Source organism: Beta vulgaris, chromosome 4 (genome assembly GCF_026745355.1).
Source record: "Beta vulgaris subsp. vulgaris cultivar EL10 chromosome 4, EL10.2, whole genome shotgun sequence".
Classification (NCBI taxonomy): domain Eukaryota; kingdom Viridiplantae; phylum Streptophyta; class Magnoliopsida; order Caryophyllales; family Amaranthaceae; genus Beta; species Beta vulgaris.
The window spans coordinates 29710351-29782439 of record NC_079205.1 but is presented as its reverse complement, the minus strand read 5'-3'; the positions used below and the strand labels follow the sequence as shown (position 1 = coordinate 29782439).

At 37.6% G+C, this 72089-nt stretch overlaps 3 protein-coding genes and 2 long non-coding RNA genes across 5 annotated transcripts; 4 read left to right on the top strand and 1 right to left on the bottom strand.

Moving 5' to 3' along the window:
- The first annotated feature begins 41306 nt into the window (after window positions 1–41306).
- LOC104886366 (uncharacterized) lies at window positions 41307–41714 on the top strand. The gene has a single exon (XM_010670824.2). The coding sequence runs from the start codon at window positions 41307–41309 to the stop codon at window positions 41712–41714; it is 408 nt and encodes a 135-aa protein (XP_010669126.2).
- An 81-nt stretch (window positions 41715–41795) lies between these two features.
- Window positions 41796–43811, bottom strand: LOC130591109 (uncharacterized). The gene is made up of 6 exons (XM_057394026.1): window positions 43535–43811; window positions 43307–43449; window positions 43005–43098; window positions 42695–42902; window positions 42205–42616; window positions 41796–41822 (listed from the first exon to the last, which is right to left on the bottom strand). The coding sequence occupies exons 1-6, from the start codon at window positions 43809–43811 to the stop codon at window positions 41796–41798; spliced, it is 1161 nt and encodes a 386-aa protein (XP_057250009.1).
- A 7749-nt stretch (window positions 43812–51560) lies between these two features.
- On the top strand, window positions 51561–61778 carry LOC125496927 (uncharacterized). Its single transcript, XR_007273356.2, has 5 exons — window positions 51561–51968; window positions 52443–52565; window positions 56693–57123; window positions 60890–60956; window positions 61652–61778. It is a non-coding gene; the product is annotated as an uncharacterized LOC125496927 (long non-coding RNA).
- Window positions 61779–63143: 1365 nt separating this feature from the next.
- Window positions 63144–66461, top strand: LOC125496591 (uncharacterized). The gene is made up of 3 exons (XM_048642095.1): window positions 63144–63629; window positions 64887–64938; window positions 66277–66461. The coding sequence occupies exons 1-3, from the start codon at window positions 63144–63146 to the stop codon at window positions 66459–66461; spliced, it is 723 nt and encodes a 240-aa protein (XP_048498052.1).
- A 1477-nt stretch (window positions 66462–67938) lies between these two features.
- On the top strand, window positions 67939–71546 carry LOC125496926 (uncharacterized). The gene is made up of 2 exons (XR_007273355.2): window positions 67939–69769; window positions 70350–71546. It is a non-coding gene; the product is annotated as an uncharacterized LOC125496926 (long non-coding RNA).
- Window positions 71547–72089: the final 543 nt, after the last annotated feature.

The window sequence follows — 72089 nt, the reverse complement described above, 5'->3', positions numbered from 1 at the left end:
TTCGTTATTCGTCGCTCTAAATTCACAGCAAATGGCTCGTACTATCTTGCCCCCTTGTGGCGAATTTAGCACAATGCCAAGACCTGCACCACGAAAATTGGAAGACCCATCAACAAATAATATCCAAGAATCGTCGTTTACTTGATTAATCTTTGCGACTTCGTCGTCTGCAAGCTTTTCTAACTCTGGGCTAAAGTCTGCCACAAAATCTGCCAAAGCTTTTGACTTGATAGCTATTCTTGGATGAAACTGGATGTCGTACGCACTGAGTGCTATTGCCCACTTGCTCATGCGTCCTGTCAATTCGGGGTGTCGCAAGACAGACTTGACAGGGTAATTAGTCATAACGATAACAGTATGTGTTTCAAAATAGTGCCTAAGCTTTTTAATAGCTACGAATATGGCTAAAATGAGCTTTTCCAATGAAGAATACCTGGTCTCCGCGCGGCTACACGACTGGTCAACTTTTGCACCTCCTTGACGCTCCATGGAGATTGAATATTAATTATAGCTTTTATGTGATCCGGGATGGCTTCAATTCCTCGTTGCGTAACGACATACCCTAAGAACTTTCTTGCAGACACTCCAAATGTGCACTTAGTGGGCATTAATTTCATGCCATACCTTCGCAGGACATCAAAAGCCTCCGACAAATGCTGGATGTGATCGCCTGCTCGCTTGGATTTGACGAGCATATCATCTATATATACTTCCATGGTGTCGCCCAGTTGGTCTTTGAACATTTGGTTGACCAATCGCTGATAGGTGGCACCTGCGTTTTTTCAAACCAAAAGGCATAACCTTATAAGAATATATACCTTTATCAGTGACAAACGCGGTCTTTTCCTGATCGTCCGGATGCATCAATATTTGGTTGTACCCCGAATATGCATCCATGAACGTTAAGAGCTCGTGATCTGCCGTTGCGTCGACCATTGGATCTATATGAGGGAGAGGGAATGGATCCTTGGGACATGCTTTATTCAAGTCTGTGAAGTCGACGCAGACTCTCCACTTCCCATTCTTTTTGCTGACCACCATGACATTGGCTAGCCAATCTGGGTACTTTACCTCACGGATCTTTCCGGTGTCGATCAGCTTTTGAACCTCGTCATTGATGACTTGATTCCTTTCAGGCGCGAATTTACGTCTTTTTTGCTTTACGGGCTTGTGACCGGGGTCGACGTTGAGTTTATGTGTGATGACGTCTGGACTGATTCCTGTCATATCCTCATGGGAGCAAGCAAAACAATCTTGGTTAGCTTTCAAAAAATCGACCAACTGACCTCGTATTTCTTGCGACAGCGTCGCTCTACTTCGAACGACATGATCGGAGATGGATGGGTCGAGCATCACTTCATCCACGTCCTGCTCGCTGGGCGCGTCGGGCGGTGAACCATCCTTTAATTGCTAGATGGACGCCTTTGGGGGCTTGAGCGACGAACTATAGCATTCTGTTGCAGATTTCTGCTCGCCCTTTATTTCTTGGATGCCCACTTAGTTGGAAACTTCATCGACTAGTGATAGGTTGAGGGAACGACCCTTCATCTTATGTATCCATGGAGTGCCGAGAATGATGTTATACGCGGACGGGCAATCCACAACGTTGAATTTGGTCGGCAGGTTGACGCCTTTGGCTAACGTTGGCAATGTGACCTCTCCGACAATATGTTGGGCCTCTCCACTGAATCCTACCAAAACAGTAGATTTTTTAGTAATATCTTTATCACACAAACCCATACCTTCAAGGGCGCTTTTGAATATAATGTTGGCTGAGCTGCCCCCATCGACTAACACCTGCTTCAATAAGCAATTACTGACAGTCAGGGACATGATTAGTCCATCGTGATGTTCTACGTCGCAGACGTCGTCGTCATCAAAGGTTATTGCCATTGCTTCGAGCTTGCGTTCTTCCGCTGACCTGCAAGATTTAAAAACGGCGGACGAGGAATGCCCTCTCTTGCTAGCCTTTTCGCTGCGGAATACGTTAGTCCACATACATCAGACCCACCAGAAATAACATTGATTACCTTTACGTGCGTGGGCGACGCAGGAGGGTCAGACTGCGTGGTATTTCTCCCGAAGGATGCTTTACCTTTGTCGCTTAAGAGGTCTTTAAGGTGCCCCTTATTAAGCATGAATGCAACCTCTCGTCGCAACGCAATGCATTCTTCCGTCTTATGGCCTTGGTCATGATGGAACTGACACCACCTTGTTTGATCTTTTTGCGCTTTCGGTCGGTCGCTCTTCTTTGACCAATGGACGGGTGCTCCGATTTTGGATAAGGCATTTACGACGCCTCCGATATCAACGGAAAATCCGTAAGAATCTAGATCTGGGAAGGCCGACGACTCCGTCCTTGCGTCGTTACCTGCATTCTCGACAACGTTAGTAACATTGTTTACCTAATTTGAGCGACCATATGGGTGGCTTTGCCAATTATTCTTCTTGGGGACAAAAGCCTCCCGGTCAGCAGGGGTCTCTGGTGCACGTCGAGTTGATATGGTGTTAAGGATGGCATCATCCTCCTCCAGTCTCATCTACGCTAGTGCTCGCGACTTGACTTCCTCGAACGTCTGGCATAGATACTTTGTCAGACGGTTGTATAGCTTTGATCGCAAGATTAATCCTTTCCTGAAACATTCAATAGCAGTCCTAGTATAAAGATCTTTAATGCTAATCATTTCTTTATTAAAGCGATTATTATAATCGCGAACAGATTCTTTAGGCCCTTGGACGACGCCATATAGGTCGCTCGTCTGCTTTTCCAGGCTACGATTGCCTTCAAACTTCTTATAGAACTTATTGACTAGGGTGGAAAAATTGCCAATGCTCCCTGGCCTGAGGGATCCAAGCCATTTGAGAGTGGGACCGGTGAGCGTGGCTCCAAAAGACTTGCACATGCAGGCCTCTACCAAATGCCAAGGTATTGACGCTTGCCACATTCGCTGCTTGTATTGGGCGACATGCTCGCATGGATCGGTTGAACCATCATAATTAGTAGCGAGGGTAGGCAGATTGAGCTTTTTGTGAAGCACAACCCTCGCGATCCTCTCAACGAATGGTGACTCTGCATAACCGTCTGGGTGCTCCACGATGCCTGGCGTTGGAGCCCCGGGGAGCTGGGACATGAGCTTCATTAAGCGCTTATTCTGCTTTTCGATCTGGACCATTCGCTTTGCCATAAGATTCGCTTCCCCTTCGCCTTGGTCGTTCTCTTCATTGTTTAAGGGCTCTTCATCCTCGGGCTCTTCGTCATTTTCAGGCTCCTCACTATCTGACTCAAAAAGGTTCCCCATGAAAGGGATGTCGTTTAGATTAGCGCGACGTCAGAGCTTCGAAGCTTTGGACGACGCTAACTCTTCCTGTAATTTCTGGATTCTCTCCCGCGACGTCGTGAAGTCGGTAGCTAGCGGCTCATTGGCTTGCTTCATTTCGAGCATTTCGGCTCTCATATGTTCATATTGTCTCTGCATTTCCTCGAGGTTAGGTGTTTCTCCCATTTGATGGATTTTGAACAGTAGATGGTCTAGTTATGCCCCACGGTGGGCGCCAAATTGTTTATGCTAAAATTTATCGCTTACGATGAAATTAAAGTTTGGGACGATTTAACCAGATTATGTTTAAGACAATGCAATGAACGAATGCAATAGGGATCAAAGGGGATGAACACACAAAGATGGTGACGCGGAAAACCCCAATGAAGATGGGTAAAACCCGCGGGTGGATGGAGATCCACCAATCTACTATGGATCATGGCTTCTCTTGGTGAGCGACAATTGTTACAGAAGTATTTTTCGCTTTTGTTTGCTTACAACAATATTACGTGATCCCCCGACTAATGATCCTCCTCACTCTTTTGTATGCCTTTTTTTCCTCCTGGCTTTTTCTCAACGAATACATAATAAATTCCCTAATTATTACATTAACTTTTATCTTTCAATCGTGGGAGATCTTTCTCATTTATGCTCCAACGTCACAATCCACGCTCCTCAACGGCTGATTTTATGCCTCATTATGCTCCTTCCTTATTTAGCAAAACCGTTACTGCTTAATGCTTAGTTCCAGCCTTGCGTCCTCTGCTGCGTCTTCGAGTCATAGTCACTACGTCACCATATCAAATGGCATCATGTCGTTGCGTCATTATGTCGTCGCGTCAATGTCACCCTGTGAAAAAATTCAGCCATAACAGACATGCTAGAGCTCGATCCTTGGCCTTGGGGCATAGGATAAGGGTGTGGTGGTGGCCTGTTATAGTGCTGTTGTTCTTGTTGATTACCAAATATGAAGTTAGAATGATCTCTCCACCCTTGATCGGAAGCATAGGAGTAGGGATCATGACTCTGTAATGCTTGTTGGCCTTGAAAACCTACATCTTTGACCTCTTCCCTAAATTCTTCTTGAATTTGAGGGCAAACATCAGTGTGATGATCTAAAGAACAAATTCTACAAGATTTTACCTGTTGAACTCTATTGTTCTTTACCATGAACTCACGCATCATCGATGTGAGAGCTTGAACTTGTTCCTCGACCTTTGAAGAGCTAGAACCTGAACTTTAACATTTGATTTACGATGAATCAATCTTAACTAAACTGTCTCGAGCCTTTATCTAGTTCTTCAATGAGCTCCCTAGCTACAATTGGAGTTTTATTGACGATAGAACCTTCACTAGCATGAACTCACGCATTATCGATGTGAGAGCTTGAACTTGTACCTCGACCTTTGAAGATCTAGAACCTGGAATTTCAACATTTGTTTTACGATGAATCGATCTTCTACTGAACTATCTCGAGCCTTCAACTAGTTTTTCAATGAGCTCCCTAGCTACAGTTGGAGTTTGGTTGACGATGTAACCTCCACTAGCAGCATTCACCATTCTTACATCTTCATTATAAAGACCATTGTAGAAGTACATGATGAGGTATTCATCAGAATAGCCATGATATGGACAACTAGCACAAAGTCTCTAGAACCTCTCCCAATATTCGTAGAAAGATTCGTCGTGATTCTGCTCAATATTGCTGATTTCGTTCTTTAATGTTGACTTAGAAGCTGGAAAGAACTTGTCAAGAAATCGTCTCTTCGTTTCAACCCAAGTGGAAATACAACCAGGAGGAAATCTTTAGCTGAATCCTTCAAAGCAAAATGGAAAGCTCTCAACTTGATTTGTTCATCCATTGCTTTCATGCTGGTACAAACCACGTGAAACTCCGAAAGAAATTTGTTTGGATCATTTCCATTTAGCCCGTGGAACGAAGGAAGTAAGTGTATCAACCCCGACTTCAACTTAAAAGTTGTGTCTTCATCAAGAGCCGGAAATGAGATGCACAATGCTTGTTTATCAAGGTTAGGAGCCATGAGATCGCTCAACGTAAGAGTTTCAACTGTTTGAGGCATCTTTTCCTCCACTTTAATGTTAAAAGGTAAGTTCTGAAAATTTTCTCGCACAATGTTTCTCAACTTAAAAAGAGTCAATTCTAATTTGGGATCTTACTGCAAATATTCTTTGTTATTAGAACGAGTGTTAACCATAAACAAAATGTAACACCCCGATAATTCTCTCTTTCTAAAAATACCTTTTCAATATAAAACATAGAGAATTACCCAATCATTATCGCCCGTGTGATGACGTATCGACTTATTCAGAATTTTTCAGCGGAAAACATATAACTAAACTTCATACTTTAACATAATATATAAACAAGTACTTAAAACCAACACACAACAAATGTTAACTTCAAACCAAACTTAATATAATATGTTCCTACTAAACTAATAGGTAAAACAATCTGTTACACAAGCTCTCCATTCCCAGATCCCCATGATGCAACATTTGTAAACCTGTAGATGTCAATGCTCTAAAGAATCTTCTCACCAAAATGGGTCATCACAAGATCAATAAGGAAAAGCCATGATCACATACACAAACAAAGCACGTAATCAGCAAAGCTGAGTACTTCATAATATTACATAAACATTCCTAACATGATACTAAGAAATAATAAGCAGGGATAAATAATAATATAACAATCTAACATTCTGCAGATAACTTTTGCTGAACTAAACTTTAACCATCTTTTTATTACTTTAATGGAATAGTTATTGGACCGAGTTGTCTAACTAAAACATGCCTTCACCTAGTAAGACAAAATACGGGCGGGACTCTGTATTCCAGAATGACCTCCGATATCGAGGAACCTTTGAAAAATAGGAACGGTGATCAATCCGTCTCCCAGAAAAAGCCATGGGCTACGACCATGTACTCCAACTCCTGATTGTCCAACTTTAGACGTGCACCAGTCTAAAGTTTATTACTATCCAAGTTACACTTTACGTGATTTAAAATTCATTTCTTGTTATGACACACAAGTAACACAAGCATATATAAGCAAATATTCATAACTGAACTTCCTTTTTATCTTAGGATTAAATAAGTGATCACACAACTTACAATCCAAGATTATTTCCTTTTTATACAAATCTTTCTTATTTGTTGAACCTAGCCAATAACCAACTTACATTTCAAAGGCATAAATTATCAACTTATCAAATAAGGGCCACAATCCTCATAAAGTAGTGAAAATAATAATATAAGGGAACACATGATTCAACTCAATAAATATATTAGTTCCCCCATGTGAATTAATAATAAAGTTCCCAACCAACATGCTTGCATCAATATTCCGTACAAACATGATAATCTGACTTCTTGAGGTGGTGAGTTGAGTGTACCCATCAAATCTCTCCTTGCGTTCACCCCCTTCTCGGCTGCTTTTCTCGCGGTCCCTCCGATCGCGGTCATACCTCTCATTTTCTCTTTCTCGGTCATTCCCTCTTTTGACCATATTCGATTCCTGCCTTCTTTCATCTCGGCCGCGGTCACTCTCGCGACCCTTTTCTTTTTTCTGCATATCTTCCTTCTTATCAGATTCACGGTTGCCTACTGCCTTGTCGGACTCTTCTCCTCTGATGTAGTCATTGGCCTTGCTAAGGACTCGACCCAAAGATGTATAAGATTTCCGGCCCAGGTAGTTCCGGAATGGCGATCCTTCCTTAAGCACCGTCATCAGAGCTAACACAGCCACATCCTGTTGCAGTCTGGGTATCAAGACCGCTTCGACATTGAAACGACCAATATAATCCCTCAAACTTTCATTTGCACCTTGCTTGACAGAAAGTAATTCTCTAGTAGTACGCTCACGACGCCTATTGCTTACAAAGTGTGTACTGAATGTGGATGATAGCTGAGAGAAGCTAGAGATGCTACCTGGTTTGAGACTTTTAAACAACGTCTGAGCTATCCCGGTCAGAGTGGACGTGAAGAACTTACACCAGATGGCGTCCACTTGCGTGTAAAGGAACATATGGCCTTCATAAGCCGCCACATGATCATCTGGATCAGACGTGCCGTCATACTTTGAGGACGACATCTTGATTCTCGTCATGGGATGGTTCAATATTTCGGGAGTGAAGGGAGAGAGCTTAGGCTTGATAAGAAGGTGACCCCCTATCGAGTAGTTACTAGCACCGGTGGCACTGTACTTGCGGTGGGAGTAACCTTGAGTCTCCTCTTCAGAATGGTATAACTCACCAGTCTCCAAAATCGCTTCCTCATAGTCAGATCGGTCTATCTTCTTCTCCATCTCACCCCCGTCTTTACCCAAGGACTGCATCTTTCGGAGCGGGGTGCTGTCAGCGTTCCTACCGGCCGTAGCCAGTGGTCGCTTACGGGTTCCGCCAAGCTGTTGAGTAGGTGGAGTACTCTGCTGGGGATTACCAACTAACATCTGTATAAAGGATGCTACAGTTTGTAGCTGTTCAAGAGAGAATTGACTCAGTTGAGCCAAGTTAAAAGGTACATTGCTTTTTGGAGTCTGCTCTCTTCAAGCATCCGATAATTGAATTACGGGTTTCCTAGCGCCCCAGTGATAACCGGCTGCGATGATGTCTGACCGACGTCCATTTCCTGGGTACCGTGACCGGTATTGTTTGCGTCACCCATGACTGTTTCCATGAAAGGATAGGAAGTCCCCTCTTTCTAGCGCCAAATTATTTTGGTGTTGAAACGATTGACGTCCTCAGTAGAGTCCGCCAAAGAAGTGGAGTGATGTCCTTGCTGTGTGACTGCACAATACAAAAACGTGAGCTACCCTCGGGGTGGTTGTGAGGAAACCCCCTCCGACGTTCAAGTCAGTAATGGTCCTACTAGGATCTAAAGAGAAAAGCTTAGAGAGAGAGAGAGAGAGAAGCTATTTTTTAATATGAGATAATGTACCTGCAGAATAGTACTATTGGGGTATTTATAGAAGTACTATTCCTCTGACAGGGTGTATAATCCTTCGACATGTGTAGGGCTGTGACGCACTTGACAGGTGGGAAGATTCCCTCCTTTTGTCTTGTTAGGCGTCCGCCAACGCTGCCGACCATCGGGGATGAATTGACTTTGGTGGAGCTGTAGATGACTTTAACGTGCACTACAAGAAAATTCGCCTATAGAGGCAACACCTTGAGGCAACCAATTTTTTATAGCCTCTAAAAGTGTTATTTAGCATTATTCAATTTTGGTTGACTCTAAAAGTTGTTTTTAGCATCAAAAAATTTTAGGTTGCTCCTAAAAGTACTTTTTAGCATCAATAAAATAATGGTTGCCTCTAAAACTATTTTTTTAGTATCACAAAAATTTATGTTGCCTCTAAAAGTAGTTATTAGCATCAACGAAATAATAATTGCCTCTAAAACTTTTTTTTAGCATTAGGAAAGTTTATATTGCCCCTAAAAGTAGCTTTAGCATTAATGAAATAATGGTTGCCTCTAAAAGTAGACCTTCAATTTTGGTTGACTCTTGTTAGCTTCAATCCTTTGAAGTCTCAGCTTCTCGTACTCATTTGTTGGACCTTCAACATTTTTCCTGGATGTCTTTCCACTTGGTTTGGACATTTTCATGAAAAAATCCCAACACCGAAGAAAAACACGCTAAACAAAAAACATTATCATTACTTACTCAAAAAAACAGACAAATTATAATAACTACCATAAAAATTTCAATAGCACGAAAAAGAATGGAAAAAACATCTAAGTTGATATTCCATAACTTTCAAACAAACAGACAAATTATAATAACTACCATAAAAATTTCAATACAAATGGTTTAACAACTCTATCAATATAAATGGAATTATTAAATCCCAATAATGGATCAATTTTTTTTTTAAAAAAAACGCCAAACACATTAAACTTTCGTTGTTTCCCCAATGCTATCTTGGACAAGTATTTCAGGAACGTCGTAAAAGTTCCTTGGGTTTGCCTTCACTACAACCTTCCAATTTGGCTTCGCAACGTCCTGAACATAGTACAGTTGCCCAACTTGTGAAGCTAAAATGTAGGGATCATTTCCCAACACCTTTCCAATATTGACACTGATGAATTCAAAGCAATCTTTAGTTATTCCTCGCCCATGACTATGAACATCCCACCAATCACACATGAACAAAGTGACACGATTTCCTCCTATGTACTGTACTTCAATGACTTCGCGCAGCAGACCGTAATATTCAAGATCATTTTCCCCCAACACAACAATCCCACTGTTTTGTGTCTCTCTTTCCATTTCACTGTCCTTTGTGCGGAACATAGAACCATTTACCATGTAGCAGTTCACAGTCGCTACAACATGGTTTGGGCCGTCCGCTAAGGCCTGTTAATGTTCAGTCACAGCAGGATGCTTTTCTTGAGCTAAAGAAGTCACCTGCACCAAACATTATTCCAACTTATATACGTAAATAGGTAGACATAAGATGACCTATGAGGGAGGCGAATTTCTCGTTATTTTAACTTACTCGATGTTTGAACCATTGAATGAACTTGCGCTTCCTAGCGATTGTCATCTTTGTTGTGTTTGAAACTTCACGCTCATACTCACTAGTGCAAAATAGGACAATAATGATGAATTACAAACTTAGCATATATGTAGATGGTTTGATTGCAGAACACTAAAACTTACTCAATGAATGACTTCACTTCTTCACAATTATTGAGCACATAAAAATGGAGATCCTCCCATTCTTGTGTTGTTAATGATCGAGGTGTGACTTTCCCGACCGCTCGACCACTTGTCTTAAAAATGGGTAATCGATCGTCAGCATCACCATGATCATCACAGTCATAGACTCTATCTTCCTTATTGAATTGTGTTTCAATATCCTCCATGTATCTTGAACAAAATGTCAGACACTCCTCTAGAAGATAGCCTTCTGCTATCGACCCTTCAAGATTCCCTTTGTTACGAACGTACCTCTTCAGTTTACATAAATACCTACACAAGAGGAACAACTAAACTAAGCAAGCAAGTCAAGAAGATAATAAATTTTGATGTTTTTATCTCCCAAACTATATTAAGCTACATACCTCTTAATAGGGTACATCCAACGATATTGAACGGGTCCCGCAATCATTGCTTCTTTTTCAAGGTGTACCGACAGGTGAATCATAATCACAAAGAAAGCCGATGGGAAAATCTTTTCTAGCTCGCATAGGATGACGGCTATTTCCTTGTCCATTATTTCTAAGTCTTTCACATTCAATGTCTTAGAGCACAACTCCTTGAAAAATGAGCTCAATTTAATAAGTGGTGTGGACAGTGACTTCGGCCAATCACGTATAGCAAGAGGAAGAAGATGCTCCATAATGACATGGTAATCATGGCTTTTCAAACCTGCCAATTTGCGCTCTCTCAGCAATGAATTTCGGGAGATATTTGAAGCATAGCCATCAGGAAACTTGACACTCGTCAGGAAGGTACATAGCTTCTTTTTTTCCTCCAAGGATAACGTGTAAGGAGCCGGGGGAATCTCCCAACTACCATCGTCTCGTTCTTTAGCATGCTGGGACTTTCTAATTTTCATTTCCTTCAAATCATGTCGTGCATTCAGATTGTCCTTACTTTTCCCTTCTATGTCAAGCAACGTAGCAAGTAAGGTCTCACAAACATTCTTCTCAATGTGCATCACATCTAAATTATGACGCACTAGAAGACTACTCCAATACGGTAACTCATAGAAAATGCTCTTTTTTCTCCATATTGCTTTGCATTTGTTCTTTTGATCTTTGTGTCGATTTCTCTTCCTAGTAGGAGTCTCAAGAGATGTAACACATTCAACATCCACTAATTGTTCAAGCACTTCCTCACCCGTTAACTCCTTTGGCTTTGCTCTAATCTCATGTGTGCCGTCAAAAGATGCCCCATTGTACCTCCATTCATGATCAATGGGTAGAAATCGGCGATGACACATGTAACAGTACTTGCCCCCATTTCTTAGCCATTCTGAATATGTGTCACTGTTGCAAGTAGGACAACCTTTTTCTCCTCCCGTACTCCATTCAGAGAGATCACCATAAGCAGGATAGTCACTAACAGTCCATAATAAAGAAGCGAACAACCTAAACTTCTCTTTTTTTGAGGCATCATACGTCTCCACACCAACATTCCAAAGAAACTTAAGTTCCTCAATCAGAGGTTGGAGATACACATCAATATTCTTCTTAGGTCCCTTAGGGCCTGGAATGAGCGTGGACAAAATCAGAGAATGTTGTTTCATGCAAAGCCATGGAGGCAAATTATATGGTATTAGAACCACTGGCCATGTGCTATGGGGAATATGTCCATTCCTGAAGGGACTGAAGCCGTCACTTGCTAAACCAAGGCGAACATTTCGTGTTTCAGAGGCAAAAGATGGATATTAATCGTCAAATGATTTCCAAGCTTTTGAATCAGCTGGATGTGTCATTACCCCATCGTCACTCTGATGTTCATCTGAATGCCATCTCATACTAGCGGCAGTTTTAGATGACATAAACATTCTCTGAAGCCTAGGTATTAAAGGGAAATACCTCATTGTCTGACATGGAAGCTTTTTGGGATTAGGTTATGTAGTGGGATTTCCATTCCCTTGTTCCTTTTTTTTCCATCTTGATGCATGACACTTTATACATTCATCCGCATTAGCATGCTCTTTCCAAAATAGCATGCAATTATTGGGACAAGCATCAATCTTGATGGAGTTAAGAGACAACTTCTTCACCGTCTTTTGAGCTTCGTAGAAGGATTCTGGCAAAGTGTTATTCTCCGGTAATGCTTCCTTGAAAAGATCAAGAATCATAGAAAGACTTTTATCTGTTATCCCCCCTAAGCACTTTATGTGAAATAACTTAAGCAGAAAGGACAACTTTGAAAAGTTTTTACAGCCTGCATATAACGGCAACTCAAGGTCTTCCATTAATTTATAAAATGTTTTGGCTTCTTCACTTGGATCTCCTCGAATACCAACATTAGCCTTTGCATCCACAGCTTCTCCAACCTCAGCATCTACTTCTTGTGTTGCCATTCCAAATGCTTCATACAACATGTCACTCATATAATTATGCTCTATATTTTGATGCGAGTCATCTAAAGCATTTGCATTAACTTGGCATTCAAAGCTTTCACCATGTCGTACCCAATGTGTGTAACTCTCAACAATCCCAAACTTTAGCAGATCTAATTCTATTTCCGGCCTAGCTTTCCTCCTCTCATTGTTGCATTTCACACAAGGACATGGCACAACTTGGTTTCCTTTTCCTTGTGTAAAAGCAAACTCTAAGAACTTCTTCACACCAGTTCTATACTTGGGGTCATTTTTCTTGCATAGCATCCAGTCACAATTATATGATTCCATATTGTCCTACCTTTGATCCAAGTAGATGAATAATGTAGTCATGATTATAAATAAAGCATCAATTTCAGTCAGTTAAAATGCAGCTTCGTAACAAATTATATCTGAATTTTCTAATTTCCTTCATTGTCGTGTGCTTTTTCGATCTCTATTGGTGCTTTATTCTCTCTATCCTCCAGCAGTGGCCTATACGATTAAAAAGTGTAGAACAAGAGACGGCATTGGAGTTCAAAACTTCTATACATGATAATTGACTAATAACTAAGTGTCATGACAAGTTAGAGGTCCTCATAAATGAATCAAGGCAGCTTCAGAAAGGTATTTGGAGTTATACACAGCTAGAAACTTCTAATTATAATGACGAAGTATCATGTTGCGAAGATTAGCCAAGCCACATAACGATGAAAATTGAACAAGTAAAAAGCGTAACTCCAAACTTTAAAGCAATTCTTTTGACAAGTTGTTAGGATACTAGCAAATAAAACCTTAGAATGAGATATGGTGAGAGATCAATCACACTGACATATAAAGATCAATGTAAGGCTGAGATATGGGCTTGTTAGTACATTGGGGTTAGGATAATTGCATACAATACCCAATCAGATGATTTAGCCTCCATATTGGGGTTTCTAGATTCTTATGCTGTCACTAACAATATTGATTGCAGATTGGCATGGTGGAATTACCATAAATATTCGCTGAAAACTCAAAATCCACACTAGTCTACTATGTTTGTTGAGCATCTATGGTCGTAAATTCATCAAAAACCAGAAAATAGATAATCAGTGTGCACTCGTTCTAGGTATTATCAACTCATGTGCTCCTAATTCAAGCAAAATATAAGACTACAAAAGGCTCTTCAATCTTCTCAACACAACTCCGAAGCAAAGTTTCCAAATTTTCTCACTAGCAACTCTAAATCTTAATCTGACATAACACAAGAAATATCTATGGTGCTTACCGCAACCAAATTTAGTGATGCCCAGAATGCAAGGATAGCTGCAAAGCCCAAACCAATAACAACAATTCGATCTTCACAGTTATCCCACTGCATCAAAGTAGTCCAAATTAATGCCATGATATATATTAGATTAATTTACGTTAAGTAATTGAAATGGCTTCTAGTTGGTATATATTAGATAAAATTACATGAAAACATGAATATTGAACACTCTCAATTTCTGCATACCTGAATATTAAGACGGTGCAATTCAGGGTGTTTTCAGCAAACTCCTTCTTCGAATTCAGTAGCAATGAATATTGAACACTCTGAAATAAAGTTTATAATTTCGAAAAATTAGGAATTTCAATTATCTTGTGCGTGATTTTGTATAATTGAATGAATTATACAAGCAAACAATCAACTATAGTAACACTTACCGCCAAAATAAGGAGGGAAATCGCCAATTGCGTTTTCAATTAATTTCACTTCAAATTTCTCGCTAATAATTCCCTCCTTTTTTTGGAAGATCTGAATGATTCTTTGAGATTGCATAGCAGATTTTTTGGGTGTTGAATTGACCTTTTTTTTGTGCGTGATATGGGAAGAAGATAGGGGAAGAAGGAGATAGTTGCTAATTGCGGTTAAGTTCCTAATTTTGAGTTTTTTCTTTTTTTTTATCCAATGGATTATTTTATTATTTTAAATTTTTTTAAGGGGATGGATTACTTTTATTACTTTTTACTTCTTTAAGTCACAAATTATCTTAATTAAGGTGCATGTGAGTTTTTTATTTCGATTTTCCAATTTTAAAATCTTCCAATTTTTTAACACCTCGGTTTAAGAAATACGTGTCTCTCAAGACCTCTGTACGTTAGCTCAAAACACCTGAATTGAACTGAACTGCATATATCACTAAAAGTATTTTTGGATAAGAGAAGAAAATTGAGAGCTGAACTGAAATTTAGTTGAAATTATAATTATTATATAAGATTGAATAATTATGATTTAAAGTTCTTATAATCATATAATGTAATAAAAATATATGTTAAAACCAGTTTAAGACTCGTGCGTTCAATGACTGATGTAGCTGATCGATGTCATGTTTAAATGTATTGGAAGTTTTTTTATTGATTAGATATACTAAAAACTATTCATTGAATATTGTATATATAAAAATTCTTGTGTAACGCAAATATACAATTAACTATTGTGAGATGGGAGTAATAACTTTTGCCTTAAATACGTCAATTTTATTAATGTAAAAATGACCCGTGTCACAAACTTTATTATTACCTTCCTTACATACACAAATATATCCTACTCTACTCTAGTCATTTGATATTAATGATCAAACTTTACTGATTTCATAGTGTTATACTTGGTATTTTTGTTTTAAGTCACCTTTGATTTGTAAGTAAATTTGTAATTCAGAATGGTAAGCGGGTAACATATAGTCTCTTCATTCGGGGACACCATAGCTCTTCCCCTTTCGTTATATAATAGAGATATGTTGTACTTCAATTCTTGAATGATATGTATTTTACATAAACCTTTTTACCTTGATAATCAATCGCTGCTATATAATAGAAAAAGATACGTCCAATTTTATTAATGTAAATGTTTTATTATATATAGGAAACACTCTAAAAAAGTAATAATTTAATTATTATTTTAAATAGAGATAAAGTTTCCTGATTGTTTGCGTGATTTGCGTGATTTTTATAACGTGATTTGTAAAGTTTCTTTTAAGTGATTTGTGAGTGAGTGTTCTAAATAAATGAAATTAAATCACCAATATTATGACTATCAACAAAATTCCTCCAATACCGAAAATAATTCACCACAACAACAACCAAATTAAATACTCAAATATATATCTCCAATTCTTAATTCCAACGCCTTGAAATTACCAAGTACGTAGATGTGAACTAACACCATCATAATGTATAGCTCATTATAATCAAAATCTTCCAATTACCCTTGACCCTCGGATTTACTATCCTCGTATGATTAGGCCAACTACACTGGGCTACCACCAACAACCTCCATCTTTGAGTGAACCTAATTTGGTGCATAAAGATAGAAGACATGACAATAATATAAGGGCATCTATCATGAACCAAGAACCACGCACCATGTCAGGGGTCTGGTGCATAATCTTAAGCTCCTCAAAGGCTATATAGAATAGGAGGTAATTATTCAAACCACAATCAAAACAACAGAGAAGTTTAAATGGAGCCAGTACAATGATGAAGATTTATGCACAAGTTAATTGGTTAACTTTCACTCATGACTCAATCAAGGGTATCGATCAATTTAATAGGGTAAGACATTTCATGTGTCAATAAATTAGTTTGGTGAGTTAATACATTCTTCATAATAGAGTTATAGGCAACTTATGCTCATAAATATAAATCAATAATTGAGTCTTTGTTAAGAAGTTATCAGTGATGACATGCATGTTATTTACTTCAAATAGAAAATTCTGAAAATATTCAATTGTTGCCAATATTATGACTACGTGTGATCGTGCAGAAATTAATCTTAGGGCCTTTTCTCCCCCACTTATTTTCAGTTCAGTTCAGTTCAGCATAAATCAGTTAGTTCAGTTCAGTTCAGCTCCAAGTAGTTCAGTTCAGTTCAGTTCAACTCAGCTCCAATCAGTTTAGTTCACTTCAGTTTAGTTCAGTTCAGCTCCAATCTTTTATAACCATTTTGTTAAATATTATTATTATTGTTATTGTTTTTGTTGCTGTTTCTATATATTATTTTGTTTATTGTAGCTTTACTCATTATTATTACTATTATTATTATTATTATTAGGATGAACATGATTTAGGTCAAAAACACACATAAACCCACGATTTTTTTATCTCACAAACCAATAAAATCGCGTCAAAATAGTTTATATATGATGCAATTATCATTATTATCATTAATTATTATTATTATTAATTTATGATTATTAATATTATTTATTTATAACTATCATTTAAAAATATCCAAAATACTATTATTATTCATTATTATTATTTATCATTATGATTATTGTTTAATATTCATATTATTATTGTTTGAATATTATTTATATATTTATTACATTTAATTCAATTCAATTCAGTTCAGTTGTTTTATACCGAAGAGAACATGTCCTTTATTTCATAAAGAACAATAAATGAATATTTTTTTCCCGAGATGAAATATCTGTTGTATAAAGAAGAAAATATGAAAATTCTCTAAAATATTAGATATTATTTACGGTATAATTTCAGAGTTTTTCAAACCCAAAAAGCAAAGATATAATTAAGATAACTTAAGGAGGGAAAATTTTTTAATTCTGAAATAGATTCCCGCCTTAACGAAACAAACCTGCTAATAACCTCTTCCCTTCCCTTTGCCAAACCAACTATATGACCCCTTAATTAATTCTCATTAAACCCTAATTCCCATCCTCTTTTGCGTTCATCCTTCCCCTCCCTTTCGCAGCTCCAATCTTCGATCCTCTACAACACCAATCCCCTCCCTTTTCCGGTAGACCTAACCCCAAAACACCAAAACACCAAAAAATGGTAGATCTAACACCATTAAAAATAACTTATGAAATTGAAGAAGATCCACAAAGAAAGGCATGGCTGTAACTTTGTTTCGACCTTATCAGTGAAAGAAAATTCCTAGATTTTTTTCTTTCTTTGAGGGGAAACAAAGCAACAATGCCATTCATGAGTCCATATGCCAAAACAGCTTTCGACACAGTCATGAGAACTATTACAGAAGAGGTTGCAGAAGGTAGGCAAATTGTTTGTGCCCTTCCAGCAAAGGGGAGCGAACTGGTCAACGAAAAGGAACGGAAGAAAGCAAGGGTTTCATCCCCGAAAAATGCGGCTGGAAGTAAGGGGAAGGAAAAGATGGTTGATGATTCTGAAGGTATAAAATAGTTTTTTTGGTTCAATTTAGTTAATAATATTTTTTTTCAAATCAGAAGGTCTAATTACGTCCCTTTAATTCTGATATTATGTTGTTGTTGTTGTTGTTGCTGTTGTTGTATTTGTTGTTGTTGTTGTTGTTGTTGTTGTTGTTGTTGTTGTTATTGTTGTTGGTTTGTTAAAGTATGTATCTGACTAGCTGTTGTTGTTGTTGTTGTTGTTGTTGTTGTTGTTGTTGTTATTCTAATTACGTCCCTTTAATTTAGCAATGAATATTCTGGTTTGTTGTTGTTGTTGTTATTTTTTTGGTTTGTTGTTGTTATTTTTTTGGTTTTTTGTTGTTATTTTTCTGGTTTGTTGCTCTTGTTCTGCTACTCTGTTCATATCAAAATTTATGATTCTTCACTAAATAATCAAAACTGAAAAGGAACTTCATGGCTTATTAATGATATCTATATATTGTCAAGAAGATCTTACGGGTCTTAGGTCTAGTACATGTGAAATTGGCTTACCATTTTGCAAAACGAGCACCCTGCTTATAGTACTCTGTAGATCTTGAAGCCAAACCATCTAACCCCTGGCACCAAGATTCATTATTTGAACCAGGCAAAGAAACCAAACCCTGGAATTGAAAGAGTGATCAAAGTTATCTGAAGGTCATTGATCATTACTTCCAATCAATACTCTTCACTTCTAAAACTTGACTTTTACACGATTTACATACATGAATTGTCCATATCTTTTTACTAACATATAAAACAAATGTTATTATGATACTTACCATTTCGTCTCAATGTGTATTTTCCAAAGATCAACTTTATTTTCTCGAAATTGGATTTTCAAAGATGTTTATAGTTAAAAGTTGTGTCTTGGCAAACATGTATACAAAGTGATAAAATTAATACAGAACAAACAGAGTATATATTATGCTGTCAAAATGTGAAAGACATGCAACATTGTCATACCTTGTCAACTTTGATGCCAGGAACAATATTCTCATAACGTAAGCAGTCGACAAATTTCTTCCCATCTGTTGCTTACTGTGTCCAGGCTGGACTTATGTCATGAGGGCCTCTTTTTTGCTTCTTATTGATATACTATGTTCATGTCAATAAACCAAGGAATGTTTTCCTCTTATGAGATAAACCTGAAGACCTTATGATAATTAGTAGTTCATTAACAACAATCATTGGATGTGATCACAATTGTTAAGAAGATGAATGTATAAGGTTTTTGGTGTAATGTTAATAGTGTAATTGTGTTACAGAAATGTGCTAGATTCTCACAATTGTAGCTACTGAAATAGCAGAAAATTAACAGCAAACAAATACACAAAGATAGAAGTTGTATTGAGGATCAGTGAATCCACAATTACAACTCCCTCACATTCGAGAGGTGAGGTGCTCTCCCACTAGAATAACCACACTCAATTTCTGCATACCCTTTTCTCCCTCTCCTTCAGGCTATTTATTACAATATTTACTACTGAGAGGGCCTTAGTGGCCTGCCAAGTACAGGTGGCCTAACAACCTAACAACCTAGCAGATTCTTTCTTTCCTTCAATATTCTCTCATACTCAGTACATCCCCCTTAGTGACTTATCCTTAGATAAGCGCAACTACTTATCACTGTCTACCCTCTTCTTTCTTGATATGATTACTAAACCAAGAAGTCTAATAATCAAATTATGAACTCCAAGAAATCGAATTATCACTCAAAGTACTCGAACAAGGGATATGAATTTAATCAAGAACACTCCTGAACCTTGATTAAAGACTCTTAAACACTCTTAAACCACTCCTGGAATTAAGATGTTTAACACTAAGAACTAATCACTCCTGAAAAGTTATTAATGGTTTTCAATTGTAAGCATACAAGCACACAATCAATAAGTTCGAAAATTAACTAAAACACTCTAAGTTTATTGAACGAAATCAATCCCTTATATAGGGTACAACTTATCCTACTTTAACTAGGAAAACATAAACACTTATCCTACTCCTACTTTACTTTAGACTCCTAATTAGACTCCTAAAGATAACATGTACAAGTCACATGTTTATCTTTTTGACAACTTTAAAACATAAAACATAAAGATAAACATAGCAATCCTAATTATACTAGGATTCTATGTAGTAAGCTAGGAGTAATCCTAATGAGACTAGGACTCCTCTTCACTCCTCTCCACGCCATCCTCTAGCTTCCATGTTAGCACACAAGCTAAGACTTGGTTCTTGTTCTTGTTTTGAAACCCTAAAGTTTCCATGGTCAAGTCAATAGGCTCATGGTTAACAAGTGCCTTTGCATCCATATCATTCTCCCCCTCCACAAAAGATTTGCCCTCAAACTCTCATCATCATAGTAAGGAGATAGATCACCCACATTGAAAGTAGCACTTACACTTCCATATCATCTGGTAAATCAATTTTGTAAGCACTATCCCCAATGACTCCAACAACCTCAAATGGTCCATCAGCTCGAGGCATAAGGTTGTTCAACCTTTTGCTAGGAAACCTTTCTTTCCTTAAGTGTATCCATACAAGATCACCAACCTTGAATCTAGGTTGCTTGGGCCCCTTATTTGCCCTTGTCTTGTATTGCATGTTCATCTTTTCAATCCTTGTTTTCACTTGCTCACAAGTTTTGTTGAATGCTTCTAACCTCTTCTTTGCATCCATATGTATCTCATGTTTAGGCATTGCAACAAAATCAATAGGAAGTAAAGGATTAATACCATACACTACCTCAAATGGTGAATGAGATGTAGTAGAAGAATGTGCCCTATTATAAGCAAATTCAGCATGAGCAAGCTTGATATCCCAATCCTTTTGAGTCTTACTCACCAATCCCCTTAGCAAGGCTCCTAAAGTGCGATTAGTTACCTCAGTTTGGCCATCTGTTTGAGGATGATGACTTGTACTAAAGAGTAACTTAGTACCTAGCATGCGTCACAAACACCTCCAAAAGTGACTTAGGAATTTTGAATCCCTATCAGATACAATACTCCTTGGTATGCCATGTAGTTTAATGATCTCTCTAAAGTACAAATCAGCTACATGTGAGGCATCATCAGTTTTATGCATAGGAACAAAGTGAGCCATCTTAGAGAAACGATCTACTACCACCATAATAGCATCTTTCCCTCTTTGAGTTCGAGGCAACCCTACTATAAAATCCATGCTCACACTATCCCATGGTTGATTAGGTACTGGCAAAGGTGTATAGAGACCTTTATGGAAAGTACTCTTAGACTTTTGGCAAGTAGCATAATGAGTAACCACCAAATGAACATCCTTTACCATGTGTGGCCAATAGAAGTTCTCTTGCAATGTATCTAGAGTCTTCTTTACTCCAACATGTCCAGCAACTCCTCCAATATGAACCTCCCTCACTAGAATTCTTCTTACACCACACTTAGGTACACATAACTTGTTTCCTTTGAAAAGAAAACCTTCATGTAAGACATAAGCACCATCTTGGCGAACCATTTTCTCCTTGAAATCCTCATCTTCTTTGTATAACTCCTTCAAATGTTCGAACCCTAGTACTTGTGCATCCACAATAGTTAACAAATATGAACGCCTAGACAAGGCATCTGCTACTATGTTTGTCTTACCTTCTTTATATCTTGAAGAAAAAGTGAAGGATTGGAGAAACTCCACCCACTTAGCATGTCTATGATTGAGTTTTTGTTGTCCATGAATGTACTTCAATGCTTCATGATCAGAATGAAGTATGAAAGGTTTTGGTCTAAGATAATGTGACCAATGATCTAATGCACGAACAATGACATAAAACTCTCTATCATAGTTAGAATAATTGAGCTTAGCTCCACTCAATTTCTCACTAAAGTATGAAATTGGCCTTTTCTCTTGCAATAGAATATCCCCAATTCCTACTCCACTTGCATCACATTCCACCTCAAATAGTTTATGGAAATCTGGTAAAGCTAAAACAGGTGCACAACATATTACCTTTTATATCTTCAAATGCTTTTGTGCTAAGGAAGTCCAAGTAAACTCTCATTTCTTCAATAGCTCTGTGATAGGTACCATGATAGAGAGAAGTTTCGAATGAACCTTCTATAAAAGGATGCCAAACCATGAAAGCTTCGACATTCAGAGACATTCTTAGGTGCTATCCATGTTGAAATTGCTTTGACTTTCTCAGGATCAACATGTACTCCTTCTTGTGACACAATATACCCCAAAAACGCCACTTTGGTTACAAGAAACTCACACTTCTCTAGCTTTCCATAAAGCTTTTGTTCTCTTAATTTGATGAAGGATGTTGCGAAATGAACCAATGTTCTTCACACTCTTGCTATAGATTAGTATATCATCCAAATAAACAACCACAAATTTATTAAGGAAAGGACGAAGTACCTCATTCATTAACCTCATAAAGGAGCTAGGTGCATTGCATAAGCCAAAGGGCATGACCATCCACTCATACAACCCTTGCTTAGTCTTGAAGGCTGTTTTCCACTCATCTCCTTCCCTAATCCTCATTTGATGATAACCACTTCGAAGATCAATCTTAGAAAAGATTGAAGCACCATGTAATTCATCCAACATATCCTCCAATCTAGGCATAGGAAACCTATATCACTGTTATGTTGTTTACTGCTCTACTATCTATGCACATCCTCCATGTTCCATCTTTCTTAGGAACTAATAAAGCTGGCACACACATGGACTCATGCTTTCCCTTACATAACCTCTTTCAATTAACTCTTCTATTTGGCGTTGCAACTCTTTAGAAGCCCTGGATCACATCTATAAGCAGGTTTGTTAGGTAATGGTGCGCCGGAACAAGATCAATTGCATGTTCTATTCCTCTTAAAGGTGGAAGGCCTTGTGGTAACTTCTTGGAAAAACATCTTTGAATTCATGCATCAAAGTTTCTAAGTGATCATTGTTATGTACCTTAACACTTGTATTCACTTGCTTCACAACCAAAGCATAAGCACAACCTCCTTTTCTATTCATGTTCGAACTCCTTAGCATTTAGAAAAACTTGGTGCTTTAGGTGGTTGCTTAGGCGCCACTTGAGTAGGGTTTAGAGGATGTAATCTAACCCTTTTTTAGCCAACCAATACAGAATAGACATTGGTGTCCCCTTCATGAATAACCTTCCTATCAAATTGCCATGGTCTTCCAAGTAGAAGATGGCATGCACTCATAGGTAAAACATCACACCATAGATCATCCTTATAGCTTCCAATAGAGAATGAAATAAGTGCTTGTTTCTTCACTCTCATTCCAGTGCTATCATCTAACCAACTCAACTTGTAGGGTTTAGGGTATGCCCTTATGATTAGATTGAGTTTAGACACCACTTCAGCTGCAATAACATTAGTGCAAGAACCACTATCTATTACTACATTACAAGTATACTCACCTACCTTGCATCTAGTATGGAAAAGATTCTCCCTTTGTGCCATGTTAGGTGTGTGATCCACATGTAAGGTGCGCCTAATCACTCCAAGAAGCCTTGAATCATCTTCTGCAAAAGCATCCTCTTCTTCATCATCTTCCCCCATGCTTTGCTCCTCTTCAGGGATGAATTCATACTCTCTTCTTCCTCTTGCAAGCTAAGTATTGCCTCATGGTAAGAGCTTTCTTGGTAGGACAATTACTTGCTATGTGTCCTCTCCCTTGACACTTGAAACACTTTCTCAATTCCTCAAATTTCTCCTTAGGTACGGCCACCTTAGTTTTCTCCATGGTAGTGTCTTCCTTTGGTGGAAAACTAGGCTTGGGTTTTCGGACCACTTTAGTATAGGAAGTAGTAGCTTTCCTTTTGATTAGGATCATACCTAGGTGTGTATGTCCTTTAGGTTTTTCTCTGTCATGCTCTTCAAACTTCATAGCTAGCTTGGTTACATCCTCAAAAGTATGGTAGGAAGAAACTTCAACTCTCTTAGCTATGCTTCTATTCAACCCTTTAATGTACCTTGTTGTTTTGTGCTTATCTTTCTCCACTATATCACATATGAGACCTAGTTTTTCAAACTCCATAGTGTATTCATGTACACTTTGGCTACCTTGGCTCATTGATGTAAGCTTTATGAATTGCCTTTGTTCATAATCATCTGGCAAAAACTTATCTTTAAGCTTCCCTTTCAACTTCTCCCAACTACATAGCTTAGGTTTGTTTTTCTTGGCTCTTTGTGCATGCAAGCCTTCAAGCCAAATCCCAGCATATTTTGTGAGCCTTATAGCAGCAACTTGAATTCTTTCGATCATCAAAGCCCCTATACTCACTTACCTTCTCTATTGTTCGAATCCACTCTAATAAGTCCTCAGGTTTGCCCTCACCTGTGTAATCCTCAAGCTTCAACCCTTTATCATCTGGATATGTTCTTGGTGGGCGTGATCACTTCATCCCTTCATCCTCCGAGTGTCGCCTAGTATGACACACTATTGGGGTTGAGTTTCTTGTTGATGATGTCTGCCATAGCATCTAGGCGTGCATCCTTCTTGTTGATGCTCACTGCCATAGCTTCTAGGCGTGCATTTAGCTCACTCATAGCCTTAGCTAGGTTCTCTATTTCGGACATAGCTAAGTTGTCTCCAAGTACCTCCTACAACTTTCTTGATCCTAAAGATTGGATCTTGATGCAATCTTGGATGTTTTTATGGATCTTGGATATTTTTCTTTCACCAATCACTAATAATATTGTAGTACTTTGATGAAACTTTATGAAAAATCAAGAATCTTGGAAAAAAGATTGGATCTTTAAGACTTTCTTGAAGATCTAATACTCCCCCTACTAGGAAAAAAATTCGGACCCTTCAATGGATGTGTAACCTTTGCTCTTGATACCACTTGATATGATTACTAAACCAAGAAGTCTAATAATCAAATTAGAACTCCAAGAATTCGAAAACACTCAAAGTACTCGAACAAGGATATGAATTTATTCAAGAACACTCCTGAACCTTGAATAAAGACTCTTAAACACTCTTAAACCACTCCTAGAATTAAGATGTTTAACACTAAGAACTAATCACTCCTGAAAAGTTATTAATGGTTTTCAATTTAAGCATACAAGCACACAATCAAAAGTCGAAAATAACTAAAAACTCTAAGTTTATTGAACGAAATCAATCCCTTATATAGGGTACAACTTATCCTACTTTAACTAGGAAAACATAAACACTTATCCTACTCCTACTTTACTTTAGACTCCTAATTAGACTCCTAAAGATAACATGTACAAGTCACATGTTTATCTTTTTAACAACTTTAAAACATAAAACATAAAGATAAACATAGCAATCCTAATTCTACTAGGATTCTATGTAGTAAGCTAGGAGTAATCCTAATGAGACTAGGACTCCTCTTCACTCCTTCCACGCCATCTCTAGCTTCCATGTTAGCACACAAGCTAAGACTTGGTTCTTGTTCTTGTTTTGAAACCCTAAAGTTTCCATGGTCAAGTCAATAGGCTCATGGTTAACAAGTGCCTTTGCATCCATATCATTTCTCCTGCTATATGTATAATAAATGGGAGGTTTGGGCCGGGCCTTAGCAAAATGTCTTGTTTATTAATGTGTTATAGTTTGACATCTAAAAATCACTAAAATTTTTATTTCTGTTACAGCAGAAGGTGTTAACACTTCATATTCTTAATCTTACTTGCTTGGTGGATACTTCATAACATTATTAACCTGGCACATGGAAGACCACATCTTCTGTATTCTTTTTCTTTTTATTATATATGTTATTTCTGTATTTTAATGCTGGATCTTTTTGGTTTGTACTCAGGATTGGTTACTCCTAGGAGAAGGTCTTGCAGGAGGAGGACGAACAACGGGGTCATGATCTTTGACCAAGAAGACATATATAAGGACAGTGAAAGTGAAAACAGTGATGATGAGGTCATAGAGCTCTTGAAAGGGGATGGATATTCTGCTATATCTTATCAAAGCGACGAATATCAGCTCATAGAGATTGTCAGTGATACTAGTATTAGTGACGATGAGGTTACAGGGTATTACTAAGCCCGGCTTAGAACTATTAGTGAAGATGTACAACAGTTGCATATTAAGGAGATTTTTTGGGCACATACTTTTTGGAACAGATTGGCAGATATGGTGCATTGACTACATAGCTTAAGTTACTTAGATTTTGTCTCCTTAGATATATGGGAATGATTCTGTTAAAACTTTCTAGGTTATTATGTTTCACCATCTATGGATATTATTTTGGATTGTGTATAGTTGTCACGTTTATATAAATGCATATTTCTTTCTTTGATAATCTATAATTTCTCTTTTCCATTTATGTTAATTTTCCGAATTATTATGCAAAATAAGTAAATAAATAAATAATATTAAAAATTACGTAGCATTATTAAATATCATTATAATAATTTGGTGCATCTAAAAAGCTACTTTATAAAATTTTACAGTTGCATCTAAATATAATTAGGAGCAACATGTATAAATACCCCTAAATGTTTTTTGAACCTATGAAACGTAATTGCATCTAAATATATTTAGATGCAAAAGAAGTGGTTTCCTTAAATTAGAATCTGTGGCAAAATTTATAGTTGCATCTAAACATAAGTGGTTTTAGAAACAATATTTGTGTGCCCCAAAAACTAAGCAATAGATGCAATTTAAAATTAGAGACAAACTTATGGGTGCCTCTAAATATAAATGGTCTTATCACCAACGTAACATGTGTGCCCCAAAAATATGGCATTAGAGGCAACCTATAATTAGCGACTGCCTGGTGGTCGCCTCTAAATGTAAGTGGCTTTAGAAACAATTCAAGTTTTGTGCCTCTAAAGGGTGGGATAAGGGGCAACCAACAATTAGCAACACCATACCTTGTCTGTCTCTAAAAGGTGGCATTAGGGGCAACCAACAATTAGCAACACCATAACTTGTTTGTCTCTAAAAGGTGGCATTAGGGGCAACCTATAATTAGCGACGGACTAATTAGAGGCAGCGAGAAAATTGCTTCTAAACACCATTAGAGGCTACAGATATAGATTTAGATGCAATTTTGGATTGCCTCTATATGTAGTTTTTTTTGTAGTGGTGCTCGCATCTTCTATCGTGCTCGCGGACACTTCATGCGTGGCCGCTAATGCACTTGGGTTATACCCATACAATAATCAAAGGAAATAGATAGATAGGAAAGATCTTACAATAATGCTTGAAGCTTCATGTTAATATTCTTCAAGAACAGTTCAAGCTACAATCGACATAGCATAAACCAAATCCAACATTGAAATCTCTAAATAAACTAAGAAAATTAAGAAAAACAAAGAAGATTGAAGAAGGAAAGATGACGAGAGAGAGATATTCTCTCTCTCCTCATGTCTGCTCTCCTTCTTCATGGCTCAAGGGACGCAATTTATACTCACGCACAAAATAGAACACTTCAGCCGACAAACCGCCTCGATCTACCTAGCAGGTCGCGAGGTGCGAGTCTGGTCGCACCGTGCAATGAGTTCCTGCCTCCAACACACGCTGCACAGCTGGGCATGGCAAGGGGGTCGCTGCTCGCGAGGTGCGGGCCTGCTTGCGTGGTTCGAGTCTGCGGTGTGCTTGGGCTGTTTCACTGCTGGCTTCAAGCACTGTATTGTTGTGCGCTGAACATAGCTGCTTGGGGTCGAGGCTACTCGCATTTGCTTGGTGCTTTTCTTGGTGCTTGGGTTTGCGAAAATGTGCATATGCTGCTGCGGTTTGGTAAGAGATTCATGGAAAAGTAAACTGGAATTATCAATCTGTGTCTTTCTGTGATGAAGTGAGGAAGGCTAAGGTGAAAGCTCATGGGCAAAGTGGACATGCTAAGCTCTATGTTAAGTTGTTTACAGAGACTATTTATGCAGTTTGGCTTCACAGGAACAATAAAATCTTCAATGATATGCTTGTTCTCCCTCTTGAACTGGTAAAAGAGATTATATTCAGGGCTTCTTGTAATAGTACTGATGATGAGAGGTCTTTGTTAGTTTCCTAGGTATGTCGTTGTCTAAGTCTTCGTGGCTTTAGTTGGTTTTTTTTTTTTTTTTTAAGAGGAAAGAGAAAACTAGGGAGGATCCCAGGATTTGGGCCACCCTAAAGCATCCTTGCGGATGATTAAAGCAAAGGATAAAACAGGAATATCAAACCAGTAAGTGGTAGAAACCGCAGAATGACCCCAATGCACCATCCAGTCGTCTGCCGCATTGGCTTCCCGAAAAGCATGAAAAATTTGAACATCCATAAAATGCCCCAACTCAAGCTTTGAATCTAGAATAGAAGAATGAATCGTCCAAGGAATCTTCCAGATCTGCTTAATAGCGTTAATAACTGCCAGGTTATCACCTTCCACAATAATTTTCGCCACCCCAATGGACTTGGCCCCCCTAATACCTTCCCGGAGGCCCCTAGCCTCGGCTTCCAAAATAGAGACCGAACTATCCAAAGCCCCAGCCCCACACAACTGAACAACACCATCCGAATCTCGAATGACAAAGCCAAAAGCTGCATGGCCATTAGCCAGCTTTGAACCATCAAAATTGACTTTAAAATAACCAAGCGGGGGAGGAGACCAGGAAACCTTATTCCGAGCCACCACCTTTGCCCTCCGACTAATAGGGGGCGAAATCGACGCGTCCACTCCCTCAGCCACAGACCCTGAAACAGCAAATTTATACACAAAAGCTTTAACCATCGAACTAACCTTTAACGGAGAGAACGACTCTTGGCGAAAGATGACCCCATTACGCGCATACCAGACAAACCACCACCCTATGACCATACATTCCACTTGAGGCATTGAAAATAGAGATTTAATGCGTAATAAAAAATTGTTAAAAGAAACGCCATCCTCTATTTCAGGCGGAATAGGCCACTGCAAAGTCTGATGAAGTTCCCAAAAAACTTCCTTTGCGAACGGGCAATGAGAAAAGAGGTGATCTGTGTCCTCCGAGTAATGATTACAAAAAACACACTCCAAAGGAAGAAAAACATGACTTAACTCTAATCTTTTTTTCGTAGGGAGACCATTATGACAAACTTTCCATAAGAAGAATTTAATTTTTGGGGGGATATTCAACTTCCACACCCACATAAAGGGAGAGGGAACAGTTTGATGATGGCTAATCCCTTGAAGCAGGGTCACCCCTGACTTAACTGAGTAATCGCCATCAGGGGAAAGCCCCCAAACCCGCTTGTCGATACACGCATTGCTCGGAAGATAGTAGTGCATAATTGTCTTAGAAATATCAATTGGTACATATTGTCTAAGTAACGACACATTCCACTGACCGTCCTGATTAATAAAATAGCTAACTTTTAATTCCTCCGACCCCCTAGGAATACTGCACTTTTCGGCTAAAGCAGTACTAAAAATCCAATTATCAAACCAAAAGGAAACAAGTTCCCCATTACCCACAATCCACCGTAAACCCTTTTTAAAAGCACTTCGTAAACTCATCAAACGCCTCCATTGTCATGAAACATTAGCTTTGACTTTATAAGTGAATAAATCATTTTCTTTGAGGTATTTCCGTTTAACTAACTGAACCCAAAGGTTATCCGGCGATTCCAAAATCTTCCAAAGTAATTTAAACTGGAGCGCATTATTAGTAGTCTTAGCTTTTCGAAGCCCTAATCCACCAAATTTTTTTGGACTACAAATCTTATCCCATCCTATTAAATTAGGGGATTTAGCATCACTTGGTTTATTCCAAAAAAAATTTCGGTAGCACTTGTCAAGGGAGGTAAGAATAGTGGGAGGCAAAGAGAAGCTTTGCATTTGGTAATTAGCTTTTGTGGCTAGATTGGATTGGACTAGGATAGTTCGTCCAGCTTGCGAAAGCGAATTAGCTTTCCACTTGGTTAATTGAGACGAAACTTTCTCTTGCAAATCAGCAAAAGTAGCATTCGTAACTTTAGAATCAATAATGGGACATCCCAAATACTTACCCAGAGAAAAAGATTTATCCATTTGCAGAATTTCAGCAAAGTTGATAGAAACACTATCAGAAACATTCTGCGTACATTGAAATGCAGATTTATGAAAATTTATTAACTGACCCGACATTGTGCAATACTTATCTAGGATGGATTTTATGATAGTGCAACTTTCCTCGGAAGCTTTAGCAAAGATCATCGTATCATCAGCAAAAGTTAAAAAAGGAATCCTAACACCAGAATGTCCTAACGTGACCCCTAGAGATCTTAATCCAGACCTGCTAGTAGCTTGCAACTGGCGAGCCAGAATTTCGGCACATAAAATAAATATATATGGAGACAAAGGGTCACCTTGACGGATTCCTCGCTGAGGAATAAATGATTCCCCTGGAATACCATTAATGAGAACCGAAAATGAAACTGTGGTAATACACTGTCGCAACCAATCGATCCATTTGGTACAGAAACCCAACTTTTCAAGGGTGATGTATATATAATTCCATTCTAATCTGTCATACGCCTTCTCCATATATAGTTTAATTGCCAACCACCCTGAAGCTCCTCTCTTATTCTTGAAGGAATGAAATACTTCATGTGCTAATAAGACATTATCTTGGATCAATCTTTCAGGCACAAAAGCTCCTTGGAGGGGGTGGATGATTTTCCCCAAAACTACTTTCAAGCGATTAGCTAGAATCTTGGCAATGATCTTATAAATAGTCGAGCATAGGCTAATTGGTCTAAAATGATTAGGATTAGAAGGACTATCCACTTTTGGAATCAAAGTAATAAAAGTGTGGTTGATTTCTTTAAGGATTTTTCCTGAATGAAAAAAAGCTTTAATCGCTCTAAAAACCGAATTCCCAACTAGTGACCAATATTTTTGGAAAAAATAAGGTGGGAAACCATCAGGCCCAGGAGCTTTATCAGGGGCTAAGTCAAAAGTGGCTCCTTTGACTTCTTCAAAAGTAACTTCCCTACATAAAAAGCCATTATCTTCTTCTGAAATTATTTCTGTTAGAAGATCAAAATCGTTATTAGCATCAAAAACACAACGTTCATTTGACGTAAACCGTTGTTTGAAAGCTTCAGTAAAACACTCTTCAATTCTCGCTGGATGAGAAACCACGACTCCTTGCGGATCTTTAATAGAGTTGATAAGATTTCTATTTTTCCTAATGGTGGCACATGAATGGTAATATTTAGTATTTGCATCGCTTAACTTGAGGTGATTTGATTTGGCGTTAACTTTCCAATGAATATCTTGAAAATGAAGTAACTTAGCTTGTTTTAGTAAAAACTTATTCTGAAGAGAGATAAGATGGGGACAATCCTCTTTTAGTACCAATTCACTTTGAATGAGCTTCAGTCTATCTTCTACAGTCCTTAGTTGTCTAAAAATATTTCCGAAACGCGTAGTAGACCACTTTTTTGCCTTTTCTTTAAGCAGTTTACATTTTTTAGTTAGACAAAACATAAAAGAGCCTTGAAAACGAGTACACCACGTTTTTCTTAATAGATAATCAAAATCCTTACGGGAAGTCCATAGCTTATTAAACTTAAATGGGGGAGCTTTCCTGCATTGTCTAATTTTGAAAGAAAGCGAGACTTGACAGTGATCAGAAGAAGAGAAATTATGATTAAATAATTTAGCATCTGGAAATAAAGTTAGCCAACTAAGACTAACTACACCTTTATCAATACTATCTAAAATATTGTTAGGCCCATGCAGTTTTTTCCTCCAAGTGAACTTACTACCTTCAAAAGGTAATTCTATACATTCTAGTGAATTAAACAAAAGATTCATAAAAGATAATCGAGAGAATTGGAAAATTGCTCCCCCTAGTTTATCATTTTGTGAGCTAAGTTCATTAAAATCTCCCAAAATAATGTACGGATCATTGATCGACTTGATATAGTCAATTAGTTCATCCCAAAACGCTTGCTTAAAAGCATAATTTGGAGGAGCATAAATAAAGATTGCCAAGAATGAACATGACATGGATAGAAGACTAATATTGCAGACTAAGAATCTATTAGTTTTATAAATAACGGTAAGAGAGAACGGGTTACTAGCATTATCTTTCCAAAAAATCCAGATACCACCCGCCAATCCCATGGAAGGAATATAATCAAAATGTTGAAAACCACACCTTCTAACACATCCTTCCCCCGGGGGTAATTGAGCCTTAGTCTCACAAAGCATCATTATTTGCACATTATTACTTATACTAAAGTCCTTCACTTCCTCCATCGCAAGGTGTCTTCGACACCCCCTAATGTTCCAAAAGCTTATGTTCATGAAAAAAACACTTCTTCCATTCTCATAACATAACCTAATGTAAATTTCTGAAAAATACTACCAAGCTCCAAATTATTACAGAATACTAAGTAAACTATCTTGAAACAGAACAGATTGAAATAGCTGTAACACCCGCAAAACAAAAAGCCTAAGACAATTCTTATGCCCAAAGCGATAAAAGAACAATAAAAGATTAGTAAACTACAACAATATGCATCAAATACATAACTGAGTCTTTGATCATCACGCAAAAAAGTAGCTATTAAGCTAACTAACTGGATTATACAAAAGATACTTAAATAAGAAATTACAAATTGCCCAATCTTAACAAACCGAACCTTTATAACTAATATAGTCCAGCACCAGATACATAAAGAGCAATAGGAATTACAATAGATGTCAGCAACACAATTAAACCTGGGGAGGTGTACAAAATATGAGAAACTAGATCTCCTTAGCCACAATCTCCTATCAAGATTTCGAGAAAGAGTTTCCCATAGCATTATAAAAGCTACAATATTGACAACCCACAAAAAACTGAGCAAATCTTATGCTCTTTGATCAAACCATCCCCTACTAAAACACCCAGACCTAATAAACTCCATTTCTACAAACTGACATCCCAAAAAAAATTGACCAACTACCATGAAACATTCAAGGTTTGGCCCTCTTCAGACCTGATGAGGCAGAATCATCCTCACTGTTACCTTTCCTCCTCTTAGCAGCGCTAGAGAGAGAGGTGGGTTCCATAGGAGGATCCTGCTCAACACCTAAAGCACTATATGCCTTACAATTGAGCTAGCTGAGTCAATAGAATGAAAAGAGGACTCATGTTGCACAGGAAAGGCCTCACAGATCTTATCATCATCATGTAAAATCATAGTATCATTATCCACATCAGACTCAAAGATAGAGTAACCACCAAATTGCTGCTCATCCAACTGAACCAAAGGACCAAATTGATTACCTTGATAAAACTCACCTGGATAGACCACTTGCAGTGGAATAGGAGACAGCTCAATATCAGTGCCATTAGATGGAGCAAAATCACAGCCTACACCCTCACCAACATCCTTAGAGGAGACATCCAAAAGGGCTGCTTGAAAAGCACCAGAAGAAGGTAACATAGGAGGGACAGCCATATTCTCAGTGTCATCATCAGAGTCACTAACAATACCATACTGAGGGGCTGAAGCATAAACAAGAGCCTTACCTTTCCCTTTACCATGAACAGTGGGAATAACAGATGACATTTTCATGGAGACAAATTCTTTTATAACAATGCCAACCTCCTTTTTCTTAACAAATTTATTAACAGAAGAATGAAAACCACCAGCTTTTGAATGAGCAGAAGCTCTAGCATGCCTATACACTGACTTAGGCTTCGCTTGCACCACATTGGCTTCCACAGCCCTGGTAGAAAGGTTAACTTGCCTATTAGCTAGAGAAAGGACCTCAATAAGATGCTTTTGTTTAGGGCTTTTCAATAGGGACACTGTAACTTCTTTTTTTGGAGCATGCAACAGTGAACAGACATCAATAGTGTGATCTTCCAGACCACAAAATGAACAACCAGCACTGAAATCCTCATACCAAATCACATAACCACACTTATGACCACCCACACGAGTTAACTCAGCAAACTCAAGCAATGGTTCAGTAATATCAACTCTTATACAAGCCCTAGCAAATCTTATTTTATTCCTTAACAGAGAATTAGAATCCAACTTGACTAGCACACCCACATGATTAGAAGCAAATAAATTAGCTAAAGACTCATAATTCAATAGTTCAGTTGGGAACCTAGGAATCCGGACCCAAAGATCCACCCACTTGATCTCCTCAAGGAAGGGATCAAAATTTGGTCTCCAAGCTTGGAGAACAAACAGATCACCTTGGACATGCCAAGGTCTCTCAGACCATACCAGAGCTAGGTCATTTGGATTAGCAAATTTTAATAAAATCCAGTGATTACCCATTTCAAGGAAATCAATATCACCCTTAACAAACTTCCATTCAGACTTAGTACGGGAAATTATAGTACGAACATCTAAGGGCTCACCCAACATCTTACCTATTAGGCAGGACTTTGAAAGTTCCTTGATATCCTCCTGAACCTGGGCGAGCTCATCTATAACAACAGCCTCCGGATACGCAGCATCATAGGGAGGATCAGGAATTAGAGTCAATCAGCCTAGAGTTAGAAGCATTGATAACAGAAGGAAAAGCCTCAGGGCCTCTAGCAGACTCCTGAGACTGAGTCTCATTCATCTTAGAGGCCCCTGGCTCTCGAATTGCTGCCTTAAAATTCAAAGTCATTGCAAAGTTAAGAACTTGAAGAAAAAATATTATGAAAAAATTAGAAATTGTGTTAAAGTACCAGAGAGAAAGAAACAGGAGAGAAGAAGATATGGTAAACTTACTAACCTCAACAGTACTTATATAGTAGGTAATACCGGAACTATCACAAGCAAACAATCTCACATTAATCTGACTAAAGTAACTTACCATCGCCATAAATGCTAGATTGCCACCCTGGAGTAAATTTCTGAGCTCATGATGAACAGCACGCCAAAAAACGAAGAGATTAAAGAGAAACCCAACAATTGCAATGAATGACAACTCCAAGTAAGCCACCCTAATAGCACTTATCACTCCACTCCTCTGCCAAACAATTAATGCACTGAAAAACCTCACCCAATTAAAAGCCCCAATTCGCAAGCGAAACCCTAGATTACCCCAACTCAGACGAGCAAAATGAAATCCAGCCTGGATATCATCATTACAGGCTATAAACCATAGCCTTAATTGAGAACTAACCCTATAGAAATAGAGCAGAGATGAATTACCACACTTAATCACCCTAACTTTAGTAGCCTTAATCAAACCCAGCAGGTAGATTACACAACACGCCTCACTCTTAGTACAACTGATTCGACAAGAGGAGGAAATACTTTGAGAAATTACGCTGAAATGGCAGAAAAAACCATTAAAGGACATACTTTTCAGAGGATTTGGGTGAAAAACTAGGGTTTCTAGCGAAACCTTTCGGGGCTTTTTCTTTCGCTTTTTACGCTCCTTCTCTTTCTCCCTATAACTTTCTCTCTCTTCATCTTTTTTTTTAGTTGGTTTGTGTTTATTGCCTTATGTAGGCTTTGTTTTGGTGTGTTATCCCTGTAAACTTTTTTTTTGGTTAACAATAATAACTTTGAATTGCAAAAAAAAAAATTACATATAATATTAGAGGTTTGGATGATGAAAAAATTTGAGTTTGATTTGAAAAAAAACAACCTTGAATATTATAGAGAACTTCATCTAAGCATTCCATGTCATTCTTTTAATTTTTTTAAAGAAAATAACGATCAACATAGATATAAATACATATAAGATGTTTTGGATAAGTGCATATTATAGTATAATTCTAAAAACAATAAAGTATAATTATAAACAAATAACTTAAATTATTATTATATGTAAATTGAATGTAAATTTTTATACTATAGTAAATGATGTGACTGACACTCATGTCTTTCTTTATTCTTTACGTCCTGTATCTATTAAATTATTACCTTCTATTCTTTTCAAATATCATTTGGGTACTCTTCATGTTAAAACTGTGTTAGCTATTGTTAGTCATACCAATTATTGAGATACCATTTAATAATAGACTTAGCTATAATATTCAATTGAAGATTAAAAAATATAAAATTTATATATTGAAGTAACAAACTTAGAAGTTAGAGTATAATGACAAATACTTTCTCCGTTCTTTTTCTACTGCAACCATGGGTTTGGACATGTTTTTAGATGAAAAAATGGGTAGTTTAGCATGGAGATACTGCTTTAATTAACTAGAGGAGGAGATAAATAAATTCTTAATAAAGTAAACATAATATTATGAGGTAATTTGAATGATTAGTGATGATTTCATTAACATAAAGTAAAAGCAATATTGTCAACTGGAGTTGCTTTTTTTACCAAAAGTGGAGTGGTCCCAATAGATGAAATTACCCAAAGTGGTAATTGTTGCAAAAGAAAAAGAATGGAGGAAGTATGTAAATACAATGGTGTTGAAAATTCTCATTTTCATAGCAACACAAAATCAACCATGTTAACAAAAGATTTATAAAAAATAAAATAAAGGCAATCTGTGCAACGCACGGATTCAAAACTAGTTTATATATAACGGTAAACAGTTATGTAGTTTCAGAATATCATTTTAATAATTTTGATGTGGAGACAATAGGAAATAATTAATAGTTTAAGGCTTGAAGTTGGACCTAAACATAAGTCAAGGACCACAACTTCGAAATTTGAAGTTCATTAATCAACATATTTTCTTGTTTTTTTGGTACTTGCAGTCTTTATCATTTTAGCATATTTTTACCTGTTTTTTTCAATGCAGAGAATAATAACGAAGATGTGACCTAATAAGGAGGTCACACTAAGATATTCTTACGGATAATAAGAGCAAAATGAGAGGAAAAGGGGGGAGGGGAACAGTAGAGCATATAAAGAGTAGAGTACTTTGGATGTCTCGCGACTGGTAGGCGTTTGTCGTGTACTCCTAACCAAATATAATTAACCTACTTTCATGCACACTAAGTAAGTATAATGGAAGTAGGGATCGTATCCACAGGGAGCAAAGGAACTTGATCGGAAATTAGCGAATTAAGAACCCTAGTATGTGCTAAGGCCAACGTAACCGAATAGGGGGAGTTTGGAACAATGTAAGTGATCTAAACTACTCACAATACTAAAACACGAAGAGATTACAATATAAAAAGGCCTTGGACTCGGTTAGCATCCACCCTAACCTACTTTGTGATCACGAAACCTTAACCCTCAACCTTTCCTATGGTCACCTATCGAGAAGTCGATACTTCTATCCTCCTAGATCGTGGTCTAACACACGATCTGCGTGGTTTGAACCGCTCTTACTATGAATTAACGCAAATGAATCGCACTTAAGTTCAAACCAAAGTAGCATTAAAAACGAGGAACACAATAGGATCACTAATGTTATTAAAGCAACAACATTCAAGTAATAAGCTATGCTTCTCTAAGTGCACAAGATTAAGTTCAGCATTTAATCAAACACCTAGTATGCTACATGGAGCTAGGAACACAACAATCCGATTATGCACCTAAAACTAGCATTAGATGATTCACACAACAATACTAGTAACGTTCCTAGCAAAGATTATGTAAATATCATGAAAATACATACAAGAAGCATCACAATGACCATAAGCAAATAGAGAGTAAGAAGTTCTCACAAGTAGATTAGAGCTTCAATAACCAAATCCAAGATGGAAGTTTAAGCTAGCAAAGCCATGAAATTCATTACAAATCTAATAAGGAAAAGTAGAGAAAACCTATGGAACTCTCTTTCTCTCTCAACCTTTCTTTTTTAGTTAAAGCTAAACTAAAGCTAACTTAACCTCCTTTCCCTCCAAGGGAGGAAAAGAAAATAAAAAGTGCAGCGGCAGGGGTCGCGACTCGCGACAATAGGACGGTCGCGACTCGCGACACTGATCGCGGGTCGCGACGAGCCGTCTGCCCCAAATCTCTCCAAAACACCAAAAAAATAAAAGGAGAGAAGAAATAACTTGGCTTTTGAAGAAGCCATGAAGCTGTAGAACTGAAGTTTGATCAATCCTCGGGCGACGAATAACAATGAAGCTCGAACCACGGACCTCGAAACTCGAATCGGGCAAAGCTCGGAAAACTCGGAAGATGCATCATAAAGGACTACGACAAGGACTCCGGGATACAAAAAGTGATCGGAGGGCTAAGATCGGCCCTCGAGTGTGCCATCATGTAAACTACTCCTAAACTCCTCAAATCACAACATCCTCGGCAACACTCCTAACGTCAAATCTCTCCTAAATCCCGACACTAAGCTTGTACCGACACCAAAAAGCCTCGAAATCCGCCTAAGATTGGCGGATAACTTGGACACATCAAATTCCCCCACGCTTAAACCTTACTCGACCTTGAGTAAAATAAAAAGAGAACTCGAACACCCAAGCCCCAAAATACGCCATACTCGCCAACCTCCGGATTTGCTCTCCACAAGACACAAAAGCCAAACGACAAAATCTACCCCAAAAGAATCATCCTATACAAATGACCCTCGAATCCCAAAAGGTATCGGGACACGATCATCAACAATGACCTCCTACTCCAACCAACCCAAAATGCAAGGAAACTAAGGCACGAGGGTGAGTGATTCCCCCACGCTTAGCTTCTACTCCACCAAAACATACCATAAGCAACAAAAGAAAAACAAGCCAAAAAGAGATGTCTACCCGCCTCAAAGGACACAAAACAAGAACCTAAGCTAACCCGAAAACACGACTCCAATGCCGCCACCTTATGACGCCGCCACCGACAAATGAGAATCAAAGCAAGTTTTCTTTTCTCTTCTTTTTTTTTCTCTCATTTTGCCTAGGAGCCCTTTCGGGTTTTCATCCTAGCTTCTCATTTTCATTTTTTTTTTCATCTCTCTTCTTCTTTTGGCTCACAAAACTCACCCGCTCAACTAGCTCTTTTTTGCATAGGCCGCCCTTTCGGGTTTTCGACCTATCCGAGCCCCCAATTTTGCCCGAGTCGCCCGCCCTTGCGGGTTTTCAACTCAGCGGGATTCTTCTTTTTTCTTTTTGTCACTTTTTTTTTCAAATTTACATCAATTTACCACAATATAAACAAAACAAACCAAAATAGAACAAACTAAAATATCACCACATTTAATCAATCTCTCCCCCACGCTAATTATGCACATTGTCCCCAATGTGGAAAGGACAAAAACAAATAAGAGGGAAAGGGAAAGGGAAAGGGAAAGGAAAAGCTCTAAGATCCCGAGGGGCCCCCGCGCTCAAACCTGCGGGCTGCCCTACGGGCCTCTCTCTCCTGGCGGCGTAGAATGCGCGCGCCTCAATCTCGGATGTGGGATCGGAGTACCAGGAGTCCTGGTTCTCCGGTCCCTGAGGTGGATAACGGGACACAAAGAAGTTGTTCATGGCCGAAACCATGGAACCAACTGAATAAATCTGGTCCTCCATCCCGTACATCCTATCCTGCATCTCCCCCAAATCGCCCCTAACACTGGATAGTTGCTCAGTTACCTGAGCCTGAAATTGGGCGTGAGGGAGGTAACCTTGTTCCTGCTGATACTGCTGGTGGTACTGCTGAAACTGTTGGTATTGGAATTGCTGTGGCTGTGGCTGAGGCTGTGGCCGTGGCTGTGGCTCCCTCTGACCTAACTCCTCCGCCACCACGGTGGCATACTTCTCATCAGGGTAAAGGAAGAGCTCCTCATGGGTAGTCTGATCCGTAATGGCCACCCGCGCTGCGGTAAAGTCATTAACCTAACATTCCTTGCCCAAAGAGCCACACGTATCTCGTCTCATTGCCTATGGTTGTGAAGTTAAGCATGGTAATACTCCTCAATGCAATGGTATCATAACAGTTGGAATCACGAGAAAGCCGACCACTAGCAGTCCCTAAGGGGGTCAATATGGGCTCGCCCTTCCTATCCACAGGCACCTGGACACCTAAGTGGGATGCTAAAAGGGTGATCATACCCCCATACTCAACTTCCCAGATGTCTTCCCCACTGCCGACTGGGCTAAGCACTTGTCTACCCAAATTTTGACCCAATCTGGACACCCCTCCCCTTGTGGTGTCATAGCCCAAAGACATTTCAAATCAAATTCCAGTAAATTGGTGGGCTCACCTGCACAAAAGACCGTCATGGACAAAAGACGGTGCACATATCGTAAGGCGGGGTGGGGAATGGCGCTGCTCTTACAGTGGCTATGCCACGTGCCACCACCAGTGATTTTATACCAAAAGACAGCAGGGTTATAGTTCTCCGTCTCCGAAAAGTCATCCTCAGCCAAAAAATCCCAATCAAAAGCACTTTCTATCTGAGCAAATGTCATCTTATATGGGTGATCATTAAGAGAAAAAGTAATATATGCAGATTCATCTTCAGTTTCGGGATGTTTTTGCAGGGTTGAAAGAAACTCCAGGGTATACCTTTCATAAGTGCGGGCTCTCTTCCATAGAAAGTCTTTGAGGCCAACTTTGTTAAGAAGAAATTCAACTGAGCTAGCTAACCCCAATTTTTCTAGGGTAGGATAGTCCGCGAACTTAGTTTCTTGTATTGTCCTCCCCGGTCTATCAAGGCGGTCCCAACGTCTCTTAGCATGGTCACTAAGCTTCTTAAGGCCACGGGAGTTAATGTGGGGGACGGATTCGGTTCGGCTTCTTTTGCTCATGGTTCTTTCAACTTAGGAGAACTATCAACAGTAGGGGTTGAACACAAGAATACCAACAATGACACTCTTACACTCCAAACACCCTCCACACAACAAAATACCAACCACCAATTCCCAAATGAGTTCAACAATCACACCAACAACACCAAACAACTCAACAATTTCAATCAATCACTACAAACAATGACTTAATCAAACTACAACTCTACAATTAAGCAAGAATGAGATATTTCAAGCAAAATCAAAGAGTGGTAGAAAAGAGAATGTTATACCAAAATGTAGGTCAAGTAGTGTTGTGTAGGATGATTAGAACTTGTGAAAAGCTTCCTTAAGCATGTAGAATGATCCTCCAAGCTTCAATTTGGATGGTGGTGCTCAAAATCAAAAACCCCCAAATTCTAGGGTTTGGTAGAAGGTGTGAATTTTCAGAAATTTTGGAGTGATTATGATGTGAAGGAGAGTAGAAAGTGTAGAGTTTGTGTTGAGAGAGAAAGAGGAGAAGAGATTGGAGGTGAAGATTGGAGTGTGGGAGATGAAAAGAGGAGTTTGAGTGAGTTTTGAGAGTGAGAGAGTGTTAGAGGAAGGAGGGGGCTCGAATGAATGGGGTTAAGGGAGAAAAAGAGGGTTTAAGTGAGCTGCTAGTAAAAAAAACAGACTTCTGTCGCGAGTCGCGAGTCGCGACCTGGGGTCATCGCGAGTCGCGATCACTGTCGCGAGTCGCGATCACTGTCGCGAGTCGCGACCTGCACAGCCTCGACCTGCGATGTGCATTGCGGCTCGCGAGGGTCTTCTGTTTTTTCTTTTTTCTCTTTTCCTTCTTTGATTTTCTTCCTAACTAAAGAACGTCCCTCATTTTTTTCTGTGCTCCCTCTTCACTCTTGTCCACCTATGACTCTCATTACTCTTTCATGCTCTTTTTTTTTTTCACACATCAATAACCAATTCACGCATCCACATTTCACGCACAACTTCACAAGCTACGAGCTTTTCTTCTATTTCCTGCAAAACGAAAAACCAAAAGCATAATATCTTCCAAAAACCAAAAGAAACTAATTTTTTTACATTATATACAACAAGCTCGTTTATTTACCGTCGTCGACACGACTTACAACCATATGGCCTAACCATAGTCCGGGTCACCGAGAGGAACATCGAAAGCCGTGTCACCTTCCAGTAGAGCTTGAGCACAAAGCATACTGGGCCGTCAAAAACTTTAACATGGCCCTGGATGAAGCTGGATTGCACCGGAAGTTACAATTGCAAGAGTTGGAGGAGATAAGGAACGAGGCCTATGAAAACGCGGCAATTTATAAAGCAAAGACTAAGGCATGGCATGATAAGCTAATTATAAGAAAAGAGTTCAAGGTGGGCCAAAAGGTCCTCTTGTTTCAGTCCCGCCTACGTCTTTTTCCAGGGAAATTGCGTTCTAGGTGGATCGGGCCATTCATTGTCGTGAAAGTGTTTCCACATGGAGCTGTGGAAATCCAAAGTGAAGCCACCTCAAAAATTTTGAAGGTAAATGGGCAGCGGCTTAAGCCATACTTTGAAGGATTCACCGTTTTCTCCAAGATCGATTTGATTTCTCGATTAGATACCTCCGCTTGGCCGTTTGTTTGTGGATGGTAGGCCGTTGAGGTCTTGTGAGTCACATGATATTTATTTAGTAGTGCACCAATGGTTCGATTGCAAAAATGGGTTCCCTTGTCACTAATCAATGCCCTTGGAATTCCAAATCTGCAAAATATGTTAGATTTCACAAAATCTGCAACCACTTTAGCATCGTCAGTACGAGTGGCCTTAGCCTCCACCCATTTTGATACATAATCCACTGCTAAAAGAATGTACATGAAACCAAAAGAGGTCGGGAAAGGTCCCATAAAGTCAATGCCCCACACATCAAAGATTTCACAGTATAAAACCGCACTTTGAGGCATTTCATTTCTTTGGGATATATTCCCGACCCTTTGACAATTATCACAAGATTTGCAGAAATGAAATGCATCCCTATGAAGACTCGGCCAATAAAAACCACATTCCAATACCTTTCGTGCTGTCCTTTTTGCTCCAAAATGACCCCCACATGCATGGAATGACAAAAGGTAAGGATAGAAGCTACCTCTTCATCAGGAATACATCTCCTTACTATTTGATCTGCACAGTGCTTCCAGAGATAAGGCCCATCCCATACATAGTGCTTGGCATCGCTCTTGAGCTTATCTTTCTGTGCCTTGGAAAAATGAGGAGGAAAACAGTTAGAAACAAGAAAATTGACAATATCGGCATACCATGGGTGTAAGCATCCTAGGACCATCAATTGCTCGTCTGGAAACTCTTCCCGAATAGGCTCTTGCCATGGCTTCTCCAAACTTGGTTCTAGATCATAAGAGGATACCAATCGACTCAAATGGTCTGCAACCAAGTTCTCAGTTCCTTTCTTGTCTCGAACTTCCAAATCAAACTCGCTCAATAAGAGAATCCACCGAATTAGCCTAGGTTTGGCTTCTTTCTTGCCATTAAATGACGGAGAGCTGCATGGTCAGTGAAAACAATTACTTTCGTCCCAGCAAATAGGATCGGAATTTTTCCAGTGAAAACACCACACTAACAACTCCTTCTCAGTCGTGGAGTAATTACGCTGTGCCTCATTTAGTGTCATAGAAGCATAATAATGGCATGTGGCACCCTTCCAACTCTTTGTCCTAGCACTACCTACGGCATAGTCGCTTGCATCACACATAATCTCAAATGGAAGGGACCAATCTGGAGGTTGAATGATAGGAGCCGAAACTAGCCTCCCTTCAAATTCTCGAATGCCTTTTACATGCTTCATCCATCACAAACTCTACATCTTTTTGTAACAACCTGCAAAGAGGAGATGAAATCTTCAGAAATCTTTTATAAACCTGCGGTAAAAACCTGCATGACCAAGAAAAGAACGGATTTCTCGCACATTAGTAGGGTAAGGTAAGGACTGAATAGTATCAATTTTTGCCTTATCAACTTCTATACCCTTCACAGAGACACACATGACCTAACACAATTCCCTGCTCAACCATGAAATGACACTTTTCAGAATTAAGCACAAGGTTAGTTTCAATACATCGTTTCAAAACCATAGTCAAGTGCTCCAAGCAATTTTCAAAGGAGTTTCCATGCACGGTAAAATCATCCATGAAAACTTCGACAAATCGCTCCATATATTCTGAAAAGATACTTACCATACACCTCTGAAAAGTCGCAGGGGCATTGCATAGTCCAAAAGACATCCTCCGGTAAGCAAACGTGCCAAAAGGACACGTGAAGGTTGTTTTCTCCTGATCCTCCGGCGCTATGGCCACCTGAAAATATCCAGAATATCCATCTAGGAAGCAATAATAAGCATGACCAGCTAATCTCTCAAGCATCTGGTCAATAAAAGGCAATGGAAAATGATCCTTCCTAGTTACCGCGTTTAAGCCTACGGTAATCAATGCAGACTCGCCACCCATTTTGGACACGGGTGGGAACTAAGACACCATCTTTGTTCTCTACAACTGTGACTCCAGACTTCTTTGGAACAACTTGGGTCGGACTAACCCATTTGCTATCGGAAATTGGAAAAATCATACCAGATTGGAGAAGTTTCAGAATCTCGGCTTTTACCACCTCCATCATAGGTGGGTTAAGCCGCCTTTGAGGCTGTCGCACGGGCTTTGCATCATCCTCCAACAAAATCCGGTGCATGCAAGTGGTTGGGCTTATTCCCTTGATATCTGCTATAGTCCACCCGATCGCCTCCTTATGCTCTTTTAGCACCTCGATGAGTTTTCTTTCCTGTTCCTGGGAGAGCTTGCTTGATATAATCACCGGAGTGTATCTCCATCTCCAAGGAATGCATACTTCAAATGCTCAGGCAATGATTTCAGCTCAACTACGGGTGCCTGCAAAATAGATGGTAAAAGCTTCCCCGGAGGGATAGTCAAAGGCAAAGGACCCACAAAGGAAGGAACGAGTGGAAAAGTCACATGTTCCTCCAAAGCCTGGACTGTTTCCTGCAAGTTAGCACTTAAAACATACTCAACATCATTTCCTTCCAAGCTATGTTCAAGAGCTACCTGCAAAGAATCTTCTCCACCTATATCGAAAACATCCTGCGAATATGAATCAATGACATCTATGGAGTAACAAGAGTGGTCATCTCTCGGGAATTTCATGGAATCGTAGATGTTAAACTCTACAAGGCTTCCATCAAATTCCATCGTAAGACATCCACTATGCACATCAATTTTTGTTCTAGCAGTTTTTAGAAATGGCCTTCCTAACAAAATAGAGTAGCGTGCTTGTCATGCTCCATATCTAAAACATAAAAGTCAGCAGGAAAGATTAACTTATCGACCTTAACCAACACGTCTTCTACTATCCCTTTCGGGTAAGCATTAGAGCGGTCAGCTAACTGAATCACAACACCAGTTTCATGTAGGGTGCCTAGTTTTAAAGACTCATACAAAGAATATGGAATAACATTAATCGAAGCCCCTAAATCTAGCATAGCCCTAGGAAATGTGGTGTTCCCAATCACGCAAGGGATAGCGAACATGCCCGGATCACTGCACTTCGGAGGAAGTGCCTTTTGGAACATGGCAGAGACATGCTCGCTAACCTTTACCTTTTGGGCTCCCCTTAACCTTTGTTTCCTTTTTTTGTACACATTTCCTTAAGAAATTTAGCATACCTAGGAATTTGCTTTAAAGCATCCAAAAGGGGAATATTTACCTCACACTTACGGAAAGTCTCTAAATATCACGATCACATTCTTTTTTCCGAGTATCTCGCAGTGCTTCTGGAAAAGGAGGAGTTGGCTCATAAAGTGGTGGAGGTGGTGATTGCTTGGACTTCTCATGAGATGTGGAAGGCTCAGGCTCCGGCTCTGGTTCAGGCTCCGGCTCATAAACAACAATCTCCTCCTCGACCTCTTTATCTCTTCCTTTTATCTCTTTTCCGCTCCTCAAAGTGATTGCACTTGCATTCTGTTTCGGATTAAGCTCCGTTTGAGACGGTAGCTTTCCCGAATCTCGCGCCTCTAATCGGCTCACTGCTCCAGATACCTGACTCATTTGTTGCTCCAGATTCTTGATGCTCGATCGGGTCTCCTCCTGAAATTGAACCATATTTCCCTGCATGTTAGTCACATTTTTAGTTAAAGCATTAATCATATCTTCAGTTGACATGCTGTACTCGGTCCCTGTACTTGGCCTTGTGGCCTAAAATGTGGAGCTCCTTGCTCCTGGTGTCTCGGGTAAGGAGGTGGAGGACGGTTATACTGGTGCGGTCCCTGCTGGTTTCCCGAAACATTACCATATCTCAAATTGGGGTGATCCCGCCACCAGGATTATATGTATTGGAATACGGGTCATACCGCTTCTGAAAACCTTGGCCCTGAAATCCGGCCGCCTTTACCTCTTCACTCGCTTCCTCCTGCAAATGAGGACAAAAATCTGTGGAATGATTTGAAGAGCAAATGCCACAAGCTTTCACATGTTGAGTATTCTTGTCTTTTGTCATGAATTCCCGAACCATAGATGTCAATGCTTGCACTTGATCCTCTAACTTAGAAGTTCCAGGACTTTCGGTAGCCACACGACGAGCTCCTGATCTTCTAGTGAATTGTCTCGAGCCCTCAGCTAGCTCGTTTATCAAATCTTTAGCAGCTTGTGCAGTTTTATTCACAATTGAACCTCCACTTGCTGCATTCACCATTCGTGCATCTTCACCACTTAATCCATTATAGAAGTAAGCACTAAGTCTTCATCTGCATAGCCATGATAAGGACAACTAGCACATAACTTCCTGAATCTAGCCCAGTACTCATAAAAGGTTTCATCACTCTTTTGCTCGATGTTGCTTATCTCCTTTTTCAACACCGAAGACATTGAAGTCGGAAAATATTGCTCGAGAAAAGCCTTTTTCAAATCAGCCCACGTAGAAATGCTACCCGGTGGAAGGTATATACCAATCATTTGCCGCACCTTTTAATGAGAATGGAAATGCCTTGAGTTTCACCTTTCTTCCGACACGCCACTTGGTTTCATGCTGCTACACACCACATGGAACTCCGAAAGATGCTTATTCGGATCCTCACCATTTAGCCCATAGAATGTCGGAAGCAAATGTATTAATCCTGATTTCAGCTCAAAATTTTCCCCTTCATCTTCTTGTGGGAATGTAATGCATAAAGGCTGCTGATCAAGGTTAGGAGCTGTGAGCTCCTTCAATGTGCGTGGCTCGACTCTCGGAGGCATCTCTTCTTCTATTTCGATAGCAAAAGGAAGCTCCTTAAAGTTTTCACGCCGTTCTCTTCTCAACCTGAAAAGAGTTAATTCCAAATCTCGATCGTACTGCAAAGGATGTTGGTTAGTAGCACGAGTATTAACCATAAACTACAAAGCAATACAACCTAAGGAATAAAAATTCACTAATTACAAACAAGTAATGCGTTGCTCCCCGGCAACGGCGCCAAAATTTGGTAGGCGTTTGTCGTGTACTCCTAACCAAATATAATTAACCTACTTTCATGCACACTAAGTAAGTATAATGGAAGCAGGGATCGTATCCACAGGGAGCAAAGAACTTGATTGGAAATTAGCAATAAGAACCCTAGTATGTCTAAGGCCAAAGAACCGAATAGGGGGTTTGGAACAATGTAAGTGATCTAAACTACTCACAATACTAAAACACGAAGAGATTACAATATAAAAAGGCCTTGGACTCGGTTAGCATCCACCCTAACCTACTTTGTGATCACGAAACCTTAACCCTCAACCTTTCCTATGGTCACCTATTGAGAAGTCGATACTTCTATCCTCCTAGATCGTGGTCTAACACACGATCTGCGTGGTTTGAACCGCTCTTACTATGAATTAACTCAAATGAATCGCACTTAAGTTCAAACCAAAGTAGCATTAAAAAGAGGAACACAATAGGATCACTAATGTTATTAAAGCAACAACATTCAAGTAATAAGCTATGCTTCTCTAAGTGCACAAGATTAATGTTCAGCATTTAATCAAACACCTAGTATGCTACATGGAGCTAGGAACACAACAATCCGATTATGCACCTAAAACTAGCATTAGATGATTCACACAACATACTAGTAACGTTCCTAGCAAGATTATGCAAATATCATGGAAAATACATACAAGAAGCATCACAATGACCATAAGAAGATAGAGAGTAAGAAGTTCTCACAAGTAGATTAGAGCTTCAATAACCAAATCCAAGATGGAGTTTAAGCTAGCAAACCATGAAATTCATTACAAATCTAATAAGGAAGAGTAGAAGAAAATATGGAACTCTCTTCTCTCTCTACCTTTTTTTAGTAAAGCTAAACTAAAAGCTACTTAACCTCCTTTCCCTCCAAGGGAGGAAAAGAAAATAAAAAGTGCAGCGGCAGGGGTCGCGACTCGCGACAAGCTCGCGACTCGCGACAAAGGAGGTCGCGACTCGCGACACTGATCGCGGGTCGCGACGAGCCGTCTGCCCCAAATCTCTCTAAAACACCAAAAAAATAAAAGGAGAGAAAAATAACTTGGCTTTTGAGGAAGCCATGAAGCTGTAGAACTGAAGTGTGATCAATCCTCGGGCGACGAATAACAATGAAGTCGAACCACGGACTCGAAACTCGGACGGCAAAGCTCGGAAAACTCGGAAGATGCATCATAAAGGACTACGAGCAAGGACTCCGGGATACAAAATGTGATCGGAGGGCTAAGATCGGCCCTCGAGTGTGCCACCATGTAAACTACTTCCTAAACTCCTCAAATCACAACATCCTCCGGCAACACCTCCTAACATCAAATCTCTCCTAAATCCCGACACTAAGCTCGTACCGACACCAAAAATGCCTCGAAATCCGCCTAAGATTGGCGGATAAGTTGGACACATCAGCGACCCATAGTGATATAGTATTCCTGCTTAATTTGCTTTCCCTAAAGTAACAACAGAAATGTAGTATACGGAAACAAGCAGCCTCTTTACCTGCATCACAAATAAAAAAGTCAATATTCCAAGGAAGCTTTTAGATATCAGAAACCGTATCAATATTAGAAAGATTGTCTAATTATCAGAAAATAGTAGAAAGATTGCCTAATTGTAAGAAAAATAGTAGAAAGATCATCTCCTTCAAGGATGATGTTGTCGATTATTAAGAAAAAAGTTGGCTTGATACTCTCTTTGAGACCCCAGGTCTCAAGCGGGAAAGATAGAACAAGAAGAATAATTAGACTCCTACAAGAATGACATCACCTTTATGATTTTGGATAACAAAATTCAAAGCCCCACTTATTTTGGTGTTTACAATCATTGTAGTGTATTCTCAAAATGGTCTAAACCGTGGGATCATAAAAGAGTCTATCTAGTCCTTTTGGGGGCAAGAATTAGGCTGAACATTCTTAGAGGGATGACATGCTAAAGTCATCACCTAATCAAAGATAACTTAAAGCTCACTAACTGGTAGTTATGAAAGTCAAGATCAAATCCTTAGGGAGGTAGCTATACTATTATATTTAAACTTTAATATTAAACTAACAAATTTAGATAAAGAGAGATGGTTTATTAAACTATTTGCGAATAATCAAATATCGGAAAGACTAAGGATACATTTCTCTAATTAGGGCACATGTAATTTCTCTCAAACATTACCTACCTCAAACCTCACGAAGTCGCTCTCACATCTTCATGAATAGCTAAGCCTACTATTGAGAGCATATACAAAATCCTATTCATATTATAATAATAACCAGAAAAATTCGTCCAAACTTGCAGATGAATATAAATATTTCATTGACTAGAATTAAACTAACTCAACACTAAATAATCATTCAATCAACAAATGTTTCACCAAGTACCCACTAAGTTTTACGAAAAGCACTGGGTGCCCTCCCAGTTTAAAAAATGAGCAAGGTGCTCCATATATTTTGAAAAATATATGACATGACCCTACCATCAAGCTTTCCTATAACTACATAATTTTAAAAAAAGACAATTGATATAAACCTAGTTAACCTAATTAACCCCTAATTAATGCTAATTAAATCGTAATTAAATCTTGTTAAACCCTAATTAATCCTAGTTAATTAAATACCCACCCCACCCTATTAAGGCGCTTGTTGGCTTATGTTTTGACAGAAAAAGTCGTTTTAAAGGTTAAAAGTTTCGTTTAATATTACCTCGAAACATAAGCCAAAAGAATTGCCAAATGGCTTCTTGAAATTCGTGCCCCTTAAGGACACTTGGTGGTATTCATTTTTCCAAAAAATTAAATTTGAAGGTCAAAAGTGTTGTTTAAGACTGCCTAAAAAGTCAAGCCTAAAAAGTAATGTATTGGTACTCGTTTTGAATGGTTTCTTGAAATCCGTGCTATAAAGGACAACCGGTGGCCTTTGTTTTTCCAAATAATGTCGTTTTGAAGGTCAAAATTGCATGTTTATGATCATCTCAAATCACGTACCTCAAATTGATGTGCTGGTACTCATTTCGATCGGCTACTCGAAATTCATGCGCCCTTAAGGTTACTTGATGCCGTCTATAAGCGTGTTTTTATTCGCCTACGAAATATGAACGTGTATTTGACTAACTCACTGTAAAGGTTTTATTGAAAATGTTTTGAAATAGAAATAAGTCACCAATAAGTCTTTAAAGGAAGACAGATAAACCTAATTGGATATTGAAAAATCGTAGGGACAAATTAGGGATTTATCCAATGTAGATTTCCCTATCATAACTCCATTAATGGTCACTGAACCATATATTCAGTTAGGGGGTGAGGGCACGAACACCATAAGGAACCACATTCGCCCATTGATGGCCTCTACTTAATATCGATTCATGTCAAATTTTAAGCAAAATAATAACCAGAGAATATTGTCAAGCACCTTATAAATATTAGCCTAAGTTGGTTTATTAAACACATCAAAAAGACTATTTTTTAATGACACATTATTAAGAAATCAAAATTATAGGGTCCCCAATAGGTTGTTTAAATTATCTGATTAATATTGGAATAATTCCTTAGGCCTTAATTGACAATAATTTCATGCGGGTGATGAAAACATGAGAAGGACAATCATGAAAACATATAAGAAATAATGAAAAAATAGTAGAATTTTTTTATTAAAGATCAACATCTCGAAAGAAATCATTAGTAACTTCAATATAAAAATAAGAAGCACCGTCAGGAATATACTAACCTTCGGGAGAAGCAATCGTGAAGCCTTTTAACGAAAACTTGTGAGGATCGATCTAACTATGTGTTTATGTGTTTGTGTATATGTGTTTATGTGTTTGTGAATATGAAAATATGAGAGTATGGGAGTTCTGAGAGTTCGCAAGTATTCGAGTATATCGGGCGTATAATATTTTTTGATTCGAAAAACTAGTGATTTATTTATTTATAACAAAATTTTTTAAAAAAAAAGAGCGAACTACGCATCGCACACATAGTGCGCTGGGCGCAAAGCCACATGTCAGGTGCAGATTGGTGCGCCTGACGTGTTTCAGCCACTGCGCCAAGCGCCACCTACATCAGACACGCTTACAACCGTTTTCTCCTACGCGTTTTTATACGATTTTGTTTTATCCTTTAAATCTAGAATCAACTTTTACGAGAAATATTTATGAATATCTTTGAAAAAATTTATTTATTTATGATAATATTTATTATAATAGTAAATAAGAACAATTAATTATCATGAATAATTACTTGGGAACTTTCTAAGGATTGTGATTAATATATTTTATGGGCTCAAAATACAATTAATTATCAAGAATAATTAATTGGGCTTTAAAATAGGACTTTGGATCATTATTGCAATAAATAAACTTTACACTTTAAGACAATTGTGGGCCTGGCTATTCGGATTGCTCTCCCCTTGGGTAGAACAAATTAAGACCACAATATGTTTCATCATTGGATCTTTAAATGGGGAGACATGATTATATGTCTACAAAAGCCCCCACTTTGACCGAGGTTCAGGAAACCGAAATTCAATGTATACGGTGTCGGGAAGGAGAACAATTATTAATGCTCTACAGTTTAGGACTGATGATCTATATATCGCCGGTATGTCGGTTTCTGCAAAATAAAGTTATTATATAGAACAATAAATAAAAGTAATCTGATTACCTGCAAAAGAAGATGTTAGCAAGTAGGTGCAAATAAATCAAATAGTGCACATTATGATGCAAATATACAAACTTAAACTCTCTAGGAATGCATGAGACACTAAGCAAGGATCAGGGTGATGCAAAGCTGAGGAAGATGGAACGTATAATAGTCTATATTTTAAGCATGTTTTAAATAAAGTGATTATGGTTATTACTTTAACTAAGTTTTAATAAAAATATAAGAAAAGGATTATTACTGGAGAATTATTATTTTTAATCTTTGTGGGTTTATAGAAATAAATAATTTAAGTGAAAGAAAATGAAAAAAAAAAACCCTCTTGCGTGGCATATGTGGGAAATGCCACAACCTTGCTTTGTTGTCAAACTCTCATTTTCCTTCAACAACATAAATGGAACCCATACACCAAAATCTCTTCTTTCCTCTCACCTCTGTTCTGTCTGTTGATTTCAAGCAACATGCAGTCATATTTCAGTCTTTGTTCCTTCATAAAAGTTGTAGATATTGTCGCGTTATTGAATTTAGACTCAAAAATCATCCAATTCGGAGTTCGGAGCTATGAGTTATAGCCTTTGCAAGTTTGGTGTTGCTGCTGAACTTCTTGATGCGTTGCTGCTACTGTATGTTCGTTCTTGTTGTAGTGTTGTTCCGTGTGTGTGATTGATGTGTGGTTGTTATTGGTGCTTGCAACCATCATTGTCTTCATTTCTTTTGTGGAGGTATAACTTAATCTATCTTCCTCCTCTTCTTTAATTCTAAGATTCGAATCCTGGATGTAAAAATGAATATTAACTTGATGTAAATGAAATTTATTTTCTGATTTCACAAATAAATTCAGTTCTCAAGCTTTTTATTATTAGCAAAATTATCTATGGCAAGAGTTTATTAAAATTATAGATTGAATCCTCACTCTCTACCTAATGGATTGAAGGTTATAATATGTATTGATTTTCTTTAGAGTTAGTTTACAAAAGCTGATTTTTAATAAACTATTTTATTCTTATTATTCTCTATGAATCGGTCTTGAGGTTAATTAGAGTTAAAATGTAAGATTGATGATGTGAGTTAAATTAGTAATATGGTTTGCATATAAAGGGTTTGTGGGTAATTCATGAAGAGTTAAGAAGTTGTGAGAAAGTTAATTTCTTTATCTAAGTTGCAGTGAGGATGTTAATTGTTTTTATTGTTGTAAGGTGAATTTCGGAGAATGCTTTGGAGAAGTATATGATTCAAGCTAAGATAGAGGTCAATGTTATGATTCTTGGAGGTTGCATATAATTGTCTTTGGTTTATCTTGAAGTGAATATCATATCGAGGTAACCTTTATGTTCAGCAAAATGAATTTACATGCCCATGTTATATTGTGTTTTCAATATCATATATCGTTTATATGTCATGGCCATGGTCATAGTTGCATCTTTATGTGTGGATTTGTGGAATATGACTTTGTTATGTTATTGGTATTGTTCGGAAATAATTGTGTTTCTCAGATATGATTTGATTATGATAATGAGGAAATGATTTCTAAATTATATTAGCTAGATTAGCATATAAACTAAGATGAATAGTTGACAAGGTACAGGTGGAGGGAAATGATTCATATATGAGTTATGAGTTAAGACCAGGTAAGGTCGAATATTGTGTTATGTTATATTATGTTAAGTTTCTGCCTGTACTTGCCACCGATTTCTGTAATGTGATCAAGCTATGTTAGCGATACATTTAAATAATGATTTATTTTCTAAATAATTACCAAGTTAGTTTCTGATATGAAAAACGGTTACAAACCAAAAACCGTTTTGACGGGCTGAAGTAGAGTTACTGAGCTTTCCGCTCATTTTAGTTTTCTTTTGTTTTGTATTTCTCTTCTGTAATTGCAAGTTCGTGTGTGGGAAGCTCGGAATGGATCAAAAAGGAAGAGTTTGGTTATGAAATTATATTATATTTGTTATTCAGAGGTTGTATTTAGGAGTATATATCCTTATGTGAGAATAAAATATTATATTGTTTTGGGAATCGAGTAAGGTATTATGTAATCTGTTATTTGGTTTTGAAGATGATTGTTGTGGGCCCTGACCCACATGCCCAGGATCATTTTATGGTTATGTTTCCGTAGCGAGTAAATATAATTCGAGCGTTGATTGTAATTAGTGAATCTTAAGTGTGTTTAGCTAGCAGCTCGGAAGGGCAGGCTGTTACAGAATGTCATGCAAGGTCGGGGTTATGCAAGGCTAGGAAAGATGAATTGTAATGCAAAGTCAGGGTTATGCAAGATGAGGAGGTTTGGATAGGTAGAGTGATATAATCATTGGAAATAGAAAGATTGATTTTCGAAAAATATTTTGGAAATTAATCGGGGTCCGTAAGTGAGATCCGTTAATTACAACTTTTCAAGAGTTTGATTTGGAGGAACCATCACATATATACCCACTTTGGGTAAGTTTGTCTTGGAATAGGCGTTTTGAGCCTATATTGGAATGTAATTGATATGTATTTAGCATTCAGAGCTCTTCACTAGGGATTCTTCTTTAGGCAGTTAATATATGCAAAGTTAGATATTGCCAGAGAGCATGGAATTATCGAAAAGTCCTTCAGGGAAAAGAAGATTTGAATTGAAAAAAAAAGTTTAAATTTGTTACTCATATATATAGGTGGGAAAAGGCTTTGACTTGGCTAGGTTCAGACTCGAGTCTATGGCGGGATCTAGAAAGGGTATGCTTCTGAATGCTAGAAAGTCAAATCGTTCATATTGATTAATTTTATTTTATTGAAGCGGTCGGACCTCGAGATGAGGATTCTTATGTATCCTTGCGGAGTCAGATCTTTTGTAGTTCTGGATCTGATGAAACTTCCTTTTTCTTGTCCACTAACTTTTGTCTAGACTGCCCTTTCGGATTTTTAACCTAGCGGGCTTGGCATGCCTTGGATAAGGAGTTAGGATGATGAAAGGTTAAAATGTTTGAGGTTGGAGGTTTTAATAAAGGTTTAAATGGTTGGGCAAAGGTAAGGATTATGGATTTGGATTATATGGTTAAGGTTTTGGTTGAGCAAAGAGATTTGTAATGAGGGGTAGAACTTGTGTGCATGCCCCCTAGCTTGGCTTTTTTTTTCTTTTTGTCCGATGCGTTTTCTTTTCCTTTTTTTTTCACTTCGAATTTATTTCACTTTTATTTTTCCTGGCATTTATTCTTTTTTGTATGTACTGAGACTTGCACATAAGTTTATGTGGTTTAGTGTATTGGAAGGTTTGAAGGATATTTGTGGATCTTTGATTTGAAAGGATATTTGGCTAATGATCATGCATTTATGTTGGAGAATTTAATGAGAATTAAGAGACATGAAAAAACTGATGTCGTGGCTGTGGAAGCCTAAGTTCTTTGTGATAAAAATGGGTGGTGCTAAAGATATTGATTTTAAAATATCTGTCATTCAATATAATTCTCTAGAGTAAGCGTTATAGCCTGTTTTTAATACTCAGTGGCTTGATCGAACCAAGCCTCTGTGATAGAGTTGAAAAATGTAACATAAGCCCCTTACCACTTTTGGACAACCCTCTGAACAACTAAGAGATCCCTTCGAGGAACACGAAGACTAGTCAAAGTAATGAGACTTCCATATTGGAAGGCATGAACATATTTACTAGTTATATCATCCGTAATCGCCTGCATCTTGAGGCGTTTTTCGAACCAATCATAGACTTTATTGAGATAGGTAAACCTTGCGGGACTTAACCCAACACCTTACCACACAAGCCGACGACAACCATGCACCACCTATATCCGCGTTCTCGAAGGCACCCCTCTCTTTCAAGAGGATTCACATCATGATAAATGAATCTAATATTAATTATAGAACTCGAGATAATATGAAATTAAAGAATCCTTTCAGTTGTCTACTAGAAAAAAAAAGAGATTTAAGCTTTAAGAAAAGAATAAGAACCGCTTACTTATGTATATATAAGATAAATAGAAGTATTAATAAAACTCATATATGCGAAAAATCTCAAATATCCTCGATCAAGAGACATATAATTATCACTTCTAGGCAAACCTCACGGCTGTATCTGCACCATTACTGGAAGCACCACTTTCCTTACGACTTGCATGTGTTAAGCACGGATTCTGGCAATGCAATATAGTTGGACTCTCATGTCGATGCGAATGGAATGAATCATCCTTTCCACAACACCAGAATATCGAACCACGAATTGAGAAAGTGATCAAAGTCCATTCTTTAACAACAATGAGTCTTTGACCATGGAACCCATGAAGCCTCCTTAAACTGAACACATGGAATATAACGTGAGAAGACCCAAGTTCTGGTTGGGTGATTGAAGATGGACGTGACAAGGCCCAAGTTCTGATTGGGTTTTCAAACATGGTTGTAAAGGAAGCCCGAGTTCTGTTTGGGTTCTATTTATTTTCGTTGTTTTATAATCAAGCATAAAATACAGCCTAGTGATTACTTGTAATACTTAGGCAAGTAGGCGTGTGATTAGAGGATATATGGTGTGAAATGCTGCTGTTTAAAGCATGCTTAGTGTGATGATGTAAGCCTTGTAACAACTCATTTAATGGAGCTTATCAAGAGGCTTGAATCAAGGAGTTTTGTAACTCCTCCTTGCTGCTCCTCTTTGGACGATTTTGTAGTGTTTCCTTGTGTTATTTTGTTGTTCCATTCCTCTATAAAAGTCTCAAATGATAAGTGAAAGTCAGATTTGAAGTTGAATGAAAAAAGTGTTTCTTTGTGAATCTTTCTTTGAGTGTGTCTTAAAAATCCTATTACAGCTTGAGTTTGTCTTGGTTGTTTAGGATTGATAGACTAAACTTAGTGTGTCTTGTTTAGTTGTATCAAGATCCTATAGTTCTTTGAGTGTGTCTTGAGAACTATAGTTAAATTTTTAGTTTTCTCTATCCATTCTCATTCAGCAAAAGGAGCAAACATGTTAAAACTAATTCAACCTAAGTTAAGTGAGAAAATGAGGGTTGCATTTGGATCAAAAAGCCATGAGAGAAAGGCATATTTGGCAGAACGTGGGTCTCCAAAACTCGATGTTGTAGGTTCAAATTCTACAGAGCTTGATACCATTCTTGTTAGGACAAATTGAATTATCGAATTAGACTGAAATGAAGAACATTATTAGAACTTTCTCTTTTAGTTAAATTACTACCATTCCTGATAGTTCTTTACTGAAACTTTCAATCCTATTTACACTTTCATTAAAAAATGTAACTCAAAATGGAAATGTCACTACTATTTAGGATGGAACTTCCAAGTCTGCTACTGGTATTAAGATTGATGATGTTTCTACTTTACATTTGAAAAAAAGGGGTGAACTTTATTGTGTTAGGGAACGGTAAATCTGTGTTATTTGCTTCCTTTCCTTGTATTGATTATGTTACTAATTCTGACGATGAGCCAATTCATGATTTTTCTATTCTAGTTGTCGCCCCGGCCTCCTATATCCCAGTCTGATGGATTGATGACTGCTTCTGTGATTGGAGATGGAGCTGGGTTTGATATGCCCCCTGTATTAGTTCTATTGAGGTTGATCCTGTTCCTCTCCAAGTCAGGTTACTTGAGGAACTTATATCTAAGAACCAATTCTTCCCTTTGTTTGCTGAGGATAATGTTGGTGCTAATGAGCTAATTCTAGTTAAATCTGATGCGGAATTTGATAATTGTCTGCTTGATGGTGCTCAGGATGTTCTTCAAGTTTGTGTTGCAATCCCGGCTTCTTCATTTCAATCTCTCTCTTCTGGGAGCTCATTCGTTAGGAAGATTGAAGCAATGAGGGTTGAGATAGAGGATCAGATGACTCTCCCCTCTCACTCTAGCTCAGTAAAGAGGAGGAAGAGTAGCTCTGGAGATGAGGTATATTCACCTGCGTTGAATAAAAATAGGAATTAAAGCTAAGTGATTTCCATAACTACCTGTGATTTAAATGTCAATGGCTTTTTGGAATGTTCGAGGTAGCCCAATAAAAAAACCTTTTTGTAGAAATCAAAAGATATAGTTCCACAAATCACATTGATATTATGATGATTTGTGAAATAATATCTTCTAATATTACTTCATCTTCTTGTGTGAGAAGGTGTGTTTTTTCCTTTATTGACTGTTTGCCAATGTTGGGTAGATAAGGTGGTGTATAGGTGATTTGGAGAGCAAGCTCTTTTAATCCTTTTTGCTTGAATGAAATATGAAGAAGTGCCGTGTAATATAAAATTGCTCTCCTTAGACTACTCTTACATTAATATATTTCTTTATGCACCTGCTAATATGGATGATAAAGAAGTTTTTTGGGTTGAATTATAAATTTATGTTGCAAGTTTATCTTCTCCATATATTTTAATTGGTGATTTTAATGAAATTAGTTATATTTCGGACAAACATGGAGGTGTTCTTGCCTCTTCTTCTCGATTTCAAAGAATGCTTGACATAAAAAATTCCTGTAACTGTGCCGAACTCGCATTTACTAGTAGTAGATTTACATGGAGAAAAAATGAAGTGTGGATGATAATATTTTAGAAAGACTTGATAAATGTTTAGTTAGCTTAGAGTGGTTGCATTACTTCCCAAGTGCTAAATTGAATCATTATATTTTCACTACCTCAGATCATTGTATTGAGGCTTTATCTTATTTAACTTCTCAAATACAAAAAGCTCATCCTTTCAAGTTTGAAAAAATGTGGTGTCTTGGAAAGATTTTTGATGTTATTGTTAAAAAGACATGGTGTTCTAGATTTGAAGGTTCATTTATGTATAGACTTGTTCAAAAGTGCAATTTTTTTTTGAAAGGACAAAAGTGCACAATTTTGAAACACAAATCAAGGGAGTGGAGTAAAGCTAGAATTGGGAATCAATTCGCCAGCTATCTAAGGTGGATGAGAAACTTGTTGGTATTTCGAAACAATTAATTGTTGATCCAGATAATGTAAATTTGCCAAATCTCTAGGAAATAATTTCTTTAATTACCGTAACTTATTTCAATTTCAGGAAAATTCTTGGTTCCAAAGAGCCAAAACTGTTAATATTGCGAAAGGGATTCAAATTCAAAATATTTTCATGCTTGTGCAACTATTAAAAAGAATTGTATCAGTATTTCCTCTTTCATTACCAAAGATTATATAATTTTATCAAATCCAATATAAATTTCGTCTAGTATTTCTGATGACTTTAAAGATTGTTTTGTTAGTAACCCTGGTTGTCGGTTCAATTTTCATAATGATTTTGATTTTATCTCAAAAATTGTATCTTCTGAAGGTAATTTCTTCCTCGCCAAACTATTTCGCCAATTGATATTAAAGAGGCGTTGTTATGATCTAGCCTCTGGCAAGTCTCATGGGACGGACGACTATCCCCCTTTATTTTTTCAAAAATATTGGACCCTTGTGGGTAATTAAGTTGTTAAAGCGGTTCAAGATTTCTTTCATTCAAGGTGTATTCTCCTCCGAGATTAATCATATGTTTACTACGCTTACTACAAAGATTGATAAACCCTCTGCAATAAATCATTTCAGGCCAAATTAGTTTGTGCTATACTATATATAAGATAATTGCTAAAGTTTTAGCTAACCGGCTGAAGTAGTGCTAGGTAAGATTATTCATCCATTTCAGGGTGCTTTGTGCCGGATCGATTAATTCAGGATAACATTCTTTTAGCTCATGGAGTCTTTCACTCTTTTAAGAATAAATCTGGGAGAGAAGGATGGTTTGTTATTATGCTTGATATGAAAAATGCGTATGATCGATTAGAACGAAATTTTGTTTGTATCATGTTATAGAAGTTAGGGTTTGATAGAAAATGGATTTATTCAGTGGAAAAAATTAGATAAGGAGACCCGTTATCTCCTTATTTATTCATTTTATGTGTTGAACTTCTGGCAAGTTAAATTCAAGTCCATCCTATTGGTGGAGAGAAATTACTGCGGGGTCAAGATTGGCCGCTCTGGTGTTAAGATTTCATTCTTGACGTTTGCAGATAACACCATATTATTTTCTAAAGATTCTAATCAAAGTTCTATGTATGGTTAGTTAGTTAACTTTCATAAGTCTTCATTTCAGTGCATGAAAAATGTGATGCCAGAGGATATTACTGTTTTTCAGTCCATTCTTCAGAAAAATAGTTCGATTGTGTTAGCGAGTTATTTGAGTTTTCCTATCATCGATTTTCGTGTCTCCAAACATACTTTTCAAAAAGTTATTCAATCGTCTCAATCCTAGTTGGCTAAGGGGAAGGCTGATTTTCAAATGCAAAGTTTTCTTTTACCAGCTTGAATTCATGGCAAGTTAGACAAAAAATATATAAAAATAGTGAGTCTTGAGTAGCAAATCTTATATGGTGGGATTGCATTTGTGTTCCGAAGAAGTTTGGGGGTCTTAGTTTGTAACACCCCGTATTTTATACCCGTTTGTATTAATTTATTTGCTGAAAATAATTTCAGATTTCTTTTATAAAAAAAATATTTTTTTTACTAACTTTGACTTTACCTTTGAAGTGGTTAAAAAAAAAAACTGATTCCTAGATTTCCTAGGTTAAAACCTAGCTAACCTTATTATAAAGATAGAGTAGGAAAAGAAATCTAAACAATAAGGGTTAAAGGTTTTACGGGAGTATTTCCCAGCAAAACCAACAAAAACTTCTTACTAAGCACTATTCATCATCTTCTCCAAAAAAAAACTTCTTTCCATTTTTTTTTTATTCAATACCCTAAATTCATGAATTTTGTTCAACTTTCTTCACGATTCAACCTTCCTTCATCTACCTTTTACAATACTTAGATATTGTGAGTATTTCAAAGAGGTAAAATTTGGGTTTTATCTCGGACGTTTTTGGGACGAACTTTGGATCGAAAGGGCGTTTTTCGGGTCTTTCTTGTGTGAGTTTTGTCTTCCATATTCAAGTAAGTTCTAACTTTTAGTTTCAATTTCGAATTTCAGTTTTGGTTAAGTTTCAATGTTTGGATATGTTAAATTAGGGTTCTTGGGTAAATTAAATTGGGGCAAATCTCTGTTTTATCATGTTTATAAAATTGGTTCATGTTCGATATATATAATTTGAAGTAGTTAACATCTGTAAATTTGGTTTTGGTGTTGACCGATTAGTAGTGGTTAGTAGTGGTATTTGTATTTATTTCGTTAGGATTGAATAAGTAGATATATATAGGCTGGCAATGATTACTCTGTATTGCTACTTCATACGCGTCTCTTGTTCTCCAATATGATGGATTGGTAATTAACCTTATACTCTAACGCCATAAAACTTAGAATACTAGTTAAAAATTTATAATGGGACTTGTTTGTAATTAGTTCATAAAATATTAGGCAGAGACTAATATTCAGAGGGCTTTAGATAATCCTAATGGTCAATGTGTCAGTAAGCTATCAAGTGTAGCTAAGTGTTTGATATTTTGTTGTATAATGCTGCTTAATACACTATGATAAGTACTCTGTAACTTTTATTTGTTTATAATGATCAACCCTTTAGTCATAATATTTCAGTGCTTAGGTTTGGTAAGTTCCTATAAGATGTAGTGCTCATAGCCTCATGCAACAAGATTTTGAACCTGGAATGTATAGAGTTGAGTCTATTCTAGGTATACCACAAGTAACTTATACTACATATATTATTATATTGTAGATTGCGGGTTCGTAGAGGAACCTTTTTGACTTGAGATTGAGGTACATTGACTGTGTTTGCTACTAAGGTAAGATTTCTTACTGTACTGTACAGATGAGTTCAGAAATTATTTTACATTTCTTGAAAATTTATTTTAACAATGAGATTGTTTCATGACGTTTATACGTTAGATTTAAATGGTTCTGATATTATATTGAAAGAGTTTATGAGATTATTCATGAGATTTATATTAAAAGGAGGAAGTTCCTCAATGTTACCAAGTTGAGATTTTGAAAGGAGGAAGTTCCTCACCCTTACGAGGGTTTATAGAGTTTTATTGTGGGGTTGCCGGTAAGCGGTATTCTCCGAGTTTGGAAGTATGTTGAGTTAACAGTGTCTCAACAATATATTTTAGTAGTTGGTATATGTTATCAATACTCTTGCCATTTTGTCCTCTTCTTGTACGTTATCAAGTTAGGAGTATGCATACTAGGGACTTTGGTGTTTATTTTGTCTAGTGAGCCTAGCTAGATCATTAGATTTTTATTACTTCCTACTCACAGATTAGAAAGGTTATATTTGAAAGTTTTACAAATAGTTCAGAAAGAAAGAAAGATTGATTTGAGGTTTTAGAAAGTTAATATATTATATATATAATCTGTACACTTTTAAAGAATTTGTAAGATATTCCTATATATCTTACCTGCACATTGAATGTTTTGTTTTATTACAGTATCAAATCTTGCTCAGCCTTTGGCTGATATTACAATGTTTAATGTGCAGGGACTTGAAGATAGTTAGCTCCAGTTGGGTTAAAGAGTGCGTTGGATCCCTTTTGTTTTAATAGGACTTTTAAAAAGACTTCCGCTGTTATTTATTTATAAAATTTATGTTCTGGTCTGTAATAATTAATTTAGATCCTTTTTAGTTTTCTGTAATAATTAGTTAAAACTTATTGTTTAATGTTTTAATTAGAACCATTAGCCTTGCGGTTATTATTATTAATTATCGCGGCGTAGCACCTTTGCATTTCCGAGTTTATTTATATTAAGTTATTTTTAGAAGTATTGGAAATTCAGGGTTGTTACAGTCTGAAATACATCTTCACTCAGAGAGAGTTGAACATGAGGCAGATGAGATGGTTAGAGCTGATCAAGGATTATGATATGGAGATTCAATACCATGAGGGTAAGGCTAAAGTTGTGGCAGATGCACTTAGTAGGAAATCTTCTCACTGTTTGCAGACCATGCATTCGAGAAATCGTCTTCGAGAGGAGTTTCAGAATCTAGATGTGGAGGTAGTGCAATTGGGAGCTCAACTTAACTCTCTTATGATTCAATCCACTTTGTATGATGAGATCAAGAAAGCTCAAGTACATGATCAATTTTTAAAGGACAAGCAAGCTAATGAGCCTGTCAATTTCATAGTGGTTGAGGATGGTAGCGTGAGATTCAAGGGGAGATGGTGTGGTCCTAATGTTCCTGAGTTGAAGGAAAAGATCTTAGGAGAAGCTCATTCAGCACAATATTCAGTTCATCCTGGAGGGATAAGATGTACAAGGATCTTAAGCAGACGTTTTGGTGGCCGCATATGAAGACGGATGTTGCTAAGTATGTCTCGAGATGCTTGACTTGTCAGAAGGTCAAGAGTGAGCACAAGAGGCCTCAGGGGATGATTTAGCCTTTAGAGGTTCCTACATGGAAATGGGACTCGATCTCAATGGATTGCGTTTGTGGACTTCCGAGAACACCAAAGGGGAATAATATGATTTGGGTTATTGTGGATCGTCTTACCAAGTCTGCTCATTTCGTTCCCATGAAGGATACTTGGAAGCATGAACGATTAGCTACTGCTTATAGAGAACACGTGATTAGACTTCATGGTGTTCCCAGTGATATTGTTTCGGATAGGGATAACAGATTATTGTCTAACTTTTGGCAGAAGCTTCAGGAAGCTTTGGGGACTAAGTTGAAGATGAGCACAGCTTTTCATCCTGCTACAGATGGTCAGACGGAGCGTACTATTCAAACATTGGAAGATATGTTGAGGGCTTGTGCCTTAGAGTTTCAAGGATCTTGGAAGGATAAACTTGATTTGATAGAGTTCTCATATAATAATAGCTATCATTCTACCATTCAGATGGCACCATTTGAAGCTTTGTATGGTAGGCGTTGTCGTACTCCTTTGTATTGGAGTGATATTGGTGAGTCGGTTGTGATTGGTCCAGAGATGATTCAGGAGACTGTTGAGTAGGTAAAGCTCGTCCAGCAGAAAATGAAGGCGGCACAAGATAGACAGAAGAGCTATGGTGATAAGCATCGTCGCCATGAGGAGTTTCAGGTGGGAGAGAAGGTGTTGCTTAGAGTTTCTCCTATGAAAGGAGCTATGAGATTTGGGAAGAAGGGCAAGTTGAGCCCTAAGTTCATTGGGTCGTACGAGATTCTAGAGAGAATGGGAGAGGTGGCTTATAGATTGGCGTTGCCGCCAGGCGTTGATCGTGCGCATAACGTGTTCCATGTTTCTCAGTTGTGGCGATACATTAGTGACCCTTCGCATGTGCTACAGCCAGAGTCTCTCCAATTAGATGATAACATGACTTATGAGGAGTTTCCAGTTCAGATTCTAGATCACAAAGTTCGTAAGACTCGCAAAGGTGAGACAAAGATTGTGAAGGTGCTGTGGTCAAACCACAACTCGGAGGAGTCTACTTGGGAAGCTGAGGATGTGATGCGTCTTAAGTATCCCCATCTCTTCACCCAGGTAAATTTTTAGTTACGAAGACGTAACTCCCTTTTAAGGGGGGTAGAATTCATACTAATTCTTGCATATTATTGTTGATGGTTTCTATATTAGTAAGTGTGAGTTTGGTCATTTGAGTTTATCTATTAATATGTGAAATGCTAGTTGAGGTTTTATACATCCAGTGATGGTAGTTGACTAAAGTATATAATTGACTAAAGTATAGAGTCAATGTGTTATCTTAATGTAAAGGAGTATAGGCTTGTTCTTTGGGTAATATTTTAAGTTTCGAGCTGAATATTTATGTTTCGGGGCGAAACTTATTTTAAGGAGGGTAGATTGTAACACCCCGTATTTTATACCCATTTGCATTAATTTATTTGCTGAAAATAATTTCAGATTTCTTTTATAAAAAAAATATTTTTTTTACTAACTTTGACTTTACCTTTGAAATGGTTAAAAAAAAACTGATTCCTAGATTTCCTAGGTTAAAACCTAGCTAACCTTATTATAAAGATAGAGTAGGAAAAGAAAAGAAAACAAAAAGGGTTAAAGGTTTTCCGGGGGTATTTCCCAGCAAAACCAACAAAAACTTCTTACTAAGCACTATTTATCATCTTCTCCAAAAAAAAAACTTCTTTCCATTTTTTTTATTCAATACCCTAAATTCATGAATTTTGTTCAACTTTCTTCACGACTCAACCTTCCTTCATCTACCTTTTACAATACTTAGATATTGTGAGTATTTCAAAGAGGTAAAATTTGGGTTTTATCTCGGACGTTTTTGGGACGAACTTTGGATCGAAAGGGCGTTTTTCGGTGTCTTTCTTGTGTGAGTTTTGTCTTCCATATTCAAGTAAGTTCTAACTTTTAGTTTCAATTTCGAATTTCAGTTTTGGTTAAGTTTCAATGTTTGGGTATGTTAAATTAGGGTTCTTGGGTAAATTTAATTGGGGCAAATCTCTGTTTTATCATGTTTATATAATTGGTTCATGTTTGATATATATAATTTGATGTAGTTAACATCTGTAAATTTGGTTTTGGTGTTGACTGATTAGTAGTGGTTAGTAGTGGTATTTGTATTTATTTCGTTAGGATTGAATAAGTAGATATATATAGGCTGGCAATGATTACTCTGTATTGCTACTTCATACGATGTCTCTTGTTCTCAAATATGATGGATTGGTAATTAACCTTATACTCTAACACCATAAAACTTAGAATACTAGTTAAAAATTTATAATGGGACTTGTTTGTAATTAGTTCATAAAATATTAGGTAGAGACTAATATTCAGAGGGCTTTAGATAATCCTAATGGTCAATGTGTCAGTAAGCTATCAAGTGTAGCTAAGTGTTTGATATTTTGTTGTATAATGCTGCTTAATACACTATGATAAGTACTCTGTAACTTTTATTTGTTTATAATGATCAACCCTTTAGTCATAATATTTCATTGCTTAGGTTTGGTAAGTTCCTATAAGATGTAGTGCTCATAGCCTCATGCAACAAGATTTTGAACCTGGAATGTATAGAGTTGAGTCTATTCTAGGTATACCACAAGTAACTTATACTACATATATTATTATATTGTAGATTGCGGGTTCGTAGAGGAACCTTTTTGACTTGAGATTGAGGTACATTGATTGTGTGTGCTACTAAGGTAAGATTTCTTACTGTACTGTACAGATGAGTTCAGAAATTATTTTACATTTCTTGAAAATTTATTTTAACAATGAGATTGTTTCATGACGTTTATACATTCAGATTTAAATGGTTCTTGATAATTATATTGAAAGAGTTTATGAGATTATTCACGAGATTTATATTAAAAGGAGGAAGTTCCTCAATGTTACCAAGTTGAGATTTTGAAAGGAGGAAGTTCCTCACCCTTACGAGGGTTTATAGAGTTTTATTGTGGGGTTGCCGGTAAGCGGTATTCTCCGAGTTTGGAAGTATGTTGAGTTAACAGTGTCTCAACAATATATTTTAGTAGTTGGGAGTATGTTATCAATACTCTTGCTATTTGTCTTTCTTCTTGATACGTTATCAAGTTAGGGGTATGCATATATATACTAGGGACTTTGGTGTTTACCTTGTCTAGTGAGCCTAGCTAGCTCATTGGATTTTTATTACTTCCTACTCACAGATTATGAAAGGTTATATTTGAAAGTTTTACATAATAGTTCAGAAAGAAAGAAAGATTGGATTTGAAGGTTGTTAGAAAGTTAATATATTATATATATATATATATAATCTGTACAGCTTTTAAACGAATTTGTAAGATATTCCTATATATCTTACCTGCACATTGAATGGTTTTGTTTTATTATAGTATCAAATCTGGCTGATATTACAATGTTTAATGTGCAGGGACTTAAAGATAGTTAGCCCCAGTTGGGTTAAAGAGTGCGTTGGATCCTTTTTGTTTTAATAGGACTTTTAAAAAGACTTCCGCTGTTATTTATTTATAAGATTTATGTTCTGGTCTGTAATAATTAATTTACATCCTTTTTAGTTGGTCTGTAATAGTTAGTTAAAACCTATTGTTTAATGTTTTAATTAGAACCATTAGCCTTGCGGTTATTATTATTAATTATCGCGGCGTAGCACCTTTGGATTTTCGAGTTTATTTATATTAAGTTGTTTTTAGAAGTATTGGAAATTCAGGGTTGTTACATAGTTTTAGAAAGGCTAATGTGAATAATATGGCTCTTCAAATGAAGCTGCTTTGGAAAACTGTTAATAACCCGGATAAACTATGGGTTGATCTTGTTTCTAAAAAGTATTTGAGGGGTAGTCCGTTGTTTGAGTATGTCTCTTCTAGAAATTTTCACGGTAATGGAAATAACTAGTCTCTTTACGCTCCTTTAGGAAGGGGCTTTGATGGATTGTTGGAAATGGTATTAAAATTTCTTTTTGGAATGATAATTAGGTTTTTCTGTACTCTATTTCGTCAATTTGTACTCCTGTTGTAGTTACGGAAAACCTTAGAGTTTTTCTGATGTTACCAATGAGTATAATCGGTGGGATTTTTACCAGTTGGCTAGTTTAGTTTATGATGATATTAGACAAGCTATTTCTAGTATTGTTTTATTTCGGATTCGAGTAGGGAGAACTCTTTGATTTGGGGCCTTATGCCGAACGGTGTTTATTTTGTCAAATCTGGAGCGTTGCTAGTTAAAGGTTTTTCTTTTGAGGCCCCTCCTTCGAAACCTTTTATTTCGATTTGGATGCTTCAGCTTCCTCCAAAAATTAAAAAATTTCTTTAGGAAGTTTGCAATGATGGGCTTCCCACGAAAGTTAGGCTTTAGGCGAGTTATGTCTTTCTCCCCCAAGAGTCTTGTTTTTATAATTATCTTTCATAGGATGCTAATCATTTGTTGTTCCATTTTAAATTTTTAGAGATGTTTTTTCTTGTCTCGCTGATTGTGTTGGATGGAGTTGTCTTCTCGTGGGTCCTTTTTCAAAAGATATCATTGAAAATCTCAATATTGTGAAAGCTACTTCATTGTCTGAGGACCTGGTGAAGTTCCGTATTATTTGGTGGTTTATTTGGTTCCAACGTAATCATGTTATTTTCCATGATGTACGCATGTCTGTTAGAGGTTTGGCTAGTTCTATTATTAATTTTGTTCATGATTAGGATAAGTCTCAATCTTGTAATTGTGAGGTTGTTGTTTAGGGGAGTGCTCCACGACCGCCGCCTTTTGTGCCAAAGGAGGTTTCTTGGTCTCCTCCTAATTTGTGGTTTAAATTAAAGTTTGATGGTATAAGTTGACTAATGGAAAGGCGTCGTTTGGGTTCACGATTTGCAATCATTCCGGTGATCTATGTCTTGGGGTGCGCTGACTCTCTCATCGTGCGGTTCTATTCTTAAAGCTAAAGCTTGGGGTCTCTTGGAAGGGCTTCAGGCGTCTAAGTTTTTTGGAGTCAGTTCTCTTGTCATTGGAGGTGACAATTTAGTTGTTATTAATTCTCTTCGTCATTGTTGGAAGGTTCTTTGGGAAACCCATTCTTTCATTTTGGATGCGGTGGTGGAACTTCAACAGTTTTAAGATTCTTCTATTAATAATTATTTTCGGGAAGCTAATCAAGCAACGGATTTTATGGCGCATTATGGTCAGGAGTTTGTTTCTCTTTTATTTATTGGTTTTCTTCTTCTAATATTGTATTTTCTTCCATTATCCGCAAGGATGATGTAGGCTGGTCCTATATTAGGGACTAAGTCTAGGTATTGTTTCCTTACCAATTTTTTTTTTTTTTTTGAAGATGATGGTTTAAAGAACTTTAATTTTGGTTGCATGATATGGTTTATGGATGATGGCTTATTGGAATGATGGAGGGAAGAGTGAGGTAACTCATAATCCAAAGTATGTTCATTTTTCAAATTTCATTTACTTTTTATTAATCAAGGTAACTAGAGGAATTGTGATTTAAGTTTCATAATTGAATTAGAAGCATATATAAAATGATGGACGACCAATGAATATATAAAAAGAAAATGCAATTATTTTTTTAATTAGATATAAATAAGACATAAGGCTGATTAGAATCAAAGTCCTAAATGACACAGCCTGGACTGGAAATAAATAACGAAGCTAGGGGAGGGACTCTCCAACTCAACTTAGAGACTAGCGCTAAATATCTACGGCCCGACATTATTAGGCATTGCTCAATGGGTTGTTGTTGTTGCTGATGTTTGTTGCGAGCGAAACTGTCAATCTACCATCTTCAACCATGTCTTGTAGGGCATGCTTCAAATTCCAGCATTGCGATGTCATATGCCCGTTTCCTTGGCGTTACTTGCAGTAGGCATTGGGATTCCACTTTCTGGATCTACTCTCAGGAGCAGGGTGTAATAGCCCATATTTTTAAGTGAGTTTCATTAAAAGATAATTATATTTTATTTACCTTAATTCTATGTTAAACTATAGTAAAACATCTTTGAAAAGGTGAATTTTAATGTCTAAATAGAATTTGGGTTTAAGTTATATTTTGAAAAAAAAAACAAGAAAAAGAAAACCCATTTCATTCTTGTCTTTCGTGGCTTAACAAGGAGTAGACACCAATGTGTTTACTTGTCAAGTTTTTATGTCTTCTTTGATAAAATTAAAACCAACTCCTTCACTCACCAACCATTCTTCACCATTCCTCCATTTTCTCTCAATCTCAATCCTCCCCATCAGCGTCACCTCCGTTTCTCTCTCTTCGAAACCCATTTCTTCGCGATCCAGCGATGCTGCCACCACCGGTGCTACTTTTGTTGGTTGTTCTTTAAGTCCAATTTTCTCTCTCCTTTGCTCTGTTCGTGTCCTTATTGTGTCTCACCGGACTCTTGTGCATGTTGCTGGTTTTGTTTTTTTGTTGTTGTGTGTCGGTGCTGCTGCTAATTGCGATTACCGTCGTGACGCGGTGCATCACTACTCCTTTTTATTCTTCTCTCCTCTGCTTCGTGGATGTTGCTGTCACGAGCTTTTGTTGGTGTTGCCATAGCTTGGTCGAAGCTGTTGCCGCCGTGATGAGCCAGCATTGCGTTGCTTTATTATTGCTCCATTTCTTTTTTGTTCGTTAAAGAAACCCACATCAGTTATTGCCACTCTTATCAAGGTGTATCTATGTAAGTTCTGTATTCTCTCTTTTTTACTTTCAAAATTAGTATCAGTACACTTGTTTGAATCTTCAAATCAAATTTTGCATCTTGGGCATAATATCATAATAGGACTTAAATAGTTGTTTTGATATTGGAAGTAAAGATTGAAACTTTTTTTTGTTGAAGTGATTAGAAATGGTTTTGGAGCTTATAACCTTTAGTAAGCTTGACGAATTAAAATTTTCAATTTATGATCCTTATAATTCAAATCCAATTTATAGTTTCTTATTTGCAACTCGGTGTGGTAATTTTCAAAATGGGAGTAATTAGAGTTGGAGATTGTTTATGTGAGTTAGATTAGAAGAATGCTATGTATATAAGGGTTTGTAATGAGTTCGTAAAAGAGTTTAGAAAGTATGAGCAAGTCAATTCATATATCTGAATTGTAGTGAGAATGAATATTAATTATTACTATTGTTGAGGTGAATTATTGTGGAGTTCAAGCCAGAGTTGGTGATCGAGTATCTAAGATCTTGGAGGTTATTAATGGAGAATTAGTTTGCAATTGAGGTAACATTTATGTTCAGCAAAAATGTATTTATAAGCCCGTATGTGTTATATTATATTTTTGATATTATATTTCGTTTATAGTCATGGCCATGGTTATAGATGCATCTCTATGAGTTAGTTGTGAATTACTACAGTTGTTATAAAAGCATCCTTTTGTTCAGTTATTGGAATTGTTCGGAAATATGTGTGTTTCTTGGAATATGATTTGAGTATATAATGAGGAAATGTTTCGAAATTGTTTTAGCTGGCTTAGTTTATAAACTAAGATGAACAGTAGGCAAGGTACAGGTGGAGGGAAATAAATCAGATATGGGTTAAGACCAGATAAGGTCGAATATTGTATTATGTTATATTATGTTAAGTTTATGCCTGTACTTGCCAGCGATTTCTGTTACGTGATTAAGCTATGCCAGCGATATCTTCAAAAGATGAATTATTTTCCGAACAATTACCAAGTTTGTTTCTTATATGAAAAAGGTTTGCGAACCAAAATTGTTTTGACGGGCTGAAGTAAAGTTACTGATTTTTTCGCTCATTTTAGTTTTTGTTTTTGTCTTGTATTTTCTTATGTAATTTACAGGTGTATGTTCGGGTTTCGGAATGAATCAAGAGAAAGAGGTTTTAGTTAAGAGATGGAAATTAAATTAGTGATTCGAAGTTATATTTAGAATATAAGTTGTTGAATATTAAGTTCTCATTTGATGTTTTAAGTCACTAGTAGAATAAATGTTATTTGCTGCGCTGATATTGCTGCGGTTTTACCTATACGCAGCAATATAACACGCAAAAAGAAATAAAAAATAGAAAATGACAATATTGTTGCGGTTCCCGCCAAAAACCGCAGCAATATTGTTCAACGGATAAATTTTGAAAAACATGTGGGGCCCATAACAGCTAATATTGTTGCGGTTTCCACGTAGGACCGCAGCAATATATTAAAAAACTATTTTTTTAATATATTGCTGCGGTCCTACGTGGCAACCGCAACAATATTAGCTGTATATGTTGTTTTAAATATATTTCGGCCCAGTTAGGGTTTGTTTCCCTCTCTCCCTCTCATTACCTGTCCTCAGCCGTTTCTCCTCATTCTCCCCCTCTCTCTCTCCTCACTAGGGTTTTCGCCCTCTTTCCTCTTTCTCTTCGGTCGCCCTCTCTCTCTCCTCTTCGGCACTGCTTGCGCCCTTTGTCTCCTTAAACCGTCTTCTCTCCTCTCTATCGTTCTCTCTCGTCGCCTTCAAAGCAACTATCGGTCCATTCTTGTTTTTACTGTATAATTCTTCCCCGAGTTCTGGGTTTGAAGCATCGTGTTCGTTCCAAGCAGACCGACGAAGGTGCGTGCATGGTCTTCTCTCTCGTCGCCTTAAACCGTCTTCTCTCCTCTCTATATGTGCGTGGTCGTTCGAAGCAGACCAACGAAGGTGGTGCGTGCGAGCGAGGGTGTGAAGGCGAGCATCGTGTTCGAGTGCTGGGCGAGCGAGCGTCGTTCGTGGCTCGTGGTCGTCGGCCTTCGTCGTTCGTGGCTCGCTGGATTTCGCCGGCCTTTGTCGCTCGTGAAGCGCGCCGCCACCATGGATGAGAAGCAAAGGTCATGCTGTTCAGTTTTATCAGATGGCTTGGGTTGAAAAGCTTGGTTTGCGTCAAAGTCGTTCACACTTTTCTTTTTTGTTTTTTTTTTGTTAATTATCTGTAATTCAGTAATTGTATTTGTTTTTAGATCTGTAATTCAGTAATTGTAAAATATTGCGTGAGTTAAAATATTCATAAACTTTCTCTTGAATATCTCTGTATTTTCCTCTCATATAAGCTGATAAAACTTCTGTTTTTACCTATGAGTTAACAGATCTTTGTGGGTAAGATCTTTATGGGCCTTGAGTAATGAAAAAAAAAAAAAATTTTACCTGCCATGCATATATTGCTGCGGTTTCGGGGAAGAAACCGCAGCAATATACCTGTATTTTTATTATTAAAAAAAATCTATTGCTGCGGTTTGGCCTAAAAAACCGCAGCAATATTGGTATATATTGTTGCGGTTTAAAACCGCAGCAATATAATTAATACCTATTGCTGCGCGCCCCAAACAGCAGCAATAGGGCACTTTTTAACCGCAGCAAGTAGCATTTATTCTACTAGTGAGTATTATATTATTTTGGGAATCGAGTAAGATATTATGTAATCTGTTATTGGTTTTGAAGATGATTTGTTGTGGATCCATAACCCACAGGTCCAGGATCGTGTAAATAGGTTATGTTTCCGCTGCGAGTAAATATTAATTCGAGGTTTATTAAGAATTGATTGTAATTAGTGAATGTTAAGTGTGTTT

Coding starts and splice junctions, on each gene's coding strand:
- LOC130591109 (XM_057394026.1), bottom strand. CDS start 43,811: ATGCACCGGATTTTGTTGGAGGATGATGCAAAGCCCGTGCGACAGCCT. Junction 42,903..43,004: donor TTCTTTTCTTGGTCATGCAG/GTTTTTACCGCA, acceptor AGCATGTAAAAG/GCATTCGAGAATTTGAAGGG. Junction 42,617..42,694: donor TCCACGACTGAGAAGGAGTT/GTTAGTGTGGTG, acceptor CTGACCATGCAG/CTCTCCGTCATTTAATGGCA.
- LOC125496591 (XM_048642095.1), top strand. CDS start 63,144: ATGAAGGCGGCACAAGATAGACAGAAGAGCTATGGTGATAAGCATCGT. Junction 63,630..64,886: donor ATCCCCATCTCTTCACCCAG/GTAAATTTTTAG, acceptor ATAAAATATTAG/GTAGAGACTAATATTCAGAG. Junction 64,939..66,276: donor TCCTAATGGTCAATGTGTCA/GTAAGCTATCAA, acceptor TTGGAAATTCAG/GGTTGTTACATAGTTTTAGA.
- LOC104886366 (XM_010670824.2), top strand. CDS start 41,307: ATGGCCCTGGATGAAGCTGGATTGCACCGGAAGTTACAATTGCAAGAG.